Genomic DNA, 72,089 nt, shown 5'->3' on the forward strand with positions numbered 1-72,089 from the left:
AAAAAGACGTCTTAACAGACTGACGGACAGACATACAGTCGGAGAACAAATGTAACAATAAGCATTTTCTTCGTGTGGCATTATTACAAGTTAACACTTTCTGCATTTTTCCTTTACTTTTGCTGTGTACTTCCTGCCATGTTTCATGATACTATGGGAACGGGAGTACCCTATAGGTTTTAATGAGTGATATTGCTAGTATGAAAATGTGACATATATACCAGTATTGTTTGACTGCATTGGCTCAGAAGCTTACATTTACCACACCGCCATGGGACTATAGACCTCAACATCCGAAATAACACATGACACCTCTAAACATTCCTGAGAAAAAGGGATCTTAACACACGGACAGACAGTCGGACCAACTTTTACCTTCCCTGTTGCCAAATTTCATTATTCTAAGTCAATTGACAACATGCTGTAGGGTTTGATGCTTAAGTTTCGAGCATCTAAATATGTGACTCAAATGGCTGTATCTTTTGATTGCATTGATTTAAAACTTAAAATCTTCAATTTCTTACATTGTCACGACTATAGACCTTAGTATGTACCACAAATTTCAACTTGATGCATCCAACTGTTCCTGAGAAAAAACAATCCGACAGAGAGATAGATTGATGGACTGAGGTATGCAACCCAAAGAAAAACGACGTTCTGGCCAGGTGGAACCTTGACTGTTACCGGGCAATTACTTTAAATTTTTTATATATGTGTTCACGTTCACGTTCATACGCTTTTAATTGAGACGCATTTCCGACATACTTGGATTTCTGCAGAAGCTAATAGACTTGGATAGATAATGGTGACCACAGTATTCACCTGTTCTGTTTTTTAGATCTTGGCTGGTGGTAATGCAGCCCGCCACGACTTCGTCTCCTGAGCTAACTTGTTCATCTCAATTATTTGATACATATATGGCCTAGGGGTAGCGTCTTTGATTAGTAATCAAAACGTTCTCGGTCTCTGGTCCGAAACTCACCACCGCTTAAATGTTGAATAATGATCAGCATTGGCTGCCAAGGATTTCGGCATGAGAAGTCACCCTCATTCTGCCAACAGCCTTGTCAAAAAGGGTGAAGGAGCCAATAGAGAGCGGATTGGAGTGGGAACAATAAGCAATGATCAACGGCACCAGGACGCAAAATGGCAATGGATGCAGAGGCACTGCATTAAAGACACATAACATGTATCCACAGGACATGTGGCCTGTAACTGAAATAATAATGATGATCTCTCCATAGGCAAAAGTTTCCGGAATAGTCAACCATTCAGATCTCCGCGAGGGAACTGCCAAGAGGGAGGTGACCACGAGAAAAAGATTGAATAACCAACGAAAGCGTTCTACGAACTGGGGCGCGGAATATCAGAAGCTTGAATGTGGCAGGGAAGCTAGAAAATATGAAAAGGGAAATACTAAGGCTCAATCTAGATACCGTATGGGTCAGTGAAGTGAATTGGAAAGAAGGCAAGAATTTCTGGTCAGATGAGTGTAAGATCATATCAACAACAGCAGAAAATAGTGTAACGGGAGTAGGATTCGTTATGAATAGGAAGGTAGAGCACAGAATGTGTTACTGTGAGCAGTGAAGTGATAGCGTTCTTCTTATCAGAATCGACAGCAAACCAACATAGACCAAGATACTTCAGGTATACATGCTGATGTCGCAAGATGAAGAGATAGAGAAAGTATATGAGGATACTGAAAGGGTAAATAAGTACATAAAAGGAGATGAAAATCTAGTAGTAATGAGGGACTGGAACGCAACTGTAGTGGGAGGGATAGAGGAAAAGCTTATAGGAGAATATGGGCTTGGGACAAGAAATGAGAGGGGAGAAAAACTAAAAGATTTCTGTAATAAGTTTTAGCTATTAATAGTGAATACTCTGTTCACGAACACAAGCGGAGGAGGTATGCTTGGAAAAGATTGGGTGATACAAGAAGATTGCAGTTAGATTCCATCATGGTCATACCGAGTTTCCGAAATCAGCTACTGGATTGTAAGGTGTAACCAAGAGCAGATGTAGACTCAGATCGCAATTTAGTAGTGATGAAGAGTAGGCTGAAGTTTAAGAGTTTAGTGAGGAAGAATAAATAGGCAAAGAAGTGGGATACGGAAGTACTAAGGAATGACGAGATATGCTTGAAGTTCTCTAACGCTATAGATACAGCAGTATGGACTAGTTCAATAGAGTTGAAGAGGAATGGACATCTCTAAAAAGGGCTATCACAGAAGTTGGAACAAAAAATGTAGGTACAAAGAAGGTAGCTGCAAAGGAACCATGGGTAACAGAAGAAATACTTCAGTTCATCGATGAAAGAAGAAAGAACAAACTTATACAGGAAACCCAGGAATACAGAAATCTGTGCATCGAAAATGCAATTACGGAAATAAAACAAAAGCTCAGGAGTGGGATTAAAATTTAAGGTGAAAGGATATCAATGATACGACTCGCAGATGACATTGCTATTCTGAGTGAAAGTGAAAAAGAATTACGTGATGTGGTGAATGGAATGAAGAGCCTAATGAATACAGAGTATTGGTTATGAGTAAATCGAAGGAAGACGAAAGTAATGAGAAGTAGCAGAAATGAGAACAGCGAGAAACTTAACGTCAGGGTTGACGGTGACGAAGTAGATGAAGGTAAAGAATTCTGCTACGTAGGCAGCAAAATAACTAATGACGGACGGTGCAAGTAGGACATCAAAAACAGACTAGAACTGTCGGAAACGGTATTCGTGGCCAAGATAACTCTATTAGTCTCAAACACAGGCCTTAATTTGAGGAAGAAATTACTGAGAATGTATGTTTGGAACACAATGTTGTATGGTTTTTAAATATGGACTGTGGAGAAATCGGAATATAAGAGAATAGAAGCACCTGAGATGTGATGCTACAGACAGATGTTGAAAATTAGATGGACTGATAAGGTTAGGAATGAGGAGGTTCTGCACAGAATCGTAGAGGAAAGGAATATGTGGAAACACTGACAAGGAGCAGGGACAGGATGATAGGACATCAGTTAAGATATGAGGGACAGACTTCCATGGTATTACAGGGAGCTGTAGACGGCAAAAACTGCAGAAGAAGACAGAGACTGGAATACATCTAGCAAATAATTGAGGATGTCGGTTGCAAGTGCTACTCTGAGATGAAGAGGTTGGTACAGGAGAGGAATTCGTGGCTGCCACATCAAACCAGACAGAAGACTGATGACTCAAAAAAAAAAAAAATTATCATACAGTTTTTTCCCTCTACAGCTCTCTTTGCTATGTTAGACGTTGTTCCATTATACCTAAACACATTTGCTAAGATCCTCACCCTTCTCCTTGTAAATGTATTCTACATGTTCTTATGCTCGCCGATCCTGCTGGGATCACATTACGTACTTCGACCAAATTTTCAAATTCAGTCTATAACATCACATCTCAGATGCTTCACAACTCTTCTCCTCGGATTCCCCACAGTTCGTGATTCACCTCCATACAATTCTGTGCTCGAAACGAAATATCTTAGCATGTTGTTTCTTATATTAAGGCCCATGTTTGATAGAAATATACATCTACTTCTCTGCAAGTATCCTTTTATATCCTCTTTGAGTCGTCCGTCACGTTTTATCTTTAGAAATAATTTAGCACACAACCACTTATTTTAGGAAAATACGCCTCGGCAACCTTTTTTCGGCGGTCAAGTTACCATCATCTGGTTATGTAAGTTAGTCCAACAGACACATTCACTTCAAAAGCGCTTCCGCTCAAAATACGAAAGCAAATAAAATTATCTGAACATAATGGAAATGGAAATGAGCGTATGGTGTTAGTGGCCGGGAATTCCCAGTCGGGAAAGTGCAAGTCTTATTGAGTGCGACGCCACATTGGGCGACGTGCGCTTCGACAATGGGGATGAAATGACAATGAGGACAGCACAACACCCAGTCCCTGAGAGGAGAAAATCTCCCTCCCCAGCTGGTAATCCAACGCGCTGACCGTTCAGGTAATGGGGTTCTCGTCTTACTTTCAAACTGGCAATACCAGATTCTCTGCTACAATCATGTTACAGCACATCCACCAAAGCTTTCCTTCCATAAGGCAGTAAATACCTGTCAGGATGGCTTTTGATGAAGCGCAACAAAACGGGACGTAAAATGTCTTCGACGTACCTTTGTGCTGCGAGTGTGCTACGGAAGTCAACCAAAAGCGTCCTACTATGTAAAGAAGAACCCGTAGAACATCACTCCTGGTTGACAGGCCGTGTGGCGGCCGACAGTCACTTTGGTACCCCATCACTGTTCAGGACGTCTCCAAAGACGTCTTCGTTAGCCACTGGGACTCTCATCACTAAAACAATTCTATTCCATACATTGACATTCCAGGCTGAAGTCATGTAGGGAGACGTCCCAGACACCACTGGAATACGAACATCACAGTCGCCCGCCACGTGGATAACCAGAAGTGGTTATCTGAGGTGCCATTTCTTTTTGGTAGCAGGACCCCTCTGGTTGTCGTCCGCGTCAACCTTACGATGTTCTACTGCCTGTTTCCGTCCTGGGTTTACATTTCAGCAAGATAATGCCCGCCAGCACTTGGCAAGTTCCTACTGCTTGTCTTCGTGCCTGCTAGCCCCTACCTTGGCCAGCAAGGACGCCGAATCTCTTCCCAGCTGAGAACGTTTGGAGCCCTGTAGGCGGGGCCCTCGAACCAGCTCGGGATTTTGACGCTCTAACGAGCCAAATTGACATAATTTAGCACGGCGTCCTTCAGAACGACGTCCAACAAGTCTACCAGTCAGTGCCAAGCCGAATAACCGCCTCAAAAAGGGCCAGAGGTGGGCCAACGCGTTGCTGACTTGTTCAATTTGTAAATCTCTGTCTCTTGAATAAATCATCCAGTCTTTCTTAAATTGTAATTATTTCTCTCTCTGTACATGTACATCACACCAACCGGATTCCGTCCCATTCTGATAAAAGAGTGTTTAAACATGGAGTTGATTAAATACACTATTGGCCATTAAAATTGCTACACCACGAAGATGACGTGCTACCGACAGGAAGAAGATGCTGTGATATGCAAACAGTTAGCTTTTCAGAACATTAACACAAGGTTGGCGCCGGTGGCGACACTTACAACGTGCTGACATGAGGGAAGTTTCCAACCGAGTTCTCATACACAAACAGCAGCTGACCGGGGTTGCCTGGTGAAACATTGTTGCGATGGCTCGTGTAAGGAGAAGAAATGCGTACCTTCACGTTTCCGACTTTGATAAAGGTCGGATTGTAGCCTATCGCGATTGCGGTTTATCGTATCGCGACATTGCTGCTCGCGTTGGTCGAGATCCAATGACTGTTAGCAGAATATGGAATCGGTGGGTTCAAGAGGGTAATACGGAACGCCGTGCTGGATCCCAACGGCCTCGTATCACTAGCAGTCGAGATGACAGGCACCTTATCCGAATGGCTGTAACGTATCGTGCAGCCACATCTAGATCCCTAAGTCAACAGGTGGGGACGTTTGCAAGACAACATCCATCTGCACGAACAGTTCGACGACGTTTGCAGCAGCATGGACTATCAGCTCGGAGACCATGACTGCGGTTACCTTTGACGCTGCATCACAGACAGGAGCGCCTGTGATACTGTACTCAACCACGAACCTGGGTGCACGAATGGCAAATCGTCATTTTTACGGATGAATCCAGGTTCTGTTCACAGCATCATGATGGTCGCATCCGTGTTTGGCAGCATCGTGGTGAACGCACATTGGAAGCGTGAATTCGTCTTCGCCATACTGGCGTATCACCCGACGTGATGGTATGGGGTGCCATTGGTTACACGTCTCGGTCACCTCTTGTTCGCATTGACGGCACTTTAAACAGTGGACGTTACACTTCAGATGTGTTACGACCCGTGGCTCTACCCTTCATTCGATCCCTGTGAAACCCTACATTTCAGCGGGATAATGCACGACCGCATGTTTCAGGTCCCGTACGGGCCTTTCTGGATACAGAAAATGTTTGACTGCTGCCCTGTCCAGCACATTCTCCAGATCTCTGACCAATTGAAAACGTTTGGTCAATGGTGGCCAAGCAACTGGCTCGTCACAATACGCCAGTCACTACTCTTGATGAACTGCGGTATCGTGTTGAAGCTGCATGGGCAGCTGTACCTGTATACGCCATCCAAGCTCTGTTTGACTCAATTCCCAGGCGTATTAAGGCCGTTATTACGGCCAGAGGTGGTGGTTCTGGGTACTGATTTCTCAGGATCTATGCACCCAAATTGCGTGAAAATGTAATCACATGTCAATTCTAGTATAATATATTTGTCCAATGAATACCCGTTTATCATCTGTATTTCTTCTTGGTGTAGCAATTTTAATGGCCAGTAGTGTATGTGATCAACAAAGGCGTAGACCTTTAAGTTTTATGAACGTTTGCCGACTGAGTGGACAAAAAATGAGATAAATCACAACGCGCAAATTACCGAGGAATATGTCTGCTAAATTCCTGTTACACACTGTTTGCCAAAGTTATAAATAAGGGGTTAAGACAAATAGTATGTTAGAGGAAAACATTGTTTTAGAAAAAGTAAATCATGTTATGGTTGTGTTTTCACTTTACTACAAGTAACTGAGAGAAGAAATTCAATTACCTACATATGTTTTTATCGATTATGAAACAGTATTTGACAATGTAAATCGGATAATGCTAGGGGCATCACTGGAGGGAATGGGAGTTCCAACACATCTGATAACGCCAATTCAGTCGTTATTAAAAGATAATACAGTAAGGATCCGCACTGTGAGGAATGGGACAGAATCCGCCGATATTAATTAAGGCTGCCCGCTGTCCCCTACCGTTTTCAAACATTGTGCTGACGAAATCAATCGTCAATCGCTTATTATATTAACAACATTTTAAGAATTGATAATTATAATTTCATGATCGCTGATTTTGCTGATGACCAGCTACTAAAATGAGAATATGAAGAAAAAAATCAAATTTTCGTACAAACCTCTAGTCAAATTGCTTTTTATACTTTGTGAAAATCGACAGGTAGAATGGCGTTTTAAAGACCGGAACCATTAAGAGCCAATAATTAAATAATCTAGGGTGAAGTTTTAATTTCCCAAGTCAGATGACGCTGAACTAAAACTAGATTCAGACATTTCTGTGAATCCACACAACGTACGTTAAAGCATAACGTACGGAAAAAAACATTAAACTTTACAGTGAAGTGCGGAAGTCAGGGGGTAGCGGTATGCATGTATACAGATGGCAGTAGTATCGTATAGAGAAGGTGTGAGAGGGCGTTGCGTTGGCGAAGCTGTCATTTGTATTCAGATGATTCACATGAAAAGGTTTCCTACGTGATTATGGCCGCATGACGGGAATTAACAGACTTTGAACGCTGATTGGCAGTTGCAGCTAAATTTATGAGACAGTCCATTTCAGAAATCGTTATGGAATTCATTACCCTGCGATCCACAGTGTCAAGAGTGTGCCGAGAACACCAAACTTCAGCATTACCCTCACCACGGACAATGCAGTGGCCGATGGTTTGCATAGAATTGTTAGTGTTAACGACAAGCAACAATAGGTGAAATAACGGCAGAAATCAATGTGGAACGTACGACGAGGGTATCCTTTAGCACAGTGCGGCCAAATTTGGCGTCAAGAGGCTGTGGCAGCAGACAACTGATGCGAGTGTCTTTACTTACAGCACGTCACCACCTGCAGGGTCTCTCTTGGACTCTTGACCATATCGATTGGACCGCAGACGACTGAAAAACTGTGTCCTTGACAGATGAGTCCCGATTTCAGCTCGTAAGAGCTGATGGAGGGGTTCGAGTATGGCGCAGACCCCACGAAGTCATCGACCCAAGTCGTCAACAAGTCATTGTTCAATCTGGAGGTGGCTCCATAATGGTGTGGACTGGGTTCTCTGTTCCAGCTGGAACGATCATTGACTGCAAATGGCTGTGTTCGGCTACTTGGACACATTTTCAGCCATTCATGGACTTCATGTACCCAAACAACGAAGTAATTTTTGTGGATGACACATTAGTAGGACATAATCGAGAGGTCAGTCCCTGCACAAAATCCTGCACCGGCAACACTTTCGCAATTATTGACGACTATAGAGGCAGCATAGCTCAGTATATCTGAAGGGCACTTCCAACGACTTGTTTAGTCCATGCCAGGTCCAGTTCCTGCACCAGCCCCGGCGAAAGGACGCCCTACACCATATTGGAAGGTATCCCATGACTTATGTCACCTCACGGTACCAAATAATGAGCTTGCCTTTGCTACTTTATGGTAATGAATGTTGTATGTTAACATCTGATCAATTATGACCAACTGAATCGTCAGAGATGAAGTTCCTCCGCTGTGCTAATGGACATTTGTTACTGGACCATAAAAGAAAATCCCTTTTAGACAAGAATTAAATGCTGAACCTGTTAGAGCTACAAATGAAAATACAGTTAGTGTCCAACATATAATAGGATAACTAAAGGTACAATACTAAATAACCTAGTAGGAAAGAGAAGGGACTGTGTGAACAATTTTTTTCTGGGCATTTGGTGACGTCAGTTTGAGCCGCGACGTCTGTGTGACAGCTCGCAGTCTCGATGTCGCGATTAGTTCGGCCACGCCACCCGCTCATCTGGTTAATTGTGCTGTGGGCGAGTCGATCAGCGGGCCGCTGCCGGCTCGGCGCTGCTGTTGACTTGATTATCCGCCGCGCGGAAGGCGGCGGCGCTGGCGTCGGCGTCGGCTGTGCGACAGACGCCGCCGTTGCCGTCGCCGGCGGCCGCCCTGTTAGCAGCGGAGCGCCTTTGATCTCGGGCGTAGGCCGCTCGCGTTTTAACAGCCTCAGACCGCGCGCGGCCGAGGGGCAGTGGTTTCCCTTGTCCCGCTCTCTGCCTCCGTGAAACAAGCGCTACACTACATCCGCCCACAGGCCTTGCGGACTTTCTGTTTAACGTCATCTTCCGCCTGGTTTTACACAGTGCTGCATTTCTCCTTAACTAGTACTCATTTGTATAACACTCTTTAAAAAATGGGTTCCATATTCCTCATTAGTGTACAGTGTGTTTTTACAAAAAGTGTTCCACGTTCCTACATGCTTTCTTCATTTCCGCTATAGTTTCGCGTTTAGGCTATGGCGAGGATGAGCACTGTGGCGCTGCGGTCCTTCATATTCGTCGACTCGTTCTCTCTTTCTGAAGCACGCAGGAGTGTAACGCTAGTCGTCACCAATTGGTGCGAAGTACGCGACTGGTTGTATACTTGTATCTGTCACCTCCACTATGAGAAAACGTATGCGCTGTGTGTCAAACGGAAAATGGGCACAGGAAAACATCACTGTCATGTCCTAGCGTCAAAAAAGCGCGCTATTTCTGTATTCATTTCGTCATGGCATCTTGAGTTTATAGGTTAACTGGGAGTTGTGTAGCTTATCCTTCATTTCCGTAATTTGTCTTAATAACTTATCACCATTTAGAGACTGTACTTCACCCTCATTTCGTGATTCCTGGTTCTGTCGTTACAGCCTTGGTATTCCCTCGAAAGTATCTACGCTGGTGACCAAAATTAAAGCAACAAACGGAAATTTTGCAAGTTTGCGTTTATTCTGTCGCAGAACAGTATAAACCGGTTGATAGTAAAGTACAAACAATGTAAAGAACACAGAGCGTAAACAACTACAACATGCATAACGGTAGAGAAAAATGTTTTTCGTTTTTTACAACTTAACGGATTTGCACACACATTCCGACAACCGATTAATGTGCTCAATATGGGGTGACCACCTGTGGCAGCAACACAGGCCTGACAACGACGGGACATGCTGTGAAAGACATCATTGATCGCAAGTAGAGGCATTAACGCTCATTCCTCCTGCAGGGCTGCACACAAGTCTTGGGGAATGGTTGATGGATGCCGACGTGATGCAACCAGTCTCCACTGTGCATCCCAGACATGCGCTATGGTATTTAAATCGGAAGAGCGAGCAGGGCACACCATACAATTACATGCAGTACCTTCCTTTTCCAAGAAAACATCAACCACCCGTGTTCTGTGAAGTCGAACGTTATTGTCCACCAATACAACGTCTGGGCCCACATCACCTCGCAACAAACCCACATGAAATCTTAAGATCTTGTCACTGTACCTGACAGCAGTTAAACCTTGTCTATTCACCAGTGCAATAGCATTAAACGCTGAAACTTCCTGGCAGATTAAAACTGTGTGCCGGACCCAGACTCGAACTCGGGAACTTTTCCTTTCGCGGGAAAGTGCTCTACCATCTGAGCTACCCAAGCACGACTCACGCCCCGTCCTCACAGCTATACTTCTGCCAGTACCTCGTTTCCTACCTTCCAAACTTTACAGAAGCTCTCCTGCCAACCTTCGCCACATCCGAGAAACGATTGTACGATTCACTTTAAGCCGTCGGGCCATATCAGTATACGACTGTCCTGATTCCATTCTTCCTACGTTTCTCCAGTTCAGAGAGACTGCAAGCATGTTCTCTGTGCTATACTGCACTTGACTGGGTACACAGCGGTTGCGGATGTGGGACTACCCGACAAATACCATCTCGCTTGATGGCTGCCACGTCGTCATCGCTGGCGTGATTGCCCATTGACCGTAATGCCATCTTCCCTGCAGGACATGATGGTACGGACATCTGTTGACAAAGGGCATGATTACATCGCGAGTTAGGACTGCGAAATGGCGATTTGTTGCTTTTATTTTGGACACCGCAGCGTATATGTGAACCTAATTCTTAGGCATTCCCTGACTTGATATTAAATACTAAGTTTACAGCAGTCTTCGAAAAAGATTTATCTACATCAATGTATGTAGAAACAGAACAATATTCACTGCAAACCCGTCTATCGTTACATTGTTATGTAACTTTCTTCTGTCATTTAGCCATGTCGGACATCCTGTAACATTACATCTTGCCCTTGAGAATGGCTATAATGGAGAAATCATGATTGCGTGAAATAAATGAATAGTAATTTACTATTTGAAAACTGAAATGTCTTTCAAAACGGTTGCTTATGTAGAGGGAATGCCGCGAGTCCGTGGTTACACGTCTGAACTCGTGTTCTCACCCTCCTTCCTGAGCGAGTCGAGTCAACTTCTGGCCGACAACGGACTCAGGTGACGGGCGAGCTGCGGTGGACAATCACAAGTTGAGGCACACGGAGACGGAGAGTTCCGAGATGACGTCACAGGACTCGCCGGTGAGTTTAAAGGGCATACATGGAGCCTGGCAATAGCAAGGAACGCGTTTCTGAAGAAGAGAAATTTGTTAACATCCAGTATTGATTTAAGTGTCAGGAAGTCATTTCTGAAAGTATTCGTATGGAGTGTAACCATGTATGGAAGTGAAACATGGACGATAAATAGTTTGGACAAGAAGAGAATAGAAGCTTTCGAAATGTGGTGCTACAGAAGAATGCTGAAGATTAGATGGGTAGATCACGTAACTAATGAGGAAGTATGGGATAGGATTGGGGAGAAGAGAAGTTTGTGGCACAACTTGACCAGAAGATGGGATCGGTTGGTAGGACATGTTCTGAGGCATCAAGGGATCACCAATTTAGTATTGGAGGGCAGCGTGGAGGGTAAAAATCGTAGAGGGAGACCAAGAGATGAATACACTAAGCAGATTCAGAAGGATGTAGGTTGCAGTAGGTACTGGGAGATGAAAAAGCTTGCACAGGATAGAGTAGCATGGAGAGCTGCATCAAACCAGTCTCAGGACTGAAGACCACAACAACAACAACAACAACAACATCCTCCTTTCAAGATATTGTCCATTCCGTTCAACAAGTCCTTTGCTGTCTCTGACAGAATTACAATGTCATCCGCCAACCTCAAGGTTTTTATTTCTTTCCCTGGATTTTAATTCCGACTCCAAATTTTTCTTTTGTTTTCTTTACTGCTTGCTCAATGTACAGATTGAATAACATCTGGGACAAGCTACAAACCTCTCTCACTCCCTTCTCAACCACTGCTTCTCTTTCATCCCGTCGACTCTTATTACTGCCATCTGGTTTATGCACAAATTGTAAATAGCCTTTCGCTCCCTGCATTTTATCCCTACCACCTTTATAATTTGAAAGAGAATATTCCAGTCAACATTGTCAAAAGCTTTCTCTAAGTCTACAAATGATATAAACGTAGATTTACTTTTCCTTAGCCTACCTTCTAAGATAAGTCGTAGGGTCAGTATTGCCTTGAGTGTTCCTACATTTCTACGGAATCCAAACCGGTCTGGTAGAAGCCGACCTCGCGGAAGATCAGTTTGGATTCCATTTAACGTTACGTACCTAAATCGATGAACTGATAAAAGACGACCACGGACGTTTTCTATGGGTTACTATAAAGACTATGCTTTTGCAACAGCAAAGGGAGACTTTATTGTATAGTTCACACAGCAACCAAAACACAGAATGCACACTCGCACGTATTTCACCGTCTGTCTGCAGATTGTAAGGTGACCGGCTTTTGGGGGGGGGGGGGAGGGGGCGCGTGGGGGGGGGGGGGGGGGGGAAGCGAAGACCGCAGTTTCTGTAGTAAAAATCGCGGCTAAGTGGCAGTCGAGAATCTGGCCTGTTTGCATCTAAGATGGGTGTGTGTCTGCCATCTAGACAGCAGCAAAATCGTCCTAATTTCGGCACTGACCGACAGATGGCGGTTCTTTAAAATGAGTACTGTCAGTTTGGCGTCCAACCACTTGACGGGGAAACTCAACGGCCGGCACGCTAGCTCATGGTGGGCTTTCTCCGGGCCGCTTTTAGCACAGAGCTTAAGTGAATGTATGATGTAGAAATAAATAAACTGATCCCAATGTGGCACAAAGGAGCTTGTAGGCTCATTTTAAAGCAGAAAAGTAGCCGGTTGTGCTCTTATAAACGCGCCTCCAGTCGCCCTGGTAATTTTTGAATTATGATAAACTGAACATTTTAATAACTAAGTGAGATTGTAAACTGGACATCTTGGAGACGCTTTGATACAATTTTACGAACGAGGAGGGAAATGTAGACATAAGGAGCTAGGTAATACAATAATAATATCAGTTATTTATACATTGAAAGTATTTTAAATAATGAATAGTTCTATATGAAGAACACATAAATTTTAATAATATGAGAATAAGTTCAGCGGAAAATTTCCGTCTGAATAGAAGTGTTACATGCATTTTATTGTATCTATATTAGTTGTAAAAGTAAATTTTATGTGCAAACAAACTTGATTTGACTTCAAATTGTTCAGACCAAGGGCTTTAAAGGGCGGCCATTTTCGGTGGTAGGGTGCAGTCATACAGTTGAGTTGAAAGGGGTAGCATGTGTGACTGGCAAAAGTTCGTGCACGAAAGAATATTTTCTGGCCGCGAAGTTGCGTGGAACTTGACATTTTAAGCTACTGGGTGCCGCTGGACTTTGAAGAATTCTCTGTAGTGCGTTTGTGAGACTTGTGAAACACGACTTGAACAAAGAATATTTTCGTACCGCGAAGTCGTGTCGAACTGTAACTCTGAACAACCGCTGTGGGACACAGTGATTTCAGCTTGCGGTTGGACTTCGGATTGTGTTTGGTTTATTATTATTTTTCGAGAAGTATTCTCCGCTCGGAACTTTGTTCATGTTGTGGTTTCAGTTATTTTCAAAGAAACATTAAGTCAATAATTGCTGAATGATTGTGCTCAATATTTGAGTGGCGCTGTTGAACTAACGCGGTAAATATCTGAGGTCAAATAAAGAACACTTAACACTATTTCTGTCAAATCTGTCCTGAAGAAGTTAAAATAAACTCCAATTAGTTTAAACTGTACTATATTCACTAAAAAAACTTGACATTAATTTAAAATTATTGGGTACAGTGCAGCGGATTTGGTTGGCACCCCTCAGACCTAACGTGGCCTATTTAGTTAATAAGTCCAACCACATTTTTATTTTTCGTCCGTAGTAGCTCGCAAGATCGACAAGTACTCAGTGTAGTAGCATATATAGCTATTAAAATTGAATTGGATGCCAAAAATGTAGAAAATAAAGCATGAAAAGTAAAAAAAAAGAAAAAGAAACGATGTAACAAAACTTGTATTTTCTGTTCTTTGGCGGCCGTAGTGCAAAATATTCGTACGTCCTCATCAAATCTTACAAACTTTCCTGTAACATATGCCACAAATTCTACGTAGGCAAAAGCGGTAGAAGCTTGAACACTAAATATAAAGAACACACCAGAGAAAGTGAAAACAATCCCTCCATATTTTCTCAACATCTAGAAAGAGAAAAACAGAACGTAAAACCGATAAACGAAATAATTACGCAAAAGGAAACTGAGGTATATTCACACGCATACAGCAACCCCACAAATTTATTCAATAAACAAACCGACCTAAAGCACAAAAAGTGCATAGAAAACTTTATTCCCACTATAAAGCAATAAAACGGTTGAAGATACATCAGAGACATCAAATAACATACATCCGTAGTAACAGCGATAACATTGTGAGGAGTATACAACAAAGACATAACACCACGAAAACATTACAAATCAAAGACAATAAGAATATTATGACGCAAAAATAAAAATATAACATAAAAATATCAACTAAAACTGAAACAAATTTCAGACTAAAACATAATTAGAACCAAACGCACAAACATAATAATGAACAACAGAATTTCCACACATCACTTAGTCATAATGGTAACTACGTAAATATGTCATATCGCTGATGTACTGTCATCCAAGCTGTTAAGAGAAATATAGCATACATAAATACCGACTAAAACCAGGAAACTTTTTTTTGGAAATTTGTGGTAAGACCTTATGAGACCAAACTGCTGAGGTCATCGGTCCCTAAGCTAACACACTACTTAATCTAACTTAAAACAACTTAAGCTAAGGACAAAACACACACCCATCCTCGAGGGAGGACTCGAACCTCCGACTGGGGAAGCCGCGCGAACCGTTCAAGGCGCCCAAGACCGCACGGCTACCCCGCGTGGCTAAAATCAGGTATACATCTCCAACGTACATCTAAGAAGAAACTAACAACACTACAAAAAGACAGGACATGGCAGAAACGATGTTACGTGTAAGGTAAAAACCCAAAACGATTGTATTATAACTTTTCTGATCATAGTTACAGACTATTATATTTAGACCATCACTTACATATGACAGAGCAACTGTGGTGGCAATAGGCCGAAATCGGCTCATTGTGAGTGACTTATAAAAAAGAAACCATTTAAAGAGCAGTGTAGCTGGCTGATATTCATAATTAAACTTATCTACAAATTTTATCGACCGACGTCCTCGCCACGTTTTTAAGTTTGTGCGTGAACGTTAATCTCAGGATGTACTGTAGGAATTTTGATACCGTTTCCACATACAGAGTGAGTCACGGGAAAGCCTTTTTCTGCATCTGTACATATTGTAAACAAGACGCACGGCTGTAGACTGTGCTGCATGGGCGAAGTCGAAGGACCGATTCGATTGCGCATAGGTACAGCTCAGTGACTGGGTCTATAAGGTTGGAGCGGGGCAGGATTAACTATTTCATCAGACGACACGATGGAATCGGAGTTGCGTGAAAGCGTAGCGTGGCGTCTTGGTCTTTGCATGGACCTGTGTGGCCATTGACAGACGCCTGCTTTCGCATCCGTATCACCGTATGCTCGTGGCTTTCCGGGCGGCACTCAATGCTGCCCAGTCGTTCCCCACGAAAAGCCACCGCCTGGCGGTCGGCGCAGCACTTCTGCCCTTGCGGCAGAGGTCACTCGTTCTGTGTCTCTCATGCGATGTCTTTTCTCTGCAGTAATTAAATTGAAGAAGCGGCACAGAGTCTCAAACTGAGAAAGTCACAGAATGACAATAGACATCGGGATGAATATGACAATCAGGCACAAAATCTGAAAACTTACCAGGCAGTAGACATATTGTTCTAGAATGCAGATTCAGAGTATTCTATGCGAAACGGCGTGCGAATCACTTAGCGTAACCTCCAATGGAAATATTAAAACGAATGTTCAGACTGAGTCTCAGAATCTCGCTCCTAGAATCACCTAAATCCACCCTCTGAAAACTTTGTTTGACTAAACGGTAGGATGCTCTTGCTCGGCAGTTTTGTTCTTCGTACCCCAACCTTAGCCATCAGGGGGCTGAACTTTGTATCACTTATCATGTCACTGATAGACTCAGTTTACAATGCTACTCAATGAACGTTCCACTCTGGGTAACTCCACGCTGCCAGTCTTGGTTACAGGGTGTTCACATTTCCGATCACGCTTCGAAAAATCCCTTTGCAGACATCAACATGAAGCAAGTGAATTCAGGCCGCATTCCCTTGGTTCCCCACGCCTTCTCCAGTCGTAGCGAAATCCACCGCCTACGGAATGTTTCCTAGAAGCTTACATGCCGGGTGTTGTTCATAAACGGCTGTGAATGCGTTTAAGTTCTTTCTCGGCATTCCCGAGTAGCCAAGAAGGCTGCATTTCAACAGCAGGTCTGTTTGCAACGGGAATGCTTTGAAGCTCTTGCTTTTCTCATCTATTCGGGATATTCACGGCATCTCTCAGTTATCAGTCGGTCTTTAAAAAGGACGCCCGTTTCAGAACGAAGCATAACGCTTGTGAAGCGTAGCTGGGAACGTTTAATGATAAAAAAGTGTCGCTTAGGTGGAACCCCACTGTTCTGAGTGTCGAGCTACGAAGTCTTTCAGTATTCATGACGGAACTAAAAATTTTGAACCCCTTTTCCAATTCACAATCCGATGGTGAGTCTCTCGTCGGATTTCTCTGCAAAATATAGGACACACACTAGTCACTGTATTCAAAACTTTCTACCACTTTCACGCCTCATAGCAAACTACAGTGATTTCCGGGATGTGTGTTCCTTTTTGATAATCATCAGTTAACCGTCCCGCTCAAAACAATGAACGTTCCGCAGTAGTAACCAGTGAGTCCACCTCTTGGTACTGTCGGCTAATCGGTTGCATTACAAATTTGGATAAGAAATACAGTGCGAAAAATAAAATTCACATCACATTTTTCATAGTTCGGCACTGCACAGCCACACAACTATGCATTTTCGGACAAGCTTTACCTCTGAAAAATGACCAGTGTCTCATCCAGAACATGTAGTAAGCGTTAGTGGTGACTTTTTTACACAATTTCTATATTTTCTCCGTACAGTTTTGCACCTACCTGTCTTACAATGAAGGGACTATGGTCTCGAGTGAGAGTGAAACTAATCCTGTTCTAGTAGCCCTATAAATATTGATCCCCAGTCGCATCCAATACAATATATGTTCTTATTCCATATAAAATTACGTTGTGCTACTGTTTCTGTTTGACTGCCCACAGCATTTGCACTTCTCCTATTTATTGTTTCTCATCTTTTGGAAACCGGTAGGACTGCCGTGGATTCTGACGTCTCTGTATGCATTCTATTTTTCACTGTTTTTCGCAGTATACTACAGATCAGTTGGGGTGTCGACGTATTAATACTTTGTGAACTATTCCCGTGTTTTACATATATTTTGCTGTTTATGTATAACATCGAGCAAATGTCTAGAGAATCCTTCTGTCCTAACGAACGTCTCTAATGACCTCGTCCATGACGGACGTTAAATCCTAAACTGCCTTTTATCCTCTAAAAATGGTTCAAATGGCTCTGAGCACTATGGGACTCAACTGCTAAGGTCATTAGTCCCCTAGAACTTAGAACTAGTTAAACCTAACTAACCTAAGGACATCACACACATCCATGCCCGAGGCAGGATTCGAACCTGCGACCGTAACGGTCTCGCGGTTCCAAACTGCAGCGCCAGAACCGCGCGGCCACTTCGGCCGGCTTTTTATCCTCTCAATGAATTAAGTAAGATATAATTCTACCTCTTGTACGTTCCAATGTTTTGGCTAACTGTAATATTGTCGCAGTGAAGAAATCTTTTGCTCATCTGCCGGCTCTTTTAATTGCTTGTTGCGAGTTGTTAACGGTTTTTCGAACTTCACAGACTTTCATTCTCAATTAGTGCTCTAGCTTTTGTGCCAAACTCTAACGAGCTACGGACATTATAATGCTAAGGGGTTTTGATTTCAGTAGATGCTAGTTGACCCACCCACTCCTGTGGCTTTCCTGCGTGTAAGGTTGATTTTATTTATTATATCAGGTAACGTAACCTAAATCGGTGTCACATTTTGTAGTCCAATCATTCTTCTGCGGCCTGCCACGGCTTCTCTCCTGTCTCAACGTCTCCATCTCAGAGTAGCCCTTACACATAACCTCATCAAGTATTTTTTGCGTGTTTTCCAATCTATGCCTTCATTTACAGTTTTTACCCGCTGCAGTTCTCTCTTGTACCATCAAGGTTCTTCCGTGACGTATTACCGCATGTGCTATCATCATACCCTTTTCTCTTGTCGGTGTCTTCCACATGTACATCTCCTCGACGATTCTGCAGAGAACCTTCTCATTTCTGAACATTCCACTTAATTTTCAACATACTTCTACAGCACCACATTCTAAAAGCTTTGATTCTCAACTTTTCCAGTTTTCCCGCAGTCCATACAACGTTGTGTTTCAAACGTACCTTCTCAGAAATTTCTTCTTCAGATTATATGTTTGATACCAGTAGATTTCTGTTGGTAGGGAATGCCTTCTTCGTTTCTGCTAGTCACCTTTTTATGTGTTCCATGTTTCCTCTGTCATGTGTCAGGTTTGCTTCCAATGTATCAGAATTCGTTAATTTCGTTGTCACCAGCTCCAATGTAAAGCTTAACGCTATTCCCATTTCTGCAGCTCCTCGTCACATTTCCTCTGTTTTTTCTCAATCCATGTTCTGTGCTCAGTAGACTGTTCATTCAGTTCAGTAGGTCCTGTAATCCTTCCCCGCTTTGTTGGATTAGCAGTTTCATCAGAGAATCTTGTCGTTAATTTCGTTGTCACCAGTTCCAATGTAATGCTTAACGCTAATCCCATTTCTGCAGCTCCTCGTCACATTTCTTCTGTTTATTCTCAATCCATGTTCTGTGCTCAGTAGACTGTTCATTCAATTCAGTAGGTCCTGTAATCCTTTCCCGCTTTGTTGGATTAGCAGTTTTATCAGAGAATCTTATCGTTGATATCCTTTCATCCTAAATTTTAATCCTACTCTAGAACATCCGTTGTACTTCTGTCATAATTTCCCCGATTTACATTGTGAACAGTTGAGGTGAAAGGCTGCATCCCTGTTGGAATGTGTTTTCTTATAGGACAACTATCGAAGGATTTCCACCCAATAATATCCGAACAGCAGACTCTGTACACAATTTATTAAATTGCCAATACTAAACTCCTTTAAATAACAACAAATTCATATAACTTACAGTACTTAAGAAATGGTTAAAAGAATGAGCTTTAAAAACAATAACGGCGGCTTGTCACCGTAAAATCAAAGAACCTTTTACGATAGTGCTTTTAGAGTTTACCCAAGAGACAAAATCCAATAATAAGTTAACTTGGCATTACAATTTAAAATCATTTATACAAAAAAAAAAAAAAAATTGAGAAAGGTAATGGCACTTGGCCCCATAAAATCAAAAAAGCGCAACACACAACCAATAAATATAATAACAAAATAATAAATTGATACAACCAAAGGGCAAGGGCAACTCCCAACGCAATCACAGACGAGCGAGCTCTCAACACTTCGCAGCCTTCCCACCAGAAACGGTCCCAGAAATAAACCGCTGAGAGCTCCCCGAAATGCCTCCCACAACTGCCCATCACTTACGCACCTTGGGTATGTTCTGTAACACACGACATATAATATCAACACAAGATAAAATTCAAAAATCAAATGACAATATGACATCCCGACAGCACATGATAACCACGGCGTCGTTAACCCGGGCGCTCTTAACAAGTGCCGGAAGCCAACACACACAAATCCTAGTAAACAATTCTCGCTTCTTAAAACGAAACAATAAAAGCCAAGCGCACATGAATAGCCAAACCACAGTGTTAGAAGTGCCTTAACGACACCAAACGCGACTATTCCACCAAGTTAATAATAACACAGTGAGTTAAAATACAGAACATACCACTAAATGCTGTTACACAAACCAAATTGACGAGATCGTGTCCCAGAAGACCACATATACCAAGCAGCAGTAATTCACTATGCATATACTGTACAAAAGCGCCTTTCTTAGGCATACTTTACCTAAGACATCAAATGCCAAATGTACCATACATGAACGCAACTCCGGGCAGGTAACACGAACCACCTACGTGAATTCCTTCAAATGGAACAAACAGGCACCACCAAAGGTAACGCTCAGCAGACCTGGTGGGCAACGACCCACTCAGCGGGATAATCAAAAGATCAGTTGAGCAGATAAATTAGTACCAACAAATATCGTAACGTGCCACACGCACACAGCAAAAACTTCCAACAACGCCGTCCCACATCAGAATGAAGTTCAGAAACCGCTGCTGGAGCTTCCAGCGAAAAATCTGACGAGCCAACCGAGCCCACACCTTAACCTGGCAGACGACTACAAAATTCAGCAACTAGTTGTCTCCGGGCCAGAGTATCACAGGACCCCACCAGACCTGCACATCAGACAGGCAGGCAGAACATGTACGCCGACTCCAATTAATCACCACCGCATGGCCAGCACAGCGGCGATTCGCCTCCGCCCCAGACCACTCTGCTCATATTGCGAGGCACAACAACCTTGGCGCTAGTCACCAGCAGGTCAGGCAGAGCGATTTTCACGTTCCGTGCAATACCCGGAAACCGACTACCCTCTCGCTTTCAGCTGGCCACCGCAAACACACACCAGCGACGTAATAGCAAAATCACCACCGGAGCGCCACCCGCACCAGAACAGCGAACTATGATCGATTATAGCGCGAGCTCTAAACAAGACACAGGACAGCGGCGCGCGCAATATCACCTGTCTTACGCTCTTCCTAATCCGTTCTCGTATTTCTATTCTTACTGGTACGTATAGTATACTACAAGTTTTTCCATATACTTTACTTCTATATTGCTGAGAATTTCAAACATATTACGTTTTTGTTGTTGTCGAAAACTTTTTATGTCGAGAAAGCCCCTGAACATGATTTTTCTCAAGTTTTGCTTTCAGTACAAAGTGCAACGTTGTATCTCACATGCTGGCTTTACTTTTCCTAAGGTCAAACAGTTCATCTGACTGAGCCTAGATTTGCTGTTTCGTTCTTCTTTATAATATTCCGGTCAGAAACTTGGTTACGCGGGTCGTTAATCTGACTACGCTTTAGCTGTCGCAATTAACTGTCACCGTTATCTTCATAATTGTTTGGATTGTATTTTCCTGGGAATCCAATGGGTCTCTAGTGTTGTAGAGTGTACAAACTTACTTCAGTAGTCGTTTGCTTGCCATTTCTCCGAATGATATTAGACGTTCCCAAGAAATTTTATCTAATCCTTCAGCCTTATTTCATTGCAAATCTTCTAAATCTTTTTCGAAGAGTGACTCTAATGTTTTATTCACTATGTCTTCTATATCGAATCCAATATTTCCCTCCTCCGTACAGAATCTTTCAGTCTATTCTTTTTATTTACCCAGTCTCTCCTCTGTGCTTAAGAGAAGAGTACCTTTTCATTATTGCCGACATACGTAAAAGGTGAACAAAAATTCGTATACTCGGACACCGTACAGTGGTACTTTGCTTACTAACAGTACAAAAATATCTGTTATAAAATGTCATCCCGAGCATATCCTGCAATTTGCTGTAAGATTAGTATCATCATTTAGTACTGTGTAGGTGTGCTGCTAAGTTAATGCAGTGGTTAGAATTTTGCATTACAATGTTCGAGTTCGCGATTTCTCGTCCAGATTTAGATGCGTTTTTTTTTTTTTTTTCTAATTTCGATTTGGTCAATGATATTGTAGTATACACTGTTTCTTAAACAACACATTTCCTACAACGACAGTTTCTTTTTAACTTAGAGCATAATATTCATTGATATTCATTGGACATGTCAGAAATATTCATGAAGAGTAACAATCAGTTTAAAGTAAATTATGTGTCATAGGAAAGATATAAACTGCAAAATTAGACAATAAGGATCGGCTGTAATATTTTCAGTATATCACCAGTGCAGACGTTGTTTCACGAAACATACATAGACTTCAGAGTAGATCGTCCAAGTGACCTGCATCTCGAAACATTTAGCGACTTGCTGGGTTCTACTTCACTACTCTGAATTCCTCACAACAAAAAAATTAAAAAGAAAAGAACTGCATCTACAGCGTGGAGGAAGCGCGCCACCAGTACTTCTACATTCTTTCTGCGTGGAAAAGAGCACGTAAACATTTCATTCGTCTAAGTGTACCTCGGCCACTTAAGACACGGTGCCCATAATTAAAATTCCAGTTTAAAAACGCTATAGAAAGAGAATCACTCCTCAGAATGAAGTCATTGATGCAGAGGGAAAGTCATGTAAAAAAGAAACGTCAACTAAAACAGATGGCGCTGTAAGTATCAGAGCATGCACACCAACAAATGCGCGGCACACGGCTGTTTGCGACCGAGACGCCCAGCATGACTGCCTCCACGAAGGGTCGCGTTGCCGGTAAAACTCTGTTACAAGAATGGCGACGGTGTGCCAGCAGCCCAGCAGAAATTCTGGACACTCAAGGGTATGAAAAAACGCATTGGTCTGTTGTCTGCAAATGGTTTGGGGAAATGATTACAAAACTTGAAAAGACAGGTTGTTTTGAAGTGAAACGTGGCAGAGGAAGGAAATCAGTTGATCCGACGTCTGTCCACAACATGGCAGGGGTAGCGAAGTGGTGGTACGCAAACATGCAGTGCACGGGGAATTGTCCAAACTTTGGATATGACTGTGAACACGGTGCATAAAATCTCACGAAACCTTGCTATCCATGCAAAATCACCCATGTCCAGGGGTTGTTTCCTGCTTACCAGACAGCAAGACAAATATTTGCTCTGGAGGTGGGAAATGAATGAGCATTGAATATTCTGTGGAAAGACGAAGACCATTTCCTTCTCCAAGAAAATGTCAATATGTAGAACTGCAGAATATGGGCAACAGAAAATCTGCATGGATATAAACCGATACCTCTTCAGTCTGTAAAAGTGAACGTGTGGTGCGCGTTGACGGCATCCTCTTTCGTAGGACCGTACTTTTGCGAAGAGATGAGTCCTGCAGGTCTGTTAGCTGTATGGTCACTGGTAAACGATATGAGAGTCTTCGTCGTACTAGCGTCATCCCAACCCTTCAACAGCGAGGATGTATTGTGCAGGAGGGCACTCCTTCACAATGTACACAGCAGTGAAATGGCTGCTGCAGAGTAATTTTGGAAACACTAAATTCCCTACAGTCCGGCTGTCCAGATCGCCTGATTTTAATCCGTGTAACTTCTGATGTGGGGTTTCTGAAAGATGTTGTGTTTAGTGCACCAATTACGAACGTAGCTGAATTGAAAGCATCCGTTGCACAACGCAGTCTGAACGTGACCATAGAGACACCCCAATCTGTTGTGGAACAGGCTGTTTCTCGATTTCAGCTTGTGCTAAAAACCATTAGACAGCGTATTGAACATGTGCGTCAGTCCCACGAAAATTAGAAACCGACGTTATTTTTTTTTTATATATACCGATTTTGGACCCAGAACAATGAAGAACCATTTTCATTTTGCTCTTTGTTCTGTTTTTCGCCAAAGGACAATTAAAAACAAATATCATTCTGCTTTTTATGCCGTTTTAGGCCTCGGGACGCTTAAAAATCGAGTTTTCCCATCTTATGTCATACGATCTTGCCGTGTTGGATGTGCTTCCCTAACTAATAGTGTCACAACTGTTAACTGCTGAACTCGTGCGGTCATGCGCACTGAATAGTACGGTTGTTGTTATGTGCAACTCAAACCATAGCCGTCGTAATGCGAGTCATGTGCCATTTGTAGCCGACCCCATTTACGTTAAGACGATTTCCTATTTCTGACAGATAGCACAACAAAGAATCCAAGTTTTCAAAAATAGCTGAAAATTTCCCAACGTAGATATATAAATGGACACGATTTTAAAAGTGCCATTTAGTTGAAGCTCACAAGTACAGGCTTCTAAATGTTGCTCTACACAAAAAATTTTATTTTCCAAATTTTTCACACTATGAAAGTTTTTGACATACATGGCAACTCATCCTCTCTCCGTAGTGTCTCTACTTAGATATGTTGAAAGTTTATATCCACTTAGATTTACGATTTCCATATCTGTGGCTATATGATGTTCAGACAAGCATAGTATATCTATTCCACCCTCCTTATTTGAATCTTCTAACCAAACAAGAAGCTCATCTACTTTGTTTTTTAATCCTCTGATGTTCTGATGCAATATACTAACATTATTTTCGCTGTGCTTTTATGAGAATTTTGTGACATACTAACATTATTTTTCACTGTACTGTTATGAGACTCTTGTGATATTTTAACATCTCTAGTACCTGCCTGTCTGAACTTCTCATTAAGCTTAATTTCAATCAATTTTGGATGACTGGACACTGGTGTTAGCCTAGAAAATTACTCCCATGAGTTTCAGTGCACACACACCCCCCCCTCCCCTTCCCCCTTAAAGATTTTGCTATCATCCCAACAAGTTTACCCTTCCCTTTCCTATTGAGATGCAGGCCATGACTTGTTAAGTCCCACCTACCAATACCATCAACAGAAACCAAACCTATGCCTGACAAAGTAACTGCCCGAAGCAGCTGGTCTAGCTCCTAACAGAGCTGTTCAGTTGGGGCCGATCGTATCGCATGAAACCAGGAACCAAGTTAACATTTGTATGGTTTGTTCCAGAGGCTATTTTTATCAGGTCACACTCAATATTGTAGCCCTGACCCCTATCAATATTGTTTCCTGCTCTCACCACTACCACAACATGATCCTGCTTTGTAAAATCATTGCACAGTGATCCTACGTCCTCCATCACATTCGGTTATGAAATGTTCGATGATGTGGCACACTCGGAATAGCGAAAGTCTGCATGACACGCTGAAATGTCGGAACATCGATGCTGTCGATGACCTCCTGAGTGGTTGTTTTCAGCTTAGCAATGATTTTAGTGTTATTGCTATACACCTTGTCTTTAATACAGCATCACCAAAAGGAGTCACATGCGTTCGGATCTGGAGAATACGGCGGCACATAGAAGCCCACGCAAGTACCCCAGAGCCGGAGTGCGGTCCCCAAAATGCTCCTCCAGGACATCAAGCACTTCGATGGACTGGAGTTCCGTCTTGCGTGAACCACTTCTTGTCGAAATCAGGGTCACTTTGGATAATGAGGTGAAATCATCTTCCAAACCCTTTACCTACCATTCGGTAGTCACTGTGCCATCAAGGAACATGGCACCAATCATTCCGTGACTGAATATTGCGTAAAACACAGTCACCCGTTGAGGGTGAAGTTAGTTGTCGATCGCGAAATGCAGATTCTCAGTCCCCCAGAAGCGCCAATTTTTCGTATTGACGAACCCATCCAAATGACAGTGGGCTTCGTCACGAAACCAAACAACAAGGCACATACTAATTCCCATCATGTCTCGCGGCCAACCATGAAGTTTGAACGTCCTAATGCAAACCGTTCAGAAGTTATGACGATTTTATTTCATATAGTTCAATAATTGTCACCCTGTATATATTGCTTTAAAACCTATACCAAGCCTGGAATGGAACAATGATGATGATGAAGGGCCTAAACAGCGAGGTAATCAGTCTCTCTTTCTCTAATGCGTTCATCATAAGAATAAACCTGATGTAAACATTACACAATTTATTCTTCCACATTTGCAGGTATCTATTGGATTTCGTTTCACGTGTAGCGGGAGCATCGCTCTCTCGAGTACAGTTCTACTTTGCGTTATGCGCACAACAACTGAGTGATGATATGTGACAACAGATCTACCGCCTCATTTAACTCCGACTGCACTGGCCATCCAGCTGGCCCAACTAACTTGCAGTGATGTGAGCATCTGCGTTTAAGGCGTAAAAAGAGATGAGAAAAGAAACAATATAGCTTCGAATCCTTTTTTAATATTTTAAGAGAGCGAAATAATGCTTGACAAGACTCCATCAATACAGCACGCTCCTTTAGACGACCAGACGGAAATCTAGCTAAGTATTGTAATTACAAACAGAAGTGATAAAAATTACCAGTTAAAACACAAGGTAATTTGGCTGTGCGAGCTATGGGCGACGCAGAAGGGTACTGCAGAGATTTCACCGTACAGTTAAATATTGAAGGCACTGAAGGCACATCTTACAGTTAGTCGTCTAATAGTCTGTGATCTCCTTTCATATCCGATCCCGAAAAATACTTTTAAATCGTCTAGCAACTTAGATATCTCTTTATTTCCAGCGATGAATCCCTTAATTTTGGTCCAGATCAGTTCTGCTGGGTTCATAAATCACTGGTACAGCGGCAACCGTAAAAATGTAGCATTTGCATGGTGTGCTCGATGCTGGCAAGCTGGCAATATTATTGTTTTCATGTTTCTATGAAGCTTATCACGCTGGCTCCTGTGAGACCACATATGTAATAACGGTACATAACATCGCCACAGTCCAGCTAAAGAATATTAGATTTTTCATTTTTGTCCTAAAGATTTAATTTGTTATGTTTTCTTAAGTTAAACAACCTTTACTTAGTCTTTTATAAAATATCGACAGTTAAGAATTTGTATTTGCAAAGAGAACTTCAATTTTGTGTGCAATATGTAATTAGAACCACGAAGCCTTGCGTTTCTAATAAAAACGATAATTAAGTATGTCTTAACTTTACATGCGGAAATTCCAAATTGAACGAAAAAATTTAAGCTCGAAGCGAGATTTGAACCGTCGATTCATGGACTACATTAGATTATCGATTTACAACTCTATAGATTTTTTTTCAATAATGGTCATTGTATGGGTTCGGGGCAGACGCCCCATTACGCTTGTTTAAGGTGATCGTTGATACATTAATTCACTTTTTTTATTATAGAGGGTAGCTGACCCTCTGACCGAACACGCTGAGCTACCGTGCCGGCACAGATGGAGTTATGGACACTGTTCACAGAATGTCTTAACTGTAATAAATATAGCCCTTCGGAAAACTTAAAAGCCGATTTTTCCGGTAAACTTGTGAAAAACATAAAGAACAACGTGCCCCCTGCCAATTTTTAAAGTAATCCACGCGCGTTTTCCACTACGGAGCAGGAGGCAACGTCAGCCATGTTCACACTTTTAACAGCGCAACATCAGAGCCCAGCAGTATGGAGGTTCGGACAAGGTTTTTTCTAAATAAAAACTACACAGCTAAAGCATGACTGAGAAAAACTTGATGGCTATTAATACATTAGAACATCTTAAACTCTCATTTATAGTAACTTAGTAATAACATACTTGATAGATAAGTAGGACCTGCTTCTGAGAGCATAATAACATCGGTGTACGTTGCTGTGGCATCTGACCAATCATGCCGTTCTCGTTCGTTTACATCAGGTTTATTCTTATGATGAGCGTTCATTTGGAGTTAAGTGATATTAGACAGAAACTTGATTGAATTATGTAAGAATGGTGAGATCGAATTATTGCAAAATGGTTCAAACGGCTCTGAGCACTATGGGACGTAACATCTGAGGTCATCACTCCCCGAGAACTTAGAACTACTTAAACGTAACTAACCTAAGGACATCTCACACGTCCATTCCCGAGGCAGGATTCGAACCTGCGACCGTAGCGGTCGTGCAGTTCCAGGCTGAAGCGCCTAGAACCGCTCGGCCACACCGGCCGGCTAATATATTGTTGCCAGAGTGAGAAATGATCTAATGGGAAGGAGAAATATATGAGACTGGATCTATACGTAAGACACAGCAGACGAGGGGTCCGCCTCTCCCCTAGAGCTCATGTGTGACTGTGGAGAGAGAAACCTCATTTGCATTTGATATCCCCTCCCCGCCAACCCACCAGCCTTATTCAAGACGAAGACAGTTATAAAGAATGCTTTCTAGCCATAGAAGATAAGATTCGTAATAGGACAAGTGAGATGGTTAGAAACGCAGTCGATATCAGCCGGACCGACATTAATAATATCAGGTGAGAGATATTATCAGGTGGGATCAAGTGAGTGTCCTCTGGAGATCAGTATCCGATGGGGGCTGTGCTTCTAAAAGCCGTCCCACACCCGATCCATTAAAGACAAAGTTTGAAAGAGGGGAACAGCGCTCACTATTCATCGGAGTACTACCCTTAAAACGGAAAATAGGGTGCGACAGAAGAATGGGTTGACCGAATCTAAAGGCAATTAAAACAGTGTACAAGGAGGATGACCAAGGCAGCTGGCAGATGACGTAGAATCGAGAGTGCGCATACCCACACAAGTTTCGGTGGAATTTCACAATCATTGGTGGATTAAGGGGGTCGTTCATGAAGAACACACACAATTTAGAAGGTAGACCAAATCTACCATTTTGAAGGTATGGCAACGAATTTACTGGTAAGTTGCTTGGATTATTTATATTTAACTTTTTGTGGAGTTTACAAATTTTATTTTCAAAAAATAATATATGTACTTTATCTCAGAAACTATTCAAGAGATTCATATAACATTTTATTTGTTTAATCTCATTGCATATTGTAAGCTTCTCTCATGAGGTTTCTAGAATATATCGAACAGGAGAATTTTAACAATTTTTTAAAATTAGAATTGTATAAGTATAGTATAAAATTCATTCACAATGCAAAGCACTTTGCCAATATTTCAGCTTACACTCCGAATCAAAATACTAACGCGAATTCTTTACAGACGAATGGAAAAACTGGTAGAAGCCGACCTCGGGGAAGATCAGTTTGGATTCCGTAGAAATGTTGGAACACGTGAGGCAATACTGACCTTACGACTTATCTTAGAAGAAAGATTAAGAAAAGGCAAACCTACGTTTCTAGCATTTGTAGACTTAGAGAAAGCTTTTGACAATGTTAACTGGAATACTCTCTTTCAAATTCTGAAGGTGGCAGAGGTAAAATACAGGGAGCGAAAGGCTATTTACAATTTGTACAGAAACCAGATGGCAGTTATAAGAGTCGAGGGGCATGAAAGGGAAGCAGTGGTTGGGAAAGGAGTGAGACAGGGTTGTAGCCTTTCCCCGATGTTATTCAATCTGTATATTGAGCAAGCAGTAAAGGAAACAAAAGAAAAATTCGGAGTAGGTATTAAAATTCATGGAGAAGAAGTAAAAACTTTGAGGTTCGCCGATGACATTGTAATTCTGTCAGAGGCAGCAAAGGACTTGGAAGAGCAGTTGAACGGAATGGACAATGTCTTGAAAGGAGGATATAAGATGAACATCAACAAAAGCAAAACGGGATAATGGAATGTAGTCAAATGAAGTCGGGTGATGCTGAGGGAATCAAATTAGGAAATGAGACACTTAAAGTAGTAAAGGAGTTTTGCTATTTAGGGAGTAAAATAACCGATGATGGTCGAAGTAGTGAGGATATAAAATGTAGACTGGCAATGGAAAGGAAAGCTTTTCTCAAGAAGAGAAATTTGTTAACATCGAGTATAGATTTAAGTGTCAGGAAGTCGTTTCTGAAAGTATTTGTATGGAGTGTAGCCATGTACGGAAGTGAAACATGGACGATAACTAGTTTGGACAAGAAGAGAATAGAAGCTTTCGAAATGTGGTGCTACAGAAGAATGCTGAAGATAAGGTGGGTAGATCACGTAACTGATGAGGAGGTATTGAATAGGATGGGGGAGAAGAGAAGTTTGTGGCACAACTTGACTAGAAGAAGGGATCGGTTGGTAGGACATGTTTTGAGGCATCGAGGGATCACAAATTTAGCATTGGAGGGCACCGTGGAGGGTAAAAATCGTAGAGGGAGACCAAGAGATGAATACAGTAAGCAGATTCAGAAAGATGTAGGTTGCAGTAGGTACTGGGAGATGAAGAAGCTTGCGCAGGATAGAGTAGCATGGAGAGCTGCATCAAACCAGTCTCAGGACTGAAGACCACAACAACACAACACTCCGAATTTCAAAATTTACTCTGAACACAATATTTATTGAGTTTATACAGGGTGCCGCAGATCCGACTATGCAGTTTCTATCGATTACCGCTGGGGCTGTGGTGGGGGTAGGCAGTTGCACGTGGTCTGTCTTTGTGCAGTCGTTGACCCCACTTCAGTAGCCAACATGGTCTGGATCGGTGCACATCGTGGTTTGGCCGTTCGCGCTTCTTATTTTGATCGCTACACAACGAGCTTTTCGGCGACAGTTCAACGTTCCATGCAACAATGCCGTTCCTAATGCAAACACAATTCGGTCCTGGGTTTGGCAGTTGGAGGAAACTGGTGGCACACTAAGAATAGATACACATGGCCGACGCAGATACATCAGAACGCCCGAAAATGTGCGGCGGGTGGAACAGCAGTTCAGCAATCGCCGTAACGTTCTGCTCGACGACATGCTGTTGCACTGCGGATTTCAGACCGCAGTTCGAGACGATTCTGCAATGCCATTTGAAGTTCCATCCTTTCAAAGTAATAACTGCTCAAGAATTATACCCAGCAGACTACGCCAACCGTCAAAATCTGTGTGAGCAAATGCTTGCTCAGATCCCTCCGAATGTAGCTTCACTAGTGACGACGCACATTTTCATCTTAGTGGGTGCGTGAATAAGCAAAACTTTCGCTACTGGGGTGAAAATGATCGTCGAATTATTCATGAAAGACCACAACATTTTCCTAAAGTGACAGTGTGGTGTGCCATTTCGCAATCTGGCGTGGCAGGCCCTTACTTTTTTGAGGAGGACGGAGTGACCATGATAGTGAATTTGAATGTTGCAAAATTTTCTGCGACCCAGAATGGACGAGATTGTTGAAGAACATGGACTGGGGTACTTGTGGTTCCAACAGGATGGAGCTATTGCTCACACATCTCGAATTTCACTTGATGTTTTGAGAGAAATGTTTCCGAGACGCCTCGTCTCTTTGAGGGGTGACGTCTGTTGGCCTGCGCGGTCACCAGATTTCAGCATTTGTGACGAATTTCTTTGGGGATATCTGCAGGAAAATTTTTTCAAAAGCCGCGCTACCAGAGTTAGACGAGCGGATGAATGACTAAGTGAATGCCACACCCCGCGATATGTGTGCAGGAGCTGCTCGAAACATCAGGAAGCGTCTAAAACTATTTATTTATGCTAACGGCCGCGGTCTTGAGGACATCATTCTCAAAACTAAATGAACGTAAAATGGTATATTGCACTAATTTAGAAAATAAAAAAAATTTCTCTATGCAGCCATATTTACTTTTTATTGCTCCTTAAAACTGCTTAGTCGCTTCTGCCGCACCCTGTAAAGTAAAGGATGTAGAATATTTCATAATTCTACCCTCCATAGATTCTGAGGATAAGGTACACAAACTTTAAAGAACATAATTTTCAGGAAGTTCAGTTTCAAGTTCAACCTAACGTTTTCCGTTATGGCATCTCTTCAGAAGAATCCAGATTTTTACTGAGAGTCCACTTTCCCTCCAAGGCTTCTCTTCTAGTTTCTTGCTTTTTGTCTTCATTCCTTTACCAGATCTGCAACTGACTTTTCGGCTGCAGAGAGAAGCAGTAAATCCATTTTCTCATTATGTCTTTTCCTTTCTTAAAGCCCATTCTGTCTAATACATTCACCCTCCCTACATTCCCATCATTAAGTACAATAACTGCGTCGTAAGTTGTCATTCTTACACTTGTGGTTTTAGAGCATCGTTTCCTACGATTTCGTTTAGAGACTCATTTGAATTCTGGGTTTCGCCGTGAAAACACTTTCATAGAAGTTCAGGATTTGTCAGTAACCAGGAAGGGGGCTTGTCAATGTCCAGGATGCAATTTGGAATCGTCTCCTTGTGAAAGCAGGGGTTGTTATCCCTTTGAGCCTGTAGATACTCGTATTTACACCAGCTAATGTGACATAGATGGTGAATGAAATGTCCATCTGTTGACACCTTGTGGAAATATGTAGCCCATACCGCACTTTTCATGTCACTTACACTGGATAGGCTCTGTCTGCTTACTGAATGATGAAAGACTTGAACACTTGCCTGAATCTCGTCAATCCCACAAGGCGAAACAATAATTGTTTCTTCATAAACAAAGAAGCTGGTTTGTTATCGTTTCTAAGATACGAAACAGAGTCACAAATGAATCATAAAATCAAAGGGTATGTATCATAGTCTTGTAGATGTACCCTGTGCAAGATTGGTTGAATGTACTCCAGTGAATCGTTGTTCGCCGATTTAGTATTAAAGTGTTGCTTCAAAAAAATTGGCTTGGCGGGAATGTCACTTCACACATTTAATTATTTTCAGGGCACTTCGGATGCGGTTTCATCATTGAAACTTGGGAATCTTATTGTCCATCATTCCCCTAATAAATAAAACGTAAATTGAAAATTGAAGTTCTCAAGGAATTTCATGAACGTTTCCCCTTACTTTTATTTTGTCAATAGCACAAACTGAAAATCATGTGGCTGTCTCTCGTCAAGACAATATTTTGGGAGATTTTGTCATATACATTTTTTGTGATCTACACACTGTCGTGATTCTATAAAAGCTAAAATCGCATTCAGCAGTGTGACGCTGTTTACAAAGAGTCAACTTGTACTCGCTACTGTGCACTTTGCCACTATTTACGAATCATTCAATTTCATTATTTCATAAACAGTGTCACCATGAATCCACTGACCGTGCTGAAACACCACAAATCACGTTTCAATCCATTTTCTCAAGGCAGAAACTCAAAACCTACTTATTTGAAAACAGATAGTAAAATGGAACTGGCTGATATTGAAGTAGTTAGCGTTCTGTGGGATGTGTATAATATGGATTACTGACAATTAAAATATTTGCAGACTGACAATACTTGAAAGCTAATGCCAACAGTTTCGCGGCCACAATAACAACGTGAACCGGAAGAATTTAAAAGATGGGTCTATCCTAGCTGTGATGCAACTACCTCAACAAATTAATTGAATTGAAAAATCCAGAATTGTTCATTAATTTAGAGATGAAATGTTGTTATCAAAAATGTTCGTGGAATTTACATAGCTTCTAAACCTTCATTCTTCAGGTGTAGCTTCACTGCAAAAATCCCTGTGCTCTTCTGCTGTACTGCTGTGCAAAACTTATCGCGTGATGTACGAAATAAATTCCAGGTACAGATTCCACAAAATTACTTTATTGGCACGCAACATGTGCTGCGACGAGAAATATGTAAACAAAATTCTACATGCTATGCTTCGATGGTTAGTAACAAACTGCCTCTCTGCTGTATGCAAACCAAAGGTATTTATATGATTTACAACAATCATTGACAATCAGAATTACAAATTTTAAGAAATGACAGTTAAAAGTGAATAACAAAATTATTTCACATACATACAGTTTTGCGTGGGTGCTAACTTAATGTCATTATGAATTCCGAAGTAATATACAAATTTCTAGGAAATAGCAACACACATTGCATTTTAGTTAATTGCAGTCGGAAGAAAGAATAAGAAGCATTACTAACATGTATATGAATTCCAAATAATATGTTTATCAAAAATTAGCTAGCCGATTTGCCAAAAATTAATTTGTAAGCTGAATAATACACTTCTTACTCATTTGCGTAGATAGTTTAGATCAATTACTTAGTAATTATTGGAAGCGCAATATTCCTAGCATGTTCACAAACTTGCTATTGAGTGCAGAATAGAAAACCAAACTTAGATTCTGCATACGTTGTCTCAAACAAACCAATTACCGGTATAGGTGTATTGTAGCATCATACATTAAACAATTAATTAAGCATAAAATACGCTCCTGGAAATTGAAATAAGAACACCGTGAATTCATTGTCCCAGGAAGGGGAAACTTTATTGACACATTCCTGGGGTCAGATACATCACATGATCACACTGACAGAACCACAGGCACATAGACACAGGCAACAGAGCATGCACAATGTCGGCACTAGTACAGTGTATATCCACCTTTCGCAGCAATGCAGGCTGCTGTTCTCCCATGGAGACGATCGTAGAGATGCTGGATGTAGTCCTGTGGAACGGCTTGCCATGCCATTTCCACCTGGCGCCTCAGTTGGACCAGCGTTCGTGCTGGACGTGCAGACCGCGTGAGACAACGCTTCATCCAGTCCCAAACATGCTCAATGGGGGACAGATCCGGAGATATTGCTGGCCAGGGTAGTTGACTTACACCTTCTAGAGCACGTTGGGTGGCACGGGATACATGCGGACGTGCATTGTCCTGTTGGAACAGCAAGTTCCCTTGCCGGTCTAGGAATGGTAGAACGATGGGTTCGATGACGGTTTGGATGTACCGTGCACTATTCAGTGTCCCCTCGACGATCACCAGTGGTGTACGGCCAGTGTAGGAGATCGCTCCCCACACCATGATGCCGGGTGTTGGCCCTGTGTGCCTCGGTCGTATGCAGTCCTGATTGTGGCGCTCACCTGCACGGCGCCAAACACGCATACGACCATCATTGGCACCAAGGCAGAAGCGACTCTCATCGCTGAAGACGACACGTCTCCATTCGTCCCTCCATTCACGCCTGTCGCGACACCACTGGAGGCGGGCTGCACGATGTTGGAGCGTGAGCGGAAGACGGCCTAACGGTGTGCGGGACCGTAGCCCAGCTTCATGGAGACGGTTGCGAATGTTCCTCGCCGATACCCCAGGAGCAACAGTGTCCCTAATTTGCTGGGAAGTGGCGGTGCGGTCCCCTACGGCACTGCGTAGGATCCTACGGTCTTGGCGTGCATCCGTGCGTCGCTGCGGTCCTGTCCCAGGTCGACGGGCACGTGCACCTTCCGCCGACCGCTGGCGACAACATCGATGTACTGTGGAGACCTCACGCCCCACGTGTTGAGCAATTCGGCGGTACGTCCACCCGGCCTCCCGCATGCCCACTATACGCCCTCGCTCAAAGTCCGTCAACTGCACATACGGTTCACGTCCACGCTGTCGCGGCATGCTACCAGTGTTAAAGACTGCGATGGAGCTCCGTATGCCACGGCAAACTGGCTGACACTGACGGCGGCGGTGCACAAATGCTGCGCAGCTAGCGCCATTCGACGGCCAACACCGCGGTTCCTGGTGTGTCCGCTGTGCCGTGCGTGTGATCATTGCTTGTACAGCCCTCTCGCAGTGTCCGGAGCAAGTATGGTGGGTCTGACACACCGGTGTCAATGTGTTCTTTTTTCCATTTCCAGGAGTGTAGATGTACTTTCTTCAGGCAGTGGAAAACACTGCCAAAGAGGCAGTGTTATTACAATAGGAAGTTAGATTTTACCAAATACTTGATCTGCTGGAGAATTTTTAAATCTGTAATTGTCATTACATTCATACACTGATGGAAATAGAGCTACGTCCAAACGTTAACAAAGCGATACTGCAGTACTTCCACGTTTGCGCGACATAATGACTGAATTTCATCTTTATGCAAACTTATTTTCAGTACAGAAAAAAGCCATTTGTACAGACGAAAAATGGTGTAGATACACGACGTATACTGCGTGTGTGTATCGGTACTCGAACTCTACAGGCGGAGACGGCAACACAACGTGCCTTCGTCTTCGTGTGTTTAAAAAAGTGGCGTAAGTGACATGAAAGTATCATACCGAGATATAGCAAAGTTGCAATACAATGAGTGCGGAAGGAATGGCGACGATGCGGACGCGTGGTAAATGTGTGGCAAAACCAGTACTCATAGGCTAGGTGCTTTCAGAAGAATTTCGCTTAGTCTCCTTCCGCCGCCGAGCAGTGTCAGCAGTGCGCAAGTAGCAGCATTACTGCATTTACTAGGCAATCTTGTATTTTAATAACCGTTTAAATTTTGTCGATTTGTTTGCGCTCTCTGTAGATTAGTTCAGACGTTCTTTACAAAACAGTTTTTAGCATGGATAGGGACTGCAACTGCTGTGTTCGGATGCAGGCTGAGTTGGCATCCCTTCGCTCACAGCTTCAGGTAGTGTTGGCTTCGGTCACACAGCTTGAGGCTGTTGCCAATGGGCATCACTGTGGGGGTCCGGATGGGGGTTTGTCGGGGACGGCCAGCTCGTCCCACGCATCCCCTGATCGGACTAAGACTGTGGTTGCCCGGGATACTGCCCGCATTGAGGCTGATCCCTCACCTGTGGTAGAGTGGGAGGTCGTTTCAAGGTGTGGCAGGGGGCGAAACACATTCCGGAGGGCTGAACGGAAAGCCTCTCCAGTTTGTCTGACGAACCGGTTTCAGGCTCTGTCTCAGGCTGATACTGATCTTCGGCCTGACACGGCTGCTTGTCCTGTTCCAGAGGTTGCCCCTCAGTCTGCAAGATCTGGGCAGTTGCAGAGGGTGGGCTTACTGGTTGTTGGGAGCTCCAACGTCAGGCGCGTAATGGGGCCCCTTAGGGAAATGGCAGCAAGAGAGGGGAAGAAAACCAATGTGCACTCCGTGTGCATACCGGGGGGAGTCATTCCAGAAGTGGAAAGGGTGCTTCCGGATGCCATGAAGGGTACAGGGTGCACCCATCTGCAGGTGGTCGCTCATGTCGGCACCAATGATGTGTGTCGCTATGGATCGGAGGAAATCCTCTCTGGCTTCCGGCGGCTATCTGATTTGGTGAAGACTGCCAGTCTCGCTAGCGGGATGAAAGCAGAGCTCACCATCTGCAGCATCGTCGACAGGACTGACTGCGGACCTTTGGTACAGAGCCGAGTTGAGGGTCTGAATCAGAGGCTGAGACGGTTCTGCGACCGTGTGGGCTGCAGATTCCTCGACTTGCGCCATAGGGTGGTGGGGTTTCGGGTTCCGCTGGATAGATCAGGAGTCCACTACACGCAACAAGCGGCTACACGGGTAGCAGGGGTTGTGTGGCGTGGGCTGGACGGTTTTTTAGGTTAGATGGCCTTGGGCAAGTACAGAAAGGGCAACAGCCTCAACGGGTGCGGGGCAAAGTCAGGACATGCGGGGACCAAGCAGCAATCGGTATTGTAATTGTCAACTGTCGAAGCTGCGTTGGTAACGTACCGGAACTTCAAGCGCTGATAGAAAGCACCGAAGCTGAAATCGTTATAGGTACAGAAAGCTGGCTTAAGCCAGAGATAAATTCTGCCGAAATTTTTACAAAGGTACAGACGGTGTTTAGAAAGGATAGATTGCATGCAACCGGTGGTGGAGTGTTCGTCGCTGTTAGTAGTAGTTTATCCTGTAGTGAAGTAGAAGTGGATAGTTCCTGTGAATTATTATGGGTGGAGGTTACACTAAACAACCGAACTAGGTTAATAATTGGCTCCTTTTACCGACCTCCCGACTCAGCAGCATTATTGGCAGAACAACTGAGAGAAAATTTGGAATACATTTCACATAAATTTTCCCAGCATGTTATAGTCTTAGGTGGAGATTTCAATTTACCAGATATAGACTGGGACACTCAGATGTTTAGGACGGGTGGTAGGGACAGAGCATCGAGTGACATTATACTGAGTGCACTATCCGAAAATTACCTCGAGCAATTAAACAGAGAACCGACTCGTGGAGATAACATCTTGGACCTACTGATAACAAACAGACCCGAACTTTTCGACTCTGTATGTACAGAACAGGGAATCAGTGATCATAAGGCCGTTGCAGCATCCCTGAATATGGAAGTTAATAGGAATATAAAAAAAGGGAGGAAGGTTTATCTGTTTAGCAAGAGTAATAGAAGGCAGATTTCAGACTACCTAACAGATCAAAACGAAAATTTCTGTTCCGACACTGACAATGTTGAGTGTTTATGGAAAAAGTTCAAGGCAATCGTAAAATGCGTTTTAGACAGGTACGTGCCGAGTAAAACTGTGAGGGACGGGAAAAACCCACCGTGGTACAACAACAATGTTAGGAAACTACTGCGAAAGCAAAGAGAGCTCCACTCCAAGTTTAAACGCAGCCAAAACCTCTCAGACAAACAGAAGCTAAACGATGTCAAAGTTAGCGTAAGGAGGGCTATGCGTGAAACGTTCATTGAATTCGAAAGTAAAATTCTATGTACCGACTTGACAGAAAATCCTAGGAAGTTCTGGTCTTACGTTAAATCAGTAAGTGGCTCGAAACAGCATATCCAGACACTACGGGATGATGATGGCATTGAAACAGAGGATGACACACGTAAAGCTGAAATACTAAACACCTTTTTCCAAAGCTGTTTCACAGAGGAAGACCGCACTGCAGTTCCTTCTCTAAATCCTCGCACAAACGAAAAAATGGCTGACATCGAAATAAGTGTCCAAGGAATAGAAAAGCAACTGGAATCACTCAATAGAGGAAAGTCCACTGGACCTGACGGGATACCAATTCGATTCTACACAGAATACGCGAAAGAACTTGCCCCCCTTCTAACAGCCGTGTACCGCAAGTCTCTAGAGGAACGGAGAGTTCCAAATGATTGGAAAAGAGCACAGATAGTCCCAGTCTTCAAGAAGGGTCGTCGAGCAGATGCGCAAAACTATAGACCTATATCTCTTACGTCGATCTCTTGTAGAATTTTAGAACATGTTTCTTGCTCGCGTATCATGTCATTTCTGGAAACCCAGAATCTACTATGTAGGAATCAACATGGATTCCGGAAACAGCGATCGTGTGAGACCCAACTTGCTTTATTTGTTCATGAGACCCAGAAAATATTAGATACAGGCTCCCAGGTAGATGCTATTTTTCTTGACTTCCGGAAGGAGTTCGATACAGTTCCGCACTGTCGCCTGATAAAGAAGGTAAGAGCCTACGGAATATCAGACCAGCTGTGTGGCTGGATTGAAGAGTTTTTAGCAAACAGAACACAGCATGTTGTTATCAATGGAGAGACGTCTACAGACGTTAAAGTAACCTCTGGCGTGCCACAGGGGAGTGTTATGGGACCATTGCTTTTCACAATATATATAAATGACTTAGTATATAGTGTCGGAAGTTCCATGCGGCTTTTCGCGGATGATGCTGTAATATACAGAGAAGTTGCAGCATTAGAAAATTGTAGCGAAATGCAGGAAGATCTGCAGCGGATAGGCACTTGGTGCAGGGAGTGGCAACTGACCCTTAACATAGACAAATGTAATGTATTGCGAATACATAGAAAGAAGGATCCTTTATTGTATGATTATATGATAGCGGAACAAACACTGGTAGCAGTTACTTCTGTAAAATATCTGGGAGTATGCGTGCGGAACGATTTGAAGTGGAATGATCATACAAAATTAATTGTTGGTAAGGCGGGTACCAGGTTGAGATTCATTGGGAGAGTCCTTAGAAAATGTAGTCCATCAACAAAGGAGGTGGCTTACAAAACACTCGTTCGACCTATACTTGAGTATTGCTCATCAGTGTGGGATCCGTACCAGATCGGTCTGACGGAGGAGATAGAGAAGATCCAAAGAAGAGCGGCGCGTTTCGTCACAGGATTATTTGGTAACCGTGAAAGCGTTACGGAGATGTTTAATAAACTCAAGTGGCAGACTCTGCAAGAGAGGCGCTCTGCATCGCGGTGTAGATTGCTCGCCAGGTTTCGAGAGGGTGCGTTTCTGGATGAGGTATCGAATATATTGCTTCCCCCTACTTATACCTCCCGAGGAGATCACGAATGTAAAATTAGAGAGATTAGAGCGCGCACGGAGGCTTTCAGACAGTCGTTCTTCCCGCGAACCATACGCGACTGGAACAGGAAAGGGAGGTAATGACAGTGGCACGTAAAGTGCCCTCCGCCACACACCGTTGGGTGGCTTGCGGAGTATCAATGTAGATGTAGATGTAGATGTAGAAGAACAATACCACAAGAGGATTTTAGCATCGTTTGACGGGCGTGGACCAACAATCGGGTGACAACACTGAAATTCAGAGTAATGTTGCTCGCAGAGAGTCGTCATGAACGGTAAGAAAAATGCTATTCTGGAAATTCCGTTCAAATCTTAAGTTACTAAGTGTCGTTTACAGCTGAGACCACATCAAAGCCAACAGAGAAAGTGTAGTCCCACTGAAATGGTAATTTAAAAGGCATTCTTTGGCGTTGAGTGATGTCCCGCTTTTGTTTGTGGCCAGTAGATCGACCCCAATCTGCCCGTATACGATCAGCTGAAGATTCACGAGAACCATCGAATCTTGGAACGTCTCTAACTCTTGGAATTATAGTTTGAGCAATTGTTGGATATGACAGCAGGGTTGATTTGGTAATTGTTGAAGGGAGGTTAAATAGTCGCCACTATGCAGCATGAATGGTAAACCCTACTGTTTCACCCTTCGTGACCAGGGTACCAAATTTAATTTTCGAACAGGATGATGCTAGACTCAACACTAAGGTTCAATCTGCCAATGACTTCAGGAATATACGGAAACATAATTAGTTTACCCAATGACCTTATTTGTTGTCCATAGAGCAGGCGACGGAAAGCAGTATTTTTCAAAGTTTCAGCCTCCAGCCTGCTATCATCATGAACTGACACAGCGTGCTTTTCACGCTTGGTAAGAAATTCCTCAAGATAGCTATGGGAATCTGTTTGCTTCCACGTCACAATGTACACAGGAATATATTCGTGCCCGTGGTGGCCACTACTGATAATGATGGTGGACTTCAGTTCTGAATGGAATAAAGGTTTGATCATTTAAGTAAAGAACATCTCCACAAAGTCTGTTAAATATAGGAGTGAAACTTAATGATAAAAACTTTGCAGACTACTCTACAAAGAATACCACTGCTAATAATTACCGTTCCTGCTCTGCGCACAATTAGCGCGAGGGAGAAACGATTGCCTGTACGCCACTACACGAGTTGAAATCTATTTGGCCTTCACAACCGTTTCTCGTAAACAGCTATTTGTTTTATCAATTCTGGCGTCGTTTTCTTGGTGCACTGTCCTAGAAAACGGTGTTTCAATTTGCAGAACGAACATTTGAATTCTTTACGCTGAATGTATTCATTCATGGATCAGTTTCGCAACTTTCTTGTACAGACCAATTCCAGCAGAACGCTTCTGAATTTGCTTGAATTTTTCGTTTAATCTGACTTCGCCGTATTACAAACGAGCAATACTCGAGGCTGGGTCCCTCAGGCTTCTGTACGTGATTCTCTTAACATGTAGTTATGCTGCGTATTCTCAGTACTTTCCCGTAAAAACGGCAATCTGTGATTCACCTTCGCTACAAATGACCTTACGTGTTCGTTCTATCTCACGTTATCTTCCAACGTTCGAGGACGGACGTGACGAAGTTAAGCAGGATGCCACTAATAGGGTGTTAGAATATTACAGGTATGTCTCTCCTACAATAGCCGCTTTAACTCACATTTATCAATATTTAAAACAACTTCCCATTGATCACATCAAATATAAATTGTGTACAAGTCATTCTGGATGCCGCCAAGGGCACTCAACATCCACACTTTCTCGTACACAAGAGTGTCATCAGCACTCCTACCCACTCTATTCGACATATGGATTCTGTACATGTGAATTATTGTGAGCTCGTAAGTTGGAAAAGAATAGAGTGCATAAAAATTATTGAAAATATTAGAATAATTTGAATAAAATCCTAATTCATTGTCGTATGAAACTAAATTAACGTCTTCTACGACAATCTGATTTCCGAAAGGAATAACATTTTTAGTGATTGTATAGATCCACTCATTTTAGAAATAAAATGGAAATGTTATTATTTGTCAAATTCGCAAAAAAGGGTGAAACTGGTTTCACGTCTCTTGACGCTTGTAAAATAATGATCCTTTGGTTTGTGAAATGTTCATAAACTGATACCAATTACCACAGAGTCACTCAAGACAGTTGTCGACTACGAGGGCAAAAGACAAACGGATCATTCGGCAGACGATCATAACTGAAGCATTGTACTGTTTGAGATCTCAGTCACGTCACGGTTTCTCACCAGTCTGCTGGTTCACTGTATTATCTAAGTTCTGGCAAGTGATAAACTGCTATAATCATGACTTCTACAACACAGAGGTGGATTCTCCATCCTTAGATTTTCAAAGGTTAATTTGCGCAGCCAGACGAAACCTCAAAACTGTTTATTAGCTGTACTTAAACCTAAATAACCTAAGGACATCACACACATCCATGCTCGAGGCAGGATTCCAACCTGCAACCGTAGCAGTCGCGCGGTTCCGGACTGAAACGCCTACAACCGCTCGTCCACCACGCCCGGCTAACTGATATGTCCACTTGAAGTTACATCACTGCAACTTCATTGAATCTCTGATTATACAATACATTGCGAACGTCTTAAGTGCGCATGCCGCATTGGCTCTCTTAGAAATGACGTTATTCCTGGCAAATATGTGGAATAATACGGGAGCACTGCACGAAAATGTGAAATGAAGTTTATGTACAGAATATGAATATTTTTAGATTACAATAATGAGTGTGATCAGAAAATATCTACATACAGAGAGAATTACAATATTCCGTTCCGGATATAAATTAAAGTTAACAACAGTCTTTACGCTCTACAGCTCCCAGTAGTAACAGGGAAGCTGTTCTCTGATGGCTTAACGGATGTCCTCTGATCCTGTCCCTTCTTCTTGTCACTGTTTTCCATACATCCCTTCCCTTGCCGATTCTGCTGAGAACTTCCTCGTTCCTTATCTGGTCAGTCCGCATAGTTTTCGACATTCTTCTGCAGCAACACAACTCAAATGCTTCGATTCTCTTCTGTTCAGTTTTTCCACAGGCCATGTACACTATCACATAGTGCTGCGCTCCAAATGTACGTTCTCAGTAATTTATCCTCAAATTTAGGACCTATGTTTGATACAAGTAGGCTTCTCTTGGCCAGGAATGCCATTCTTGTACTAGACCGCTTTTTATGCCCTCCTTGCTCCGTCCGTCATGGGTTATTTTGCTGCCTAGGTAGCAGAATTCGTTAACTTTGTCTACTTGGTCATCCATAATATGTTAAACTTCTCGTCGTTTGCATTTCTGCTACTTCCAATTACTATCGTCTTTCCTCGATTTTCTCTCAGGCCTTAGTTTGTACATGACTGTTCATTCCATTTAAAACATCCTGTAATTCTTGTTCAGTATCTCTGAGGACAGCAGTGTCATGAGGTTATCTTACCATTGTTATCCTTACACCTTGAATTTTAATCCGATTCTTGAACCTTTCTTTTATTTCAGTCACTGCTTCTTCAATACACAGACTGTGAGCCCGCTGCAGTCGCCACGAGTTGCGGCGACTTGAATTCCCGCAGCCGCATCCGCCGCTCTCGTTGCAGTGCGGCGTCGCGAGCGGCACCCAGTTGCAGCTGCGGCTTACCGGACACATCGTGGGCGCCGCTTCCTGGATACGTCTGCAACATGGGGCAGCTTCGCCTCGCCCTCCCTGCAGCACGCCGGTTGCTACACCGCCGCAGCTTGTCGACCTGACCGGCAGCGGTGACAGCGGCGGTCACCACCAAGCTTGTCATTGGTGTACTAGTTGGTGCCCATGGTCAAGAAAGCTTGTTTCTGAGGTTTAAATTTGTTGGGCGCCGCTAATCGACGTATCTGACATGCCTGTGCGGCCGCTGTGCTGGTTATTGCACGTAAAGAGGGCCGTTGTTATCATGTGGTTGACTGGGTTTACATGCTGGAAGTTAGTACGGGAGAACATGTTTTGATAACTGTGAGTGGTGTTGAGTTGTGATTTTTCTCATCTGGTAAATTAGACCGGTAGCGTTACCCGGTGCGTTGCAGAATCGTCATCCAGGCAAGTACTTCATAAACTGACTGTTCAGTTCAAACTTATCTGTTGTAAAAGGGATGCATCCTCAAAATCATTTATGTTGTGTGCTAGCTTGCATACTTAAGTCATAATTTTACGTCCACGTTTCTTTTGGTTGGAAGTAAGTGTTTGAAATTCTGTGGGATATTGTTTAGGAAATTATTTGTCATCAGACACTCTGAGACTCTGCCTCATTAGTGGTATTATAGTGTGAGAAATCATTATTAAAATGATTATTCTTACTGCGGGAGGGTTCATTACAGTAGACTTGCTGGGAATGTTGAGATTTGACAATAGTAACGCAGAAATTGTTAGTGGAAATTTTTAAAATTATCTTAAATGTTTATTGGCTTTGAAGCGATACTATGAGTACGCTTCGTGAATAACCCAGCTAATGGGCATGTAGAAGGGAACTAAGTTTTTTCGTATCGACTACTTTTTAATGTGTTACGCTTCCTCGTACTCTTTGTACCTTTCCAGTGTGTATGAGGGAATGCTGTGTGAACGTGTTGAGCTTAGAAAGGTGAAGGGCTGTTTAGAAGGACTGTCACTAGAGCGGCAGGCTAGTCAAAAGAGAAACTAGTAAAGCTAAAGGATTGCTTGAGGCACTCGGAAAGATCAGTTCTGAGGGGTGTAGAGGACGGAGGTTGGCCGTCAGCCAATAGCAACGTGGCAGTTGGAGCTACGGCCGGAGTGGCCGGTCGGTAGTGTGGCGGGCAGAGGGCAGCCGGCAAGCGCTGAGGAGAGGACGCGGCGTGAAGACGCGCCGCCTGGAAGGTAGCAAGATGTAGTGGAATGCAGTATATTGTAGTAGATTCACACGCCCCACACCATCACACAGCTTCCATCACCTTGAATAGTCCCCTGCTGACATGCAGGGTCCATAGATTCATGAGGCTGACTCCATACCTGTACACGTCCATCCGCTCGACACAATTTTGAAACGAGACTCGTCCGAGCAGGCGACATGTTTCCGGTCGACAGTCTTATGTCGGTGTTGATGGGCCCACGCAAGGCAAAAATCAATTAGCGGTAGGGTTGCACTTCTGTCATACTGAACGATTCTCTTCTGTCATCAGTGGTCCCGTTCTTGCAAAAACTCGTACGGGAAAATGCCTACTTCATCGCTACCTCGGAGATGTTGTGTCCCATCGTGCGCCGGCTATATCACCAAGTTCAAACTCACATAACAGTTGACAACATTCCAAAGATACTCAAAGCCTAATTTGTCACTTTCATAATGAAATAGTAATTTCACTAACTATGCCACTGGCATAGAAATAAGTAATTTTTCTTGCTAGCCTGCACTCATTTTATAGGACTGTCCGCCCCGATAGCTGAGTAGTCAGCGTGACGGCTTTCCGTCCTACGGTTCGATTCCCGGCTGGGTCGGAGATTTCATCATCATTTAATCCCCATCCGGCGCGCAGGTAACCCAATTGCCGGCACGGTAGCTCAGCGTGTTCGGCCAGAGGGCTGCGTGCTCTCTGTAATAAAAAAAAACTGAGCCAAGGAATCAACGATCAACTTGAACGGATGTCTTGTACCGTCCGCCCAGACCAAACTCAACGAACAAAAATAAAAAAAAGTGGCGTCGAATGTAATAAGACCTGTACCAAGGCGGTCGGACCTGTCCCGTAAGGGGCCTCCCGGCCAATGACGCCAAACGCTCATTTCCATTTTATAGGACTCTACAATCAGAATAAAAGTACTGTACTGTCATTTCATGTTTCCCTCCGCCTTAGCGTGTAAAAGGTTCTTTCTTAATTGTGATGGGTGCCTTATTCCAAAATAGAAAATATCGTTCAACAACCACTGAAATTATGTCTGTGGAGTTTGAGTTCTTCTCGTTTGTTGAAAGAATGTTGTGTTTATAAGGTTCCAACAGCATTGGTTAGATGTGTTGGCTTCTGCTTCTGCTTTATGACTCTGTGTAAGTTTTCCGTATTAACATCAGCTGTGCAAAAATATAGGCTGTAGAAGTCAATAATGATTCTACAGTGGAATTGCAGAGCTGTTCCAGATGCAACATATGCTATCTATAATATGCAAACCAATTACACACGCTATTGTTGTGTAAGGCAGATAACTAATAAACGCACAACTTCATTGAGAAATCCATGTAGAATTTTAAATATTTTTGCGATATTTTGAGCCCATAGTATTTGCTTTATGCGCCCCTTGCCATTTTTCTTATTTATTGCAGTTGTTTAGCTTGTGGATGAAGTGCGAAGCAGTTGCAGTAGCCTAGTTACAAAAGTCGAGTCTAACGAGATGGTGGTAATGGATACCGAGTGTTGTGTAGTACAAACGCTTACAGTTACCGCAGGAATAGTTAAAGCGGGACGAGGAGATTATAGCTGCACTGTACACTGCTGGCAGTAACACGCCGTAAACTGTTGTTCCGCCTGCGGCGGAGCGCAATACATTTCAGTGGAGCAGCAGCGCGTCGCAGGCCAGTAGCTTATCGCATTTGGCGCATCGTTACCGTCTTAGCTGCGGCATCCGCGGGCTCTGTGCTGTGTGATACACTGCGCGGGACCGTCCATACGGACTCTGCTGCAGTCAAAGTGAGAGTTAAGGCACCAGCACGAATCTGCAGGCAATCTGCAGGCGCTCACCTGTCAGTTATTGAAGGCCGATTGTGTTAGCATTTTACGACGTGTACGACAGTCGTTGTGATGGCTACCGTCATTTCAAGCGGTTACGTCCGTAGTGCTTAACACAGTGCCATTTCTCAGAATGGCAGCCACCGCAAGACAAAACTTAGCAGAATGACAGCTACAGTAAGTTTCTCAAAAATAAAAAATATAGTGCAAGCAGATACGTAAAGGCAGTCCCATACTAACATTAAAAAAATCGGCTTCGGGAGACCTTGCGGTCCTAAAAATTGATTTCACTGTACAAAAATCATGGTCTACATCCACAAGGTAAACACGGCAGAAAATAACGTGTTGAATACTCGCACAGGAGCAATTTGTGTAGCTTATTTCAAACGCAGAACCTTTATCTGCAAGAAAAAAAATTATGTGCAGGAGATTTACTTCACGCAGAGCCACAGCGCGCTGTAGAACTTTTTAAATGAACCCGAAGCGACAGAAGATCACATATAAGTCTATGGAGTCTACAAACGTCTTTAGATGAATTTTGTCATGATTCCTTCCTACGTGTACTGGATCACCATTTTGGATGCATCAGAGTAGGGCGCACTTGACTGGTCCTTGCCTGAAAGACATCCGACTGTTGTAATTGTCTTGACACAGACAAATAATTGGAAAAGTGGTATCCATCGGCTATAGAGATGCATTATTCATGCATGTCCGGCTCACCTCACGGGTTGGGTTTCAGACGAAAACTAAGGAAAGAAGTGGAAAAGAGAATAGCCAATCAGCTCAGAAAGCGTGTCTCGTCGTAATAAATGAAATATCATGATGCTGAACGGTACAAATAACTCAGAAGAAGGTAAAAGGTAAATATGTTTCCACTTTAAATTACGCTGATCGATATAATCTCGGCACAACTTTGGAATGTAGAAAGGTCTTGATCGGTCAGTTCTTTGTTAAACGTTACGCGTTTCAAAATTTCTTTATCGGATTGAAGCTGTGGAATAAAGTGCATAAGAAAATAATTATAGCTCTATGTACAGAATAGCATAAGTGTGCATATTAGTATTCCATGTGCAGAAATTTCAGATAGTACCGTACTAACATTTAAATCAAACTTTAATACAAAGCTTACGAAAGTGACCTGATAGATGAATATAATACAGATCTCATCTCACGTAGTCATATTCTCAGTCCCGTTGTCTATTCGAAGAGAACTAGTGCCTAACTGACTGTAGCGGTTAATCTAAGAAAGGAGCAAACGAAGGCCGGTAGGTGGCGCTACCATTAATCACAGAAATGAAGTCAAAGAGTAACATTACAAACAACTACACTTTGCGATTAAGTACATGACATAACATCGTGAACAACTTGACAAAGATACATTTATGCTACCTTTATGGAAAAGAAACTCATATACTGATAGCATGAAATGTGCGTCGTTAGGTAGCATCTTGAACCACGTTACAGCGATAATCGTTAGTCAGTAATGAAAATGGAAGACATATTTGCAACCAATAACTGGTGTCGTACAATATAAACATAAAAGTGATATGGATGAGAAATGAAATATGTGTTATGAAAAAATAAGTTTATAACCATCACTAAATATAATATTACATAAGTATCACTAAATATAATCATATTACAGAACTAAAAAATTTTGAGTTTAGATATAAATCAGGAGGCAACGATTGTTCAAGTAGGTCGCGATTGTTCAAGTAGGTACAGAAAATGGGTATAAAATTAAAAATATTCGTAAATATTTCTATTCTATACAGAAGAAAAGCACAAAGTAGTCAAATAGAGGATAAAAACGGTCGTTTTATTAGTCTAATCTACAATGGACAATTAGTCTAATCTACAGTGTGACAAAATTTCGAAACTTTTGAAAAAGGCTAATATCCATGTTTCGTTTAAAGCAAGATGTAATTTACACATGTGATTAAGGCATGATGTAGAACAGAAACCGATAAGTACGAGTATTATTAGTGAACCATGTGTTCGTAAGATTCATTGTGGAGATTGCGACAATATCTGTATTCCCAGTGGCTTAGGACAGCATTTCAAAATGAAGAAGCATGGCTTGTTGCCAATAGCTGAAGGATTTGAGGTTTTACACATCGCCCCTCAGTGTCGTCTGTTAGACGTTTTGGAAGAATTTTAAATATATAAATATCGAATTTCTCAGTCACATCGGTTATTTTATGAGCAATATTTCCGTATTGACTACTTCTTGGATTTATTTGAAGACACTATAAGAAATATGTCTCGGATGTGACCACAACTGGTCTAAGACTCCTTAGATTAGCCATAATCATCTAGAATTCGTGAGCCATTATAGCTGAATGGACCTCAGTACCTTCTGCCCCGTTATATGGTCCCACCATTTTCATGGGCCGATCTAATGGATATACCTACCCACGCTTCCTCTTCAGATTCACTCCACCACAAGAGATGGAGCAACTCGCACGCCGCCACCACAGTGTACCTGCCTCGCTGTGTATCTCCTTTAATTACAGACGGCGCATGTAGCATCAGTATTTTACATCTCGCCAACATTAGTACTTCATGCTATTGATTTGACTAACTTTACAATTTTATCGCAACACGGGCATTATTAATATCCATGCATTCCACATTATGGGTACAGTAAACTGAACTTATCGTATTGAATATAGTTTCGTTATGTGTACATTACATTGCGATTGACGTTGCGAAGGCCTATTCGAGGATTGGATCCCTTCAGTTCCAAGTCGAAGAATTATGCTGCATAGGTTACACTCAGCGTGTAATCGTCGGTTTGGACGAGCCCCCTGCCGTTGCCGTCCTTTCGTGCGACCGCCCGCTGGTGCTGCTGCCTGGCACCCTGTGCTCGCCCCCTGCCTCCGCCGCCGCCCCCCCGGAGCTCGCCGCCATTAGCCCCCGTTTTAGTTCCTTTCCCACTTCGGTGACTCCTGTCGCCAGTGGACACCGCCTTCAATCATGGACACCCCATCATCTACACCTCCCCCTCCCGTGCACCCACTGTAACCTCGTGCAGTGCTTCCTCTGGATCTAACGTGTCTACTCCACCTCTCGTACTCACAGTCTCCTCCTCATCCATGTATCCCCACTTGTGTGTTGCTCCTTCTCCTGCTCCTGCTCCTTCCCCTGCTCCCACAGCTATCGCCCTCCAAGACGAATTTGCTCCCCTCGCAACACTGCCCGCTGCAACTACACCTGTGTCCCCCGTCTGCTGCACCACAGTCGTCACCACAGAGCGGTCCACCTCCATTCCCTTCATCCAGGGTTCACTGAATATTCAATGAACTGTGGATGAAGCCCGACCAACAGGGAATTACATGCATTGAGCGAAAATAATAGTGCGTTGAGAATGGCTAGCTTCTAGCCGAAATCTAGATCTGCACAATAAAATTTAAAAAGGACGACCAATCGCTGCAATCTGTAATTTACAAGTCAATATAACAGTCGCTGAATGCAACAGGAAGGTAACCTTATGAACATTTCTGTGGTGTTACATGTGCTCAATATCCACACTTCCCTTTTGTCACCAATTGTGTAGCACGCATTGTATTAGTACACATTAATTGAATATCTCCTCGTTTCAGTTTCTTCCGAAGTTTGAGCATGTTGCGTCCGTTCTTTCGGACAGTACAACATGCATTCGTCCTCTGACTGTGAAGCCAGGAAAATAATCTGGGCTTGAGTACCAGTTATCGATAGAGAGGGTATGCCCACGTTCTAAATTGGGATTTATAAATGTAGCCACTACGTCACCACTTTTCGCCAAATTGTGGAACTCAGTTTCTGTTGATGTCCCTGTATAAACAATGAAATCTAAGACACAGCCAGTCTTACAATTTCATAACACAATTGTTTTTTCCGAATCTACTTCTTTTCGATGGAATGGATGACTGAAAGATAAGCGTAGTTTGAATAATAACAAACTTCCATCAATGCAGAGTTTCTTATGTGGATTAAATGCACAACAGAAAGCTGTACGAAATTGATCGACAATTTCCTAATTTTGAAGAATCTGTTTCCTACAGTATTTGCAGAGTTGTCACTGAAATATAATATTCTCATAAGTAACAAAAAGCGGTCGCTTGACGTCATCGCACTAAAAATTGGAGTATTTAGAAGAAAATCTCTGGTCCAGTATTCGCTAATTTTCAGCTTTTTCACGCGAGGCATCAGAAGACAAACAGCTATGAAACAATCCGTTACTTCATATCCAGTTTCTTTCTACTTTGGAGTATTCTCTTTGGTGAATAAATAAAACCGATTCGTTTTGTCAGCTTATATTTCACCAGTTCTTCTGTAAAGAATAACGTGGTAACTGACAGACAACTTGGTTCATTCCCTATCTGATACACATGTCACGATAGCGTATCACCAGATGAGTGATAAACCGGCCGAAATTCATTTTCTATCGAGTCATATTTATCGCTAAGACGTGATTTCTTTGTAGAAGTTTCTGTGTCACTTTCTGATTTTTCTGATTCAGAACAATTAACATCTCGTGTTGGAACATGAGACCGTGTTGACACCACTGCTGACCTGGATGGTTTATGGCTACAGCCTTCCGATTCTGTGGAAGAACTATTACTTTGGCCAAAATCAAGTAGTTCATCCTCACTGTCGCTCCTCCTAAGAATCTCCGTGATTTCTTTCTCGGTTCACCCACGACGTCTTTCGTTCTAAAATACAGAACACGAAGAACACTGATCTAAATTCCAATGAACAGTGAACTGTAGTGCGAAGCCTAGGCTCAGACAAAGAACCGGACGACAAGCTAGAGCCCAGAACTGCTGAAGGCTACTGAGACGTGGGGTGGGAACTCCGCTACGCGACTTACTTCGTCATTAGCGCTCAGGGGCCTGCAAAAGGCGCCACTTGGCTCGTCGACAGCGCTCAGGGGAAAACCAGCGGCCGTGACTATCCTCGTCACTAGCTCCCAGGGAGTGGTAGGCAGCATGAAGAGTGAACTCGTCAACGGCTGTCAAAGGGTTAAACAACAAGTTTAACGTTCATAAAAATATAGGTCGAGAGCCCTTTAGGCATTCGTAAGATTTCAACCAGGCAAATCTGACTTCACTACTGCTACGGGGACATTACCATAAAAATATGAAAACCACCCATTCGATAGTAAACTTCAAACGAGGGAGGTGGCCCTTATTTAGAAAAAAAGTTCTGGATTATCATTAAAATAACTTGAGGGCACTTTTGGCCAAGGCAATTTATCAACTTTTCAAACAGGAAGGTAACAACAATATTCCAAATTTTACAGGTTCAGCATTTGACAATATTTTGAAATTTAAAGATCAACGTTTACAACAAAGATCTGGAGCGGCCTTTGGGCACTAACAATTTTGCAGGGTAACAACGATTTTAAAATTTACAGCAATCCGCAATTAAGAATTGAAGGATGTTCAAATCAAGCAGTAATACAAGACGAGATTGGGCAGGTGGAAGCAAGGCTTGGCTAGGATGGCTTAGGGTAATGGACGCATTGATTTAAACTTAAGTCCGAATGTCGTAAGATTAAGAACATAACCTGTAGAGAGACGCCGTGGTAAGCGAGGAGACCGCAAAACAGGAGGTGGAACACCACGCTGCTCACACATATACTGCTGGCGTGCACTTGCCAGTGTGGTAGACTGGCCGATAGTGGATATCATTATGGGACCAACGGCAAATTTCCATGGTCCGACACAAGACCCCCCCAAGACACCGACCAAAATCTAGGTGTTACAATGACAGCATGATTAAAGCAAAGATTGACTGGTTAATCATTTAATAGTAATGACCAAATCTGGGAATTAATTTTAACTAATCAGCCAACTGTTAATAAGACGTCTAAAAAATAAATTCACTTCAGTAAGCTTCAAAGTAAGAAGAAATGCTTGAGCGCTAATGAAAAATTACGATATCACAGGAGTAACAAAATATACAAAACTAAAACAGTAAATTCGTTGATTTAAGAGAAGTCTAGGTCTCACCAACACCTTCCAATGTGAGTACAGTAGCGTATGCTTGTCATGACCGTGCACATTGTTAAAATTCATGCGTAAGTCGGACAAACCAGAACTTGCCACCTTTCAAGATGAAGCTCGATACGCGACCTCAGTGGTCACTAATAAATGCCCTAGAACATATTACAACCAAATTAATTTCACACACAAGTGATAATGACAAGATCACCAAAATGCTAAACAAATTGCAACAAAAGGAAAACACAGTTTAAATACAGTCAAATATATCATGCATAAGGGGAGTTCACACAGGGAGGGGGAGGGCGAATTTATTAGCTTGAGTACAGAGTAATGGAGAACAGTGGGCCAACTAGTCTAACATGAGAAAGTCCAGCACCGGTGTTAAAGTTCACAAACAGAAGTACCTTACCCAAAAATAAGGTGGGACAGGCGGTTACCAGGGAAAATTAATGTGATCACGATCCCCACACCAGCAGACAGTCACTCACAGACCCAGATAGTAGATCGGGTACAACAGTGCAGAGCCCAACACTCCACATCAACATAGCCCCGTACAAGTAGCGGTGCACTTAGACGAATGGCTCCCGATCAGGCCCCGTAATCGCATGCTCATCATTCGTCACAACCTGCCTCCAAGGTTCCCTAAGCGTAGAATCAACTACAAGAAGACCAAAGTTCCACCTGGTGGTGTGTCTTGAAAACGGATTGCGACAGTAAGTAATGATAAACAGCTCGGAAAACGAGCCAACACGGCTCAACCTCCCCCACCAAAGGACTCACGAGAGGCCGGTTAATTACCGGTCTTAACCTGGGTAGTATGTACCCTTAAGGTGTTTCTGGTCCGCAGGTTATGCACCAGGAGATTTGCTGGGCTCAGAGCCCTGAAAAGTGAGCAAGAACCTACAAATAGTATGGTAAGATTATTAGAGCCAATTTCTACCGACCCCTCCCCCCCCCCACCCCTCCAACAGGGTTAAGTTTTTTTGGAGGAAGATCTTGTCTTCATCCTTAACCTGAAAGGGCCTGCTGCCCTCATTACAACGTTTCCTTAGCCGACTGTGGGCTACTTCAATGTTTCTCTCTTCCTGCCCCTATTCTGCCTAGTAACATCCAAGCCAATGATCTCAGGTAAGAGCTCATTAATATTCCAAAGGTTGGACAAGGGAGAATTAAGAGGATAGGCCCATATCGTTAACGTCGATATGCAGGAAGATTTTAGAACATATATTGTGTTCGAACATAATGAATTACCCCGAAGAAAATGGTCTATTGACACACAGTCCACATGGGTTTAGGAAACATCGTTCCTGTAAAACACAACTAGCTCTTTTTCACATGAAGTGCTGAGTGCTATTGACGAGAGATTTCAGATAGATTATGTATTTCTGGATTTCCAGAAGGCTTTTGCACTGTACCACACAAGCGGCTCGTAGTGAAATTGCGTGCTTATGGAATATCGTCTCAGTTATGTGACTGGATTTGTGATTTCCTGTCTGAGAGGCCACAGTTCGTTGTAATTGACGGAAAGTCATCGAGTAAAACAGAAGTGATTTCTGGCGTTCCCCAAAGTAGTGTTACAGACCCTTTGCTATTGCTTATCTATGTAAACGACTTGGGAGACAATCTGAGCAGCCCTCTTCGGTTGTTTGCAGATGACGCTGTCTCGTTTATCGATTAATAAAGACATCAGAAGATCAAAACAAACTGCAAAACGGTGCGAAAAGCGGCAGTTGACCTTAAATAACGAAAAGTGTGAGGTCATCCACATGAGTGCTAAAAGGAACGCGTTAAACTTCGGTTACACGATAAATCAGTCTAATCTAAAGGCCATAAATTCAACTAAATACCTAGGTATTACAATTACGAACAATTTAAATTGGAAGGAGCACACAGAAAATGTTGTGGGGAAGGCTGCGTTTTATTGGCAGGACACTGAAAATGTAACAGACCTACTAAGGAGACCGCCTACACTACACTTGTCCGTCCACTTTTAGAATACTGTTGCGCGGATTACGATACTTACCAAGTAGGACTGACTGAGTACATCGAAAAAGTTCGAAGAAAGGCAGCACGTTTTGTATTATCGCGAAATGTGGGGGAGAGTGTCACAGAAATGATACAAGATTTTGGCTGGATGTCATTAAAAGAAAGGCGTTTTTCGTTGCAACGGAATCTTCTCACGAAATTCCAATCACCAACTTTCTCCTCTGAATGCGAAAATATTTTGTTGACACCGACTTACATAGGGAGGACCGATCACCAAGATAAAATAAGGGAAATCAGAGCTCGTACGGAAAGATATAGGTGTTCATTCTTCCCGCGCGCTATACGAGATTGGAATAATAGAGAATTGTGAAGGTGGTTCGATGAACCCTCTGCCAGGCACTTAAATGTGATTTTCAGAGTATCCATGTAGATGTAGATGTAGATTAGCATAGCCGGCGCCGCTCCAGAGTGATTGTGCTGTGCGGATTTATGGGCAAGGTTGATTCAGGGATTGGAACTATCCCACTTGGGGGTTTGAGTTCTTGAAAGCGAAATTATAAGAGCGACCTTAATATTCCTATTTACGATTTCTGCAAAGAGGGGCTGTGGATAAATAGCGGGGTGGTGATGATTTGCTTGACGCCTTTCCCCAAAAAAAAAAAAAAAAAAAAAAAAAAAACCAAAAAAAAAAAACCGCTTAAAATCCCTGGAAACAAAGGTCGGGGCGTTATCACTTACTAGCATCCTAGGGGGACCTCAGAAAAAGTATCTTGGTAAAGTGGTGAACAGTTTTTGACCAAGACTTCACTACAGCAACTGTTACAGGACAGCAAGAATAAAGGCCACTTGCAATAAATGGTGTTATCAAATAAGCTTGGCCACAATTTCGACAGATCTAAACCCGTCTTCTTCAGTGGACAGACCAGCATACAGTGCGATAACTTATAATGAAAACGCCGTGGACCAACAAGTGTCTAGCAGAAGCTACAGTCTACAACAAATGTAGGAATATCACAAACAACATGGTATATATCAACATAGAGCAAGTAGTACTTACTCACTCAGTAAAAGTTGTCCACATGACATTTATTGGCAACAGTCTGTATGTCCATATGTAAATATTTTGGGAATTTATGGTAAGGTCTTATGGGACAAAAGCGCTGAGGTCATCGGTCCCTAAGCCTACGCAGTACTTAATCTAACTTAAACTAGCTTACGCTATGGACAACACACACACCCATGCCCGAAGGAGGACTCGAACCTCCAATAGGGAGAGACGCACGGACCGTGACAAGGTGCCTCAGACCATGCGGCGCATGCGCGATAAACATGCACGCTTGGCGGTCTAAACAGCTAATAAACGTAAGCATATTGGAATTACTAACAGAAATACACTACGCAAACTGCAAATTGGATAGAATTTTGCACGATATCGGTCAGGACGACATCCAACAACCCTATCAATGAGTGCCAAGTCTAATAACCGCTTGCATAATGGCCAGAAGCAGACCGACGCGTTATTGGCTATCTCAATTTGTTAACCTCTTTGCAGACCGACGCGTTATTAGCTATCTCAATTTGTTAACCTCTTTCTTTTGAATAAATCATTCAATTTTTCTGAAATTGTAATGATTTGTTTATATGTGCATGAAAACCACATCCACTGATTTCTGTCCCATTTGAATAATTTCTTCTTGGTGTGTCCTTTTTTTTTGTTACACTTTGCATCCTTCAGCGTCACACACTAGTTACAGTTCTGTTGTCGTTTCACTAGTATCTGCCACACAAACACACCCTGAGTTTTTGGTTAATGATGGTTCTGTTCCTGGTCAACAAACTAAAATGGTGAGCCACTTTTGGCAGCGCTTCATTAGAAGGAGCATGTATCATGGTGGCCTCCTACCACTACTATTTGATTTGCTTTTATCTATTCCTTTTCGTATCATCTTCTGCAACTTAATAGTATCATTAGCGATTATCAATTAGAAAACACGTGCTGAGTGCTAAGTCTTTCCTTGACCCATGGGGAGCAAAATTGACTATGGGAATTGAAGGGCATTTGCATTGACCTATTGTTTCGTGATACTGCCTTGCAAGCTTTCAGTTTAGCGCACTGTCCTTTTGCCCCATGTTTTTACAGATCATCAATTCAGAAAAATTTATTTACAACAGCAGTAAATTCACGGTAAACTTTCTTTGGACGTTTTCTCAAGATATCATGACTGTAGATTCTAATCTTACTAACTTCTCTCGCTTTGAAAAAGTTATCCAGTAGTTTTCTGAGCCAGCTCTAGGCGCTATACCAGTTTCATTTGTGCTGCACATTAATCATTTTATTTTCGCAGCTATAGGCGCTACATCAGCCCAACCTGTAGTATGTACAGGATGTCCCTTGGGGAATAGTCAGTATTCCAGGATAGGACAGGAGCGATCATTCTAAGGTAAAAATAATGTAGTAAATATGGGCTCTAAAAACATACTTTAAGAGCATCTTAGATACTGCCAAACAAATCTCTTCTACAGCAATCTCGCTGCTTCCCATATTTTGAAAGTTGGTAATTCGGATCAAAACAAAAAAGAAATAACCAGTACACAATAGCTCTAAGTGCATACCATAAAAGCTGTGAGCATTTTTTCATATTCACTTCTCTTAAGGTATGCCATGTTTTCTAGACTATCTTTCCTCCTCTTGGGCCATACTACCTCCTTCTAAAATATGGAAAGCAAGGAACTTGCAGTAGAAGAAATGCGCTTCACAATACTAAAGATCAAGAAGTGCTCATAGCCCTTAAGGTATGCATTTAACAGCTTGTGTTTACTAGCCTTTTCTGTTTCGAATGATCGTTTCTGCTGTATCCATGAATAGTGAACATTCCTCCTGGAACACCCGGTATAATCTTTTACTTCCTCATATCTTCCTAATAACTGACAGATTTTCCTGCTATGTCACATCTTTCGCTTGGTACACTATTGCTAATGGATCTACCGCTATCATGAACACTAACTATCGACATCGTCAGGAGTAAAACCGCTGATTGCTTTTTTTTATTTATTGTTTTATCAATTCCCCACAACGGGGGCGGTCTGGCAGTGGATAAAAACCGCTCTTCGGCCAAACGTTGGTTAAAATAAGCAAAAGGTGACAATAACAGAAGATTTTGTAAAAAATACATGGGTGGACAACACTGGCTATTTTTACACAAAAGTGACTACACGAGGACTGTAAAATACAGAAAGAGGAAAATATTAACGGTTTTTAAAACATGTTTAACACTTTTACTCACATATTACAGTTACAATACAGTTCCAAGATGCTACTCCAGGAAGGTGTAAAATGAATGTGCGCAACAGAAAATACTGAACGCGAAAATGAAGATTTGGCCCTGTCTGACTACCCCCTGAAGCAGATCTTAGGACCTCTTAGTGGTGATATTATCTCCTAATCCTTGCTCTTTAACATATAGATTACAACATCAATATAAATGAATAATTAAGGGAACTACAGATGATCTCCAGTGGTGTGCAACCTCAGTGGGAATAAAATTTACGTGATCACAGCTGTTTAGCTTTAAAGCCCTAATAAGACGAAGCAATTAGGAATATCACCGTATGTACTGCGTCCGGTGCATTGGAGTGATGGTTCTCATACATGTCTGCGGCGACGGAAGAACTCGGCGAAAAGATATTTTAAAAAAACCCTCATTCATACACTAGGACGGAAGAAGACGGTCGTCTGACTAGTATAATCTAATACTGTCTTCTCCTCTCTGTGTTCTACAGACGAGAAACGCTAACTCCCAGCCACAAGGACAGAGTTCAGATAACGTCTCAATGTGAGAGTAGGCAGAAGAAGTGCTCTCAGTCACTGACCGCTGCATACTCAACACGACTCCCTATCAAGAGGCGAAGTCCAGTTCACAACAGTACAGTGCCTAACCGTTCTAATTATAAAATCTCATGAGAGCAAAGATAGAAAGTGTGTCTGCACCAATAGAAGCTGATACTGTGCGGCCGTCAAACACGGGTGGTCGAAACTGAAGATTACTTTCTCTCCAGCGCTGGCTTCCCAGCAAAGCTCAGCTCCCCTCCATTGTAACGGCAGAAGGCGAGTCATAGTCTCGAAACCACGGAATATTCTCCCTCTCCACAGATTCTTCCGAACGACGACCAACAATATTTTAGTCTTTTGTTGTCCAGTGTGGAAAGTTTGCGAGCAAACACCTATACCCGTTACTTAGGAATTCATACAATGGTGTGCTTCTCAGAGTAAAAATCCTCGGAAATAACCCAGCCTGCGTGAAATTCCGATGTAACGCTTCCTCGTTCCTCTCTGCTGCATCCAAGATTTTCAGAGTTTTGGAAGTATTATCCGGTTATTCTTCCGGCCCTGCTACAATATCAGCCGGCACTGCTGTATTGTGCTTCAGTGCTGAGGTGCTCCAACCGACCGTCTTGGGATACTTCCTGTATTAAAGGAGACCAACACACCTGTGCGATCTTTTCCACCGAGGGCCTGAGCTGCATCTGCTGTTTCATTTCCACTGGCGTTCCAACCTCTGCTAGTATAAACAATCATTCATTACGTCATTTTGATAATAAAGACAATCCCTTTCATGCATTAAGCATTAACAACTATCTACAAGGTGTACGTGATAATGCCATTCTTCTTCAAACTTTTATATATACGATGTACAACCTATCAAATGATACATAATTCTCTTAGGATATCCTTGAATCCTTCTACATCACTTCCACATCGGCCGATGAGCGTTTGCTGATAGGAAATTGGCAACTTCATGTAACACAATCTTATGATCTCAGCCGGTGTTCGTTGGTCGTCCAAATACTGATTGTTTTTTGGTCAAATTTTCGAAATACTTCACCGGACTACAGAACCCTGAACTCTCCATGTCTCTGCTCATCATTACTTCCTGTTTGATCCTGTCCTGTGTCTCCTTGAACCAGTATTTATTTAAAAATGCTTCACGAACTCTTCTTATGACGTGCACGTTTTTCCAATGTTCCGCATGCATTCGGCCGACGGCCGAGGTGGCCGAGCGGTTCTAGGCGCTACAGTCTGGAACCGCAAGACCGCTACGATCGCAGGTTCTAATCCTGGCTCGGGCATGGATGTGTGTGATGTCCTTAGGTTAGTTAGGTTTAAGTAGTTCTAAGTTCTAGGGGACTGATGACCTTAGAAGTTAAGTCCCATAGTGCTAAGAGCCATTTGAACCATTCGGCCGATGTTCCGACGATATGTAAACATACAAAGTGCAGTTTGTATATCAGAGGCCAGTGAGGAGGTAATGATAAATCAAATGATCCAATAAAAGTTTTTGGATGTAAAACATTACCCTTGTGTTTGTAATTCTGGAATTTTCGTAAAGAGATAGAATGCTTAAAATCGGAAATATCTTTAGAATTTCTTCCCACTCGGCCTACCACATTCTCACTTGGCGGTAACGTTTCCTGTCTACCATTACCTTCGGCATCCTCTCTTCTACTCCGTGTCACATTTCCGTCACTGAAAAAATGTTCCGTGATGCGCATTATCGGGTAACAATTATGCATATGAAATATTTCATTGCCGTTCTCCCTATTCGCAATTTGCCACCCAGTTGTTACCTTTGTAGACGCGGGAACCATATCTCTAGCGATATTTCACTCTGTAGTTGACGAGCAGCTCTTACATTCGAGCACATTCTCATATCGTCTGGTCTTGGACATGATCGTGCTGAGACTGAAATGAGTGTTTCGGTTTCTGTTGTTTCCAAATCGCCTACTATTTCTGTTCTGAGATGTGATTTCTGACCAGGTTACAGCCTGACTTCCTGAGATAATTGCTTAATCTCGCTTTCTATGTTTTGTTTAAATCGGGAGAGCTCCTCGGTCAATGCCTTATTTGGCGCAATTTCTGTCTTTTGCAGCTGCGTTATTTCTACTTGCTTCACGCGCCTCTGCAACTTCGTTAATGCACCTCTACCTATCTTTGTCGTATTTTCTGTCGTCTCCAATGTTTCAAGAGCAGCCCGCTTTGCCCTCCTCGCTAGTAATAGCGCCTCGTTCGCTGTTCATCTTACCTCCGCAATCTCTCGTTCTAGTTTTGATCGCATCACTACCTCATTTTTCACTTCCCCCGTTTCATGTTTTATCGACTGAGTCTCGACACTTAAGTTTTGAATTTTACTTCCCATTTCAGCAATAACGTTTTGAATATTACTTCCCATTTCAGCATTAACGTTTTGAATTTTACTTCCTATTTCAGAGCGTATATCATCATTCCCTTTTTTTATTTGACTTGCCAATTCAGAGCTGACTTTTTGAATTTTTCTTCCCATTTCACTTCCCAATTCAGAGCTGACCTTTCAATTTTGTTTCCCATTTCACTTCCCATTGCCTTAAGGTATGCAAGGATGTCCAACACACCTGTGGTACCTGAATCTTCACTCCTATTGTGACTTTCTCTTCCTGTACTCTTAGGTGATCTTCTGCCCATTTCTCCTTCCATTTCTTGGTATTTAAAAGAGAGATCACCGCGCGCCCCTGATATGTTGCCTCGTGACGGTGTCACGGCCTCGATTCTTAGTTGTCCCGGGTTCACTTGGACTCCCTACATTATAGTCCGTATCTTTACGATTGCCTCAGTGAGTTTCTGTTCCTCATCTGCGCTATCAGATTGTCCACCACGGGCTTGACTGTGTATATCATCCTCCAAAGGTTCCCTTGGATCGGTATTCTCCCGCGCGGGATTAGCCGAGGGGTCTAAGGCGCTGCAGTCAGGGACTGTACGGCTGGCCCCGGCGGAGGTTCGAGTCCTCCCTCGGGCATGGGTGTGTGTGTTTGTCCTTAGGATAATTTTGGTTAAGTAGTGTGTAAGCTTAGGGACTGATGACCTTAGAAGTTAAGTCCCATATGATTTCACACACATTTGAACATTTTTTGGTATTCTTCCCACCTGTGCCTTGTGCTGTTAACAAAGATAACTCTTTCTCATCCCATGGGCATTCTTTACTACTCTGTGTATCTGCCATTTCTATAGTGTTACAACTAATGATCTGTTGTGCTACTAAGCGCGCTTTCACCCTAATTATCATGGATTGATCCCTGATAACAGTTCTCTCTTAAAAGTACACACAATTTACAATTACATTTATTATGTATCGAGCATGTAACATAAAATATCTACAAAATACAACGAAAAATGACAACATAAATATCAATAAACTGCAGTTAGCAGGCTGAAGCGCAACGCCCCTGAAAAGAAATACAATAAAATACACAAATATTATTTTTAATGTTATGCGTGTCTTTACCACTGCAAACAATACACGCAAGCTGGTGATCACTATCAGTAACACCTAAACATTATAAATGTGAGAAAAAGTGTTTTGAAAATTTCCGTGGTTTTAAACTACTTTATGACTACTATCAGGAGACTCTAAGTAGAATCGTGGTATGGTAAGCTATATCCAAGATGCTACTCCATGCAGGTGTAAATTGAATATGCGAAACGGAAAATAATGAACGCGAAAATGAAAATTTGGCCCTGTCTGACTACCAATGAAGCTGATCTTAGGATCTCTTAATGGGGATATACTATCTCCTCCTTCTTGTTCTTTAACATATAGATTACAACATCAATATAAGTGAATAATTAAGGGAACTAGTAACTACAAATGGTAAATGCTGTTTATGCTTATATATTAATTTGGATTAAAACCCCTTTATGTACTAAAAATGTTTATACATCAATGGCCAATGAACGTAAAGAGAAGCAAATGGATTTCCTAACTAATATGATTGATCAATTATCCAACTCTGCCCCTTTTTATGGCTACGCAATCTAATCTAAATAATGCGAGAAGACTGACATCACCTATGTACCAAACACTACAAGTCACTACTTTCAAAGATCATTTACAGTGATGTGCAACCTCAGTGGAAAAAAAATTTACCTGATCACAGCTGTTTAGCTTTACAGCCCTAATAAGCCGAAGCAATTAGCAATATCACCGTATGTACTGTTTCTGTTGCGTCAGAGTGATGGTTCTCGTACACGTCTGCGACGACGAAACAACTCCAGCCACAAAATGTAAAAAAAAACTTCATTCAGACACTAGGATGGCAGAAGACGGCCCTCTGACTAGTATAACCTAATACTGTCTTCTCCTCTCTATGTTCTACAGCCACAAGGACGGAGTTCAGATAACGCCTCAATGTAAGTATCGGCAGAAGAAGTGCTCTCAGTCACTGAACGCTGCGTACTAAACGACGACTCCCTACCCGGAAGCAAAGTCCAGAATCGTATCAGTTCACAACAGTACAGTGCCTAACCATTCTAACTATAAAATCTCCTGAGAGCAAAGACAGCAAGTCCGTCTGTACCAACAAAAGCTGATACTGTGCGACCGTAAGAACGCGGGCGGTCGAAACTAAAGACTACTTTCTCTCCACCGCTGGCTTCCCAGCAAAGATCAGCTCCTTCCATCATAACTCCAGAAGGCGAATCATATTCTCGAAACCACGGCATATTCTCCCTCTCCACAGATTCTTCCGAACGACAACCAACCATATTTTAGTCTTTTGTTGTCCAGTGCGGAAAGTTTGCGAGGAAACACCTATATCTGTTACTTAGGAATTCATACAATGGTGTGCTTCTCAGAGTAGAAATCCTCGGAAATTACCAATCCGTGATTTCCGAGGCAACGCTTCCTAGTTCCTCTCTGCTGCGTCCAAGATTTTCAGAGTTTTGGAATTATTATCCGGTTATCCTTCCGGCACCGCTACAATATCAGCCGGCCACTGCTGTATTGTGCTTCAGTGCTCAGGCGCTCCAACCGTCTGTCTTGGGATACTTCCTGCGTTAAAGCAGACCAACACACCTGTGCGAGCTTTTCCACCTGCCATTTCATTTCCATTGGCGTTCCAACCTCTGCTAGTATAGGCAGTCGTTCATTACGTCATTTTGATAATAAAGACAATCCATCACTTTTAATGCACTAAGCGTTAACAACTATGTACAAGGTGTAGGTGACAATGGAAGTCTTCTCTAAATATTCATATATATGATGTACAACCTATCAAATGATACCAAATTCCGGATGCCACAGTATGTAGATGTGTGCTTTTAAGGTGCAAAATTATAGCCACCTTATACAGTCACTGGAGAATGTGAATGACGCCATGGTGTATGGTGATCCTAGATACATGAAAAAAATTATCATGATCAAGGTACAGTGATGAGTATCACTACGGGGCACTGTAGAACAGCAGGAAACAACTAGAAGTCAGCAACATGTATGGAGGGGAAAAGGAGGAAACTGGAGGATAGGGTAAGGTTGAACTTTGTGGTTCAAATGGCTCTGAGCACTATGAGACTTAACATTGGAGGTCATCAGTCCCCTAGAACTTAGAAATACTTAAACCTAACTAACCTAAGGACATCACACACATCCATGCCCGAGGCAGGATTCGAACCTGCGACCGTAGCAACAGAGCGGTTCCGGACTGCTCGGCCACATCGGCCAGCTGGAACCTTGTGATTAGTGTTGAAGAGAGGGGTATGTTTCAAGACGGCTTTCTTAGAGGTGCATGGAAGGCGGAATATGGGTGTAGTGGCGCAACAAGGTACATGAATCGCTTACTGATGGAAAATTGGATGCTAGGACTGGGTTTTGCGATTGATGTATCAGATTCAAAGGGCCGGCCGCTGTGACCGAGTGGTTCTAGGCACTTCAGTCCGATTCTGCTCTGCTGCTCACATGTTAACTTCCATAGTGCTCAGAGCCATTTGGAGGTGTACATGATTGTGGTAGGGCAGGGGGTGTCCATGGTGGCGTGTGCAGTCTACTGGCGACAGGTGTCAGCAAGATAGGGAAAGAGAATGAAGACATGGTCAACAAGGTGATGGGGACAAAGGGACAGGACTGCGGCGACAGATACTGGTGGGCAGCAGCTGCAGTGGCGACGGGCATCAGTTGCAGGTGGTAGTGGCAGGCAGTGGTGGATGCAACAGCTGCAGGCGGGTGGACAGATGGCAGAAAAATGCGATGGACAGCTGACGGCAGGAGGGAGGAGCTCCCAAAGCGTCGATTTTGCCCCTGAGGGTAGCCCATTCAGCAAAAGTCTTCCAGCTTTGAAGTTGTGGAGCTCTAATTCAATGGATGTGATGGGACTGTCCCTGTCTTCCTTTTATATAGGCATGGCTGCATCCTCTGGCACCAATCAGAGAGAGGCAGCTATGGCCTGCTGTGCCACATTCAAAACTGCCACTCCAGCCTCACTCAAATTATCATATTTCTGCCTTTGTTTCATTCATGCTGAGGCCTACGAGAAAGACAGGCAATGGCATGTATGTCACAGCATACGACATTGCAGGTCTTGTGAGCGCCATTAGTCATCTCTGTCAGGGAGTAAGCAACTTTTTATGACGAGTTTAATAATTCTTGAGTGCACATCTAAGTGCTTGCAAGTTCTCGATAGCACATGACAGAATTAAGACCTTTTGTCGGTATCTTTTCAATTAAAGCTAGTTTCCAGTGAACCCTACGTGGTGTCAAATGTACCAGAAGTGTGGCATATAAGTCTACTAGTATGACATCACAAGCTCGTTGCAAGGTCCGTATGTCTCATTGGCCCTGCCATCGCTTCACCTGACGTCACTAAGTTGCACAGCGTGTTGGAGCTGCTATTAGCTACCCAATTCACCTACAGAGCACGTGCAGTTACGACCCTCTGTGACAGGTGCCAGATACTGCAATGGTGCATATATAAGCAGAAAACCGCGCCAGGCCCATAGGCCTTCAAATCCATCTTCTCCCATCGTAATCATCACCACCTCAACCAGTACCACCTTCTTCCCCTTACCAAGTGTGGTTTCCAACCCTGCTTCTCCTCTGAAAACCAACTTCTTAACCTTACCAATGTCCCTCCAACTTAACTCCCATCCCTCTGGTATCTTTGTTTTCCTCAACCTCCAGAATGCCTACGTCTGTGTCTGGTATCCTGGGCTCCTCTTGAAACTCCAGACCTATGCTCTCCCCATCAATTTCATCCACCTCGTTGCTTCCTTCCTCTCTCATTGTCCCTCTTATGTCACTATCCACAATACCACTCCCATACTTTCTATCCCTCCACCGGCTTGCCCCAGGACTCCATCCTTTCCCCTCTCCTCTATCTCCTGTATACTGCTCAAATGCCCAAACCTCCTCTGACTGTCCACCTCCTCCAATTTCCTGATGACAAAGCTTCCTGGTGCTTTATCCTATCCTTCAACAGTCCCAACATACCCTTCAAACCCACCTCGACCAATTCACCACCTGGTGCAACCAATGGCTCCTTCACATCAACCCTTTCAAGACCCAGGCAATTATCATAGGTCATACTACTTGCTCCTCCTGGCTCCGCAGTTTTTGTACCATTTATGGTCATCCTATCCACCTCACTTCTACCCTGACATACCTAGGCCTCACCCTCGACTGTCACCTCACCTGGACTCCCCATCTCCTTACGATCTAGCACAAAGCCAACAATAGACTCCACCTCCTGAAACTCCTATCTAGCTGAACGTAGGGACTGCATCCTTCCACCATCCTTCACACCTACAAATTCTTGATCTGCACCATACTTTGTTATGGCAGCATCACTTGGATTTCCTCCCCTCCCAGATTCCATAAAGCCCTCAAAATCCTAGAATGCCAAGCCCTCCGCCTTGCCTTCCGTATCCACCATCTGACCCCCATGCGCATCCTCTATGGCTTTATCCCCTTCAGCCCATCTTATTCTTTTTCTCGAACACATCCACACCCTGTACTTTGTCCATCGACTCAATCTCCCATACCCCTGGTGTTCCCCTTCCTCTCCACCCCCCAACTGTTGCTGCACTTTTACTGTGGTGTCCTGCACTCTCTCCATTTCCACAACTTCCACCTCCTTTCCCAATGCAACTTCCAGCACCTACCCCAGCTGGATGATGAGCTTCGCCCTGACATCTACCCCTCATACCAACTCTAACCCCACCTTCCTCCACCTCCTCAGGACTCCCTATCCCCTCCTCTTCCCTTCCTCTGAGTGGTTTTCCTCCCTCCTAAGCCCTCACCTTTCCCGTGCCCCCCTTCATGTCTCTGTGCTCCCTTCTGACTTGGCTTTATCTGACGCCCCTCCCATCTCCTCCCTCTTGGTGCACACCCTGCCCCCATCTTTCTTTCCCTCCCACCCCCTCCAGCCCACCACCCACTGCACCTTCCTCTCCCCTCTTTTTCGCTCCTCTCAGTCCTCCCATCGCTCTGTCGCTTACAGTGGTTTTTGACACGTCTCTCGCTCTGTGTGTTTTTATACTGTGGCTGACTTTTAGTTTGTGTGTGTGACTCCAGTGTATTCCAAGTGCCCCACAAATCATTGACTGTGATATTTTATTTTGGCTTTTTTAATTGTCCCCCAATGAACATCCCCTTGTTAGAGTATGTTTTAACTTACATGGTCCCCATTTACTGTGTTTTTATATCCCCCTTCTCTGCCCTTTTTATGTACAAGTTTCCTCTAACTATTTATATGCAACTCGACTGAAGAGCGGCGGATTGTGCCGCTGTCAGCCTTCCCCTGCCCATGTGGAGCAGGAGAATGAAATTACAATATCGAAAAAAAAAAAAAAAAAAAAAAAAACAGGCGTGGCCCTCAGCAGTTTTACACCCGCAGGTGATGGTGGATATAGCCATCAAAAGCATCAAAATTATCGCGACTTGAAAACTAATAAGATTGTATTGAGACAAGCCATCGCAACAGACTTCTGAGGACACAGGAACACTGCTTTTAGAGGGATCTGGAGTGGTTTAACTGACGACGTTAAGGCCAACGCCGCGTCTCGCGTCTGGTGTCTCAGCGCTTTTACTACACACACCAAAAAAAGTTTTGCGTCACCTCGGTTCCAAGAATTCCGGAACCTGTACGGAGAAATGGAATAAAGATCAACATAAACATCATTTCCGCCATTTTTATTGCTCAGGAAAACCACAATGTAGCGAGATCTTCAGAGGTGGTGTTACAGATTGCTGTACACACCGGTTCCTCTAAGACCCGTAGCACGTCGTCTTGCATTGATGCATGCCTGTATTCGTCGTGGCATACTATCCACAAGTTCATCAAGGCACTGTTGGTCCAGATTGTCCCACTACTCAACGGCGATTCGGCGTAGATCCCACAGAGTATTGGTGGGTCACGTCGTCCATTAACAGCCCTTTTCAATCTATCCCAGACATTTTCGATAGAGATCATGTTTGGTGAACATGCTGGCCAGTCTAGACGAGCGATGGCGTTATCCTGAAGGAAGACATTCACAAAATGTGCACGATGGAGGCGCGAATTGTCGTCCATGAAGACGAAGGACTTGGCAATATGCTGCCAATATGGTTGCTTTGTCGGTCGGAGTATGGCATTTATGTATCGTACAGCTGTCACGGCGCCTTCCATGACCACCAGCGGCGTACGTCGGCCCCACATAATGTCACCCCAAAACAGCAGTGAACCTCCACCTGGCTACACTCCCTGGTCAGTGTGTCTAAAGCGTTTAACCTGACTGGGTTGCCTCCAAACACGTCTACGACGATTGTCTGGTTGAAGGCATATGCGACACTCTTCAGTGAAGAGAAGGTGATGCCAATCCTGAGAGGTCCATTCGGCATGTTGTTGGGCCCATCTGTAACGTACTGCATGGTGTCGTGGTTGCAAAGATTGACCTCGCCATAGACGTCGGGACTGAAGTTGCCCATCATGCAGCCTATTGCGCACAGTTTGAGTCGCAACACAACATCTTATAGCTGCAGGAAAAGCATTATTTAATATGGTGGCGTTGCTGTGAGGGTTCCTCCGAGCCATTATCCGTAGGTGGCGGTCATCCACTGCAGTAGTAGCCCTCGGGTGGCCTGAACGAGTCCTGTTATCGACAGTTCCTGTCTCTCTGTATCTCCTCCATGTCCGAACAACATCTCTTTGGTTCACTCCGAGACGGCTGGACACTTCCCTTGTTGAGAGCCCTTCCAGGCACAAAGTAACAATATGGACGCGATCGAACCGCGGTATTGACCGTCTAGGCGTGGTTGAACTAGAGACAACACGAGCCGTGTACCTGCTTCCTGGTGGAATGACTGGAACTGATCAGCTGTCGGACCCCCTCCGTCTAATAGGCGCTGCTCATGCATGGTTATTTACATCTTTGGACGGGTTTAGTGACATCTCTGAACAGCCAAAGGGACTGTGTCTGTGAAATAATGTCCACAGTCAACATCTATCTGCAGGAGTTCTGGGTACTGGAGTGATGCAAAACTTTTTTGATATGTGTATATTGAAACAACGCTGCGTGGCGTGGAGACACTGAAACCTGAAGTAACAACACCTTTACGACTCCTTATTCTTGTTCAAATTCAGTCGCGGTGTACTATAGCTTACCTTACCTCATTAAATTAAGTAGTACCGCCAACTATTTTCCCTTGAGGATCAATGTTTCCAGATTATATCTCTTCATATTCCTGGTTTAGTATACACGATCTCAAATTTTTTGTGGTACATATTTTTAACTATTGACATATATGTTCCTCCTAACGTCATTATCATTTATTCTATACAATTCCTATTTCAAAATAAAAACGAGTGACACTGCGCGGTCCGCAGCTCGTGGTCGTGCGGTAGCGTTCTCGCTTCCCGCGCCCGTGTTCCCGGGTTCGATTCCCGGCGGGGTCAGCGATTTTCTCTGCCTCGTGATTCGTGATGACTGGGTGTTGTGTGATGTCCTTAGGTTAGTTAGGTTTAAGTAGTTCTAAGCTCTAGGAGACTGATGACCATAGATGTTAAGTCCCATAGTGCTCAGAGCCATTTGAACCATTTGACACTACGCGGCATGGGATGCTTACCAGGCAGAACTGAGGAAGCGCATCGAAAATGTTCAAAGCCGGTCAGCTAATTTCGTATTATTGCGAAATAGGTGTGACAGTGTCACGTATGTGATACGGAGTTGGGGTGGCAATTCATTGAACGAAACCGATTTTCGTTGCAGCGAGTCCTTTTCACTATATTTAAATCATCAGTTTTTTCCTCTGAAAGCCAAAATATTTTTTTTTTAATCCCACGTTAATAGGAAGAAAGAAGCACCATACTCAAATTAGGAAAATTATAGCACGTACAGAAATAGTTAGGCGTTCATTTGAATCGAGTGCTGTTCGAAAGTGGAACGGCCTAGCAATAGTGTGAAAGTGATTCTATGAACCCACTGGCAAACACGTAGGGTTGAACTACAGTATAATGACTTAGATCTAGAACGCTTATGTTTGCAAAGAATGAAATCTGAAGTTACGACCTTAAATTTTTTACTAAAAGCAAACTGAAGCTCCCTCTCGTGCCCCAAGGGATAAACGTCTGAAATATTCCAATTAAGTATTTCTTCTTGGAAAGTAATTTATGTCAGTTGTATAGACGTAGTACAATTGGTAGAGCTTGTAACATGTAATTGAGAGCTTATGCACAACTATATGTGAATAATTGTAACATTACGTGGAATGTGTGGAAACGATATCAAATTCATGTGTTAACCCATTAGGGGACCATATATAAATGGTTGTAATCGCTACACTTTAGCATGCTCATGTGCTGCACAAGGTCCTCCGTGCCGCTACGTGAGACATTTGCGTGCAAGTTTTTAAAGAAATTTGTAACGAAAATGCCTAATATAGCTCTAGGTTGCGCAGTTTTGACCACACGAATTCTCGCTCTTCGTAAAAGCAGAACGTCATTTAGTCGATCTGCGAACCATATTACGCTGTAGCAGAATACGTGGGAATCCTGGAGCCAAGAGAGGTGAATACGTTGTTGGCAGGTTAGTGGTAGAGATGTGTCCCATTTCATAGGAGAATTTTTTGTCCTTGCCGCTGGCAAAAAAAGTATCCAGCATTGTTTACAGTGCTTTGGTGCTCCAACAAGGTGACACCTCTTTATCGTACATGTCTTTCTGCAATACACTTTGCTATAAACAGAGTGTGCAGTATTTCATATAAGGAAATCCAGGAAACACAGAGATTAGCAATTGTATGTACTCGTACTTCTGGATTGCATTCACAGGTGTTTAGGAGTACCTTTTAATCTAATTTAGTTTCAACTATGATAAAAAAGTTCAGTTAATTTTCATAAATTCAGTTGATGTTTAATCTCAGGTATTAATTTTTTTATCTCCTTATCGACGAACGGGCATTAAACAACATTGTACTGATTGTTTCGTCAGAATAGAAATTGGTAGAATATTTTATACATTACGAATGAAACGCCCACAGAACTTCTTTTTGCTGTCTCTTAGTCTAATTTTTCTAGCGCTCTTCCAGTTATCCCCCTTTTTTTCTTGCATCTCTATTCTTCGTGATATCTCACGCCATCTGTCTTGGTACCGTTCTAGGTACACTAATTCGAGCTCAAAAGTGTTTCTCTCTTCTATCTACAGTTATTTAACGATTACCCGTTATTTTGTAATTTCTTTTTTTAGATTTTGCTGTTCTGTCCAAATGGTAATGTGTGCCTACAAATATTTCAGTATTACTAACGTGGGATAGAGTTGTAGTTTTGCTTTTCTATGATATTTCTCTCAGTATACGGATTCAGTTAAGCTGTATTTTTCCTTGTATTTATTTAGTCTGCCAATTTGTTTTCTTTGTTTACAGGATTCTGCAAATTAATTAAACCTTTTCTTCCAGTAGGCCGTACATGGATAGTTACCTCAGACTGCTATGAAAATTTTACGATAAACTTTATTATTTTCAACTTAAAAGAAAATAAATCAATGTAGAATAACGAAGAAAAAGACCTTTCCATTATCTTGATTTTTCCTACCTAAAATGTTTTCAGTAAAAAAATATCTCTCATTTTACAACGGAACTTGTCTCCCCTCAAACACTGGCTGACCTCTTTGCATCCACTGGTAGCGTGCTTATGCATTCCTCTACAGTACCCCCTGCACTTGATGTACGGGCGAGTTGAGTACGCTGCCACAACCGAATCGCAGTCGCCTGTTCTCATTTATTTACTCGCAGTCCTTTTCGTCTCATCGCAGATTCCTCAGTCATACCCCGGAGAGTGCACACGTAGCGAAGCTAAGAAGCACCGTCTGCTACAGAATTCCACACCACTCGAAGAACGTGCTGCTCGCCCGTCGTTTGTCCGGTGCTGAATGCTAAGCAGCGGACTGGAACTCATATACGAGACATACAGTTTTCTTCAGCTGTGGACTTGTGGTCTAGCAGCATGTCCTCTTGTCGCTAGAAATATTGCGATATCTAAATCCTGCTGCACTCATTTATTTTCGTCCTGCAGCATCTTTCATACCTGAGCGTACCAAATGCCGAAACTCATGTGGCTTGTTATATATAAAGTCAGACGACATCGAGGAACACATTTTAACATCCATTTTATCATCTTCAATCCTGAGCTTCGTGAATGAAAAGTTTATATTGTTGTTCAATGCATTGTTCTTGGGCAAAATCAGATTGAAATAATGAAATTAAAAAATTGGTGTGCCTCATAAAAGTTTTAGAACATGTTGAAATTTAATAATATTTATGTTAATAGATAATTAAAATATGTGCAATATCTAGAAAATTCAATATTAAACACTTGTAAGCTATTAAAACGACGTCCCT

The 72,089-nt window shown here is 42.9% G+C and overlaps 1 protein-coding gene across 1 annotated transcript; it reads right to left on the reverse strand.

Annotated features, from left to right (window-relative positions):
• Positions 1 to 8,692: 8,692 nt before the first annotated feature.
• LOC124561877 (fibroin heavy chain-like) lies at positions 8,693 to 49,724 on the reverse strand. Its single transcript, XM_047130940.1, has 3 exons — positions 49,527 to 49,724; positions 49,221 to 49,415; positions 8,693 to 8,920 (listed from the first exon to the last, which is right to left on the reverse strand). Exons 1-3 carry the CDS (start codon positions 49,722 to 49,724, stop codon positions 8,693 to 8,695), a joined length of 621 nt encoding a protein of 206 aa, XP_046986896.1.
• Positions 49,725 to 72,089: the final 22,365 nt, after the last annotated feature.

This window comes from Schistocerca americana, chromosome 1, assembly GCF_021461395.2.
Source record: "Schistocerca americana isolate TAMUIC-IGC-003095 chromosome 1, iqSchAmer2.1, whole genome shotgun sequence".
Lineage (NCBI taxonomy): Eukaryota > Metazoa > Arthropoda > Insecta > Orthoptera > Acrididae > Schistocerca > Schistocerca americana.

Coding starts and splice junctions, on each gene's coding strand:
- LOC124561877 (XM_047130940.1), bottom strand. CDS start 49,724: ATGAAGGGAATGGAGGTGGACCGCTCTGTGGTGACGACTGTGGTGCAG. Junction 49,416..49,526: donor ACATGGATGAGGAGGAGACT/GTGAGTACGAGA, acceptor CCATGATTGAAG/GCGGTGTCCACTGGCGACAG. Junction 8,921..49,220: donor CCGACGATTACACGCTGAGT/GTAACCTATGCA, acceptor TCACGGAGGCAG/AGAGCGGGACAAGGGAAACC.